The sequence below is a fragment of the Pararge aegeria genome, chromosome 9 (genome assembly GCF_905163445.1).
Source record: "Pararge aegeria chromosome 9, ilParAegt1.1, whole genome shotgun sequence".
Taxonomy (NCBI): Eukaryota; Metazoa; Arthropoda; class Insecta; order Lepidoptera; family Nymphalidae; genus Pararge; species Pararge aegeria.
The window spans coordinates 10,693,755-10,765,843 of record NC_053188.1 but is presented as its reverse complement, the minus strand read 5'-3'; the positions used below and the strand labels follow the sequence as shown (position 1 = coordinate 10,765,843).

The 72,089-nt window shown below is 35.2% G+C and overlaps 1 protein-coding gene and 1 long non-coding RNA gene across 2 annotated transcripts; both read right to left on the bottom strand.

The window, feature by feature from the left end:
* Positions 1-8,220: 8,220 nt before the first annotated feature.
* LOC120626529 lies at positions 8,221-11,021 on the bottom strand. The gene is made up of 4 exons (XR_005658860.1): positions 10,927-11,021; positions 10,420-10,562; positions 9,232-9,373; positions 8,221-8,352 (listed from the first exon to the last, which is right to left on the bottom strand). It is a non-coding gene; the product is annotated as an uncharacterized LOC120626529 (long non-coding RNA).
* Positions 11,022-39,695: 28,674 nt separating this feature from the next.
* LOC120626199 (transcriptional regulator DEF1-like) lies at positions 39,696-71,723 on the bottom strand. Its single transcript, XM_039893585.1, has 10 exons — positions 71,588-71,723; positions 71,060-71,161; positions 68,672-68,813; positions 56,909-57,016; positions 56,430-56,590; positions 48,660-48,721; positions 47,888-48,238; positions 46,136-46,349; positions 44,766-44,884; positions 39,696-40,396 (listed from the first exon to the last, which is right to left on the bottom strand). Exons 3-10 carry the CDS (start codon positions 68,791-68,793, stop codon positions 40,277-40,279), a joined length of 1,257 nt encoding a protein of 418 aa, XP_039749519.1. The 5' UTR covers positions 68,794-68,813; positions 71,060-71,161; positions 71,588-71,723; the 3' UTR covers positions 39,696-40,276.
* Between the last annotated feature and the right edge of the window lie 366 nt (positions 71,724-72,089).

Below are 72,089 nucleotides of genomic sequence, written 5' to 3'. Positions count from 1 at the left end.
GTTTCTACTTGCTTCGTCTTTTCTTGCTTTCTTCTTACCTTTGGTAAAGGCTTTACAATTTCAGGATAAAACACAGCTGAAGCATTGACATTGAGCTGATTTGTCTTTATTGGTGTAAATTGAAGTTCTTTCTTAGGCACTATTAATGGTCACAGAGGCGTTCTGAGATACATCACCCTGATTTTTTGCAGATTGTTGTGGTGGTTCACCAATCTGACCCGATGTTGAAGTCTTTATGGTTATAGATTCTGGCTGCTAATTAATCTGAGGTAATATTTGAATATTGGATGGTCCTAGCTGGTCATCCATTTCAATCGTAACTAACTGCTAGAAGGCTGGAGGGGTTCCTCATTTGATTCAGCTCGAGACGACATAGCTTGTAACAGTGGTCGATCTGTCTCGAAAGATGGTGCATAATCCTCCTCTGTAAAATTGCCAGGGTTAAAGGGACATATTCCAGCCTTTTTAAAAGCGTTCATAATTGTTACAGGTGTTGCTGCTAAAGGCCATGCCGATTTAACAATTACGGGAATTTCTAAATTGACATTGTTTTTACCGGGTGATTCCGTAGCCAGTTGTCTTGAGCTTTAGCACAATACGATTTAAAAGGCCCATTGATGCCCACCTCCAGTGGCTGTAGCCTGTGGGTGCAGTGAGGTGGGAACGACAGCATTATTAATTTTATAAATTTAAAATGCATATAAAAAATTTCGGAACCGATAGGATTTGAAACTGCGACTCTCGGGCAATCGCGGCCGGAGCGCTTTCACCAATTAAGCTGATTAATGCTAATTTCGGCTCTCCTACCGTCGATGCCGAAATTAGTATATGCCATTCACATCAGTCTTATAGCGACTTTAGCGTCATCTAGTAGGAAACGTTGCAGTTTTAATCGACTTTTTCAACAGTCGTTATAAGACTGATATTGGAAATGTGTGTGTGTGTGTGTGTGTCGAAAAACGATTTCATGGATTCTGGAAAAACACCCAATGGAATGAACAGCAAGCCGTCCCTTCCAGTGAGCGTCAGTTGGTTTATCTGAGCCAGACGAGAAATCTAATCTTTTTGTAGATAATTTTTCTGTTAAATCGCCACGAAGGCCTTCGCAATCAATGCACAATTCTGAGACCAGCAGGGAAGTTACATTTAATTGTAAAGATGTGGCTCATACTATTAAACATATGACCATAGATAAGTGCCCGGGTAATGTTCTTAGCATTACACATCTGCAATATGCTGGTTCACATCTCCCTAGAGCTCTGTCTGTGTTATTTAATGTTTGTATGAGCCCTAGTTTAATGCCTAGCGAGATTATGCGTACGATTATGGTGCCTATTGTGAAAAATAAAACCGGTGACCTAGCGGACAAGAAGAACTATAGGCCTATCTCTCTTGCGACGATTATCTCGAAAGTGTTTGACAGCATGCTTAATACACAATTAGGTTAGCTAATTAAGCTGCATGACAACCAATTTGGGTTTCGACCTGGAGTGTCTACTGAGAATGCTATCCTGGGTCTTAATCATGCGGTCTCATACTATAAGACTTAAGGATACTAAGGCTTTAAGACTCCAGTTTATCTACCACTCCAGGTTATCGCTTTCTAGACCTATATAGGATTCGGAGTAGGGTGAATGAAAACACGACCACTAGGTTTGGATTATACTTTTATAATAATCATCATACAGTTAATACATGGTTTAAATAGTAATGCTTAACGCTAGATACACTTAGACTAACTCTGCACACGCCCCAACAAAAAAAAACAAGAATACAATCTTATTTTTTTTTTACTCTACATACAATTTTGTTTTGTTCTTATGCACTATCTCTTTCTTATCATTACGGAAAATTTCGACATTTGGCTCCATATCTTCTAACACTTTATATGGGCCAGAATATACATCACTGAACTTATTCCCTACTTCAGTTTTAATCAATATTAAATCATTTGCTTTATACATAACGGGTCTTAAATATTCATCATATTTACATTTTCTTTTCTGCTTAGATAAGATTGATTTTTTTCTTGCATCACTATGTGCCTTTTGGAATCTAAACTTTAATTCTAATGGATAGTTTTCAAAATTGTATAATGGTTAAACTGCATATTTTTTTTAATTAGAAGGTATATTACATGTTTTACCGAACACAAGCTCATATGGCGTAAACTTAGTCGCTGAATGTACTGAAGTATGTATACGGAAGTATGAAAAACGAAGTACGACGAACGATATGGTAGCCAGTAACTCCAATCTCTAGAATTGTTGTCGGTTTGACAGATTTTTATGCGAGTTTTCGAGTGAACCAATAGATTCATGATGATATGCACAGGATACAGTATGTTTTATATTAAGCAATTTACATACCTCGGCTCGGGGGTCTTAGATATGAACTCCGTCGCTACCTCCCGTAGTATCCCATATCTTAAAATAAAGTTATCTACAAACGCTACGCTACATTTTCACTATCCTTGCTTACTAATGGGAAAGCTTCAACATACTTACTTAGCTCACATTGAAGAGTGAGTACATTTGAGTAATTATAATAATCCTTATCTAAGGGCCCAACTATGTCTAAGAAAATTTTATCGAAAGCAGACTGCACAGTAGTAGTTGTACCCATAGGTTTTTTGGTGTGTAACGAAGTTTTCTGTTTTGACTATCTTTTACTATTTTTGGCCTGAAGTAGTATTTTTTAATATTATTGAGCATACGCCGTATACCTGCGTGCCCACTTGCAGGAAGTAAATGAAAATCATTTAGAATAACTTTTCTATCATCATCGGTGTGTATACTAATTACATTTTTAAATGTAAATTTGGGGACTTTCCCGTGTACATTTATTTTTATAATATTTGGTTAACCAATGTTGCCTGTTTATCGGTTTTTTACCGGATATACTTCGGTGAGTGTGCTCAGGAACTTCACAATCTTGTTCCCCCTTCCCCGTTCTACCACAGAACAGCGAGACACCGAGAGCGGTGGCATCCTTATGTGGTTGATATCCCATCAACACGCACGAAACGTTTTTTATCCACGTTTCTGATACGTGCCGCTAAGATGTGGAACGCCCTCCTGGTAACTGTGTTTCCTGCCAAGTATAATTTAAGTACCTTCAAGGCTAGAGTGAATAGGCTTTTTCTAGGCAAGCGTGCTCCAACCTAGACCTCATCATTGCTTTCTAACGGGCATGATTGTCGTCAAACGCTGGCCTATCGTTAATAAAAAAAAAAAAACATTCTGTAAACTTATTACTTTAATTATTTTTAATTAAGAAAAGTTCATCAATTGATATCTTTTTACAAATAGATTCCAAATCTCTCACGAAGGCGTCTCGCGTCGAACATGATCGAGAAAATGGGTATATAAAAATCTTATTCTTGTTAGGTATTTCATGTTCTTTCCCAGTTTAAATTGTGAAATAATTAATTCGGTAAATTTGTTTGGCTTCCCAAGAATTTCAACGACTTTCGGTTGATCAGGCCGATTGTCTTCGTCACTCTTGTTAACCAAAGAATTGTTGTTATCGTCAGTTGATTTATCATAATATGCCGGGTCATAATACTCAAAACTTCTATATTCATATTTTTTAAATCATCAAACGTTAAAATAATGCGAGATAACGCGTCTGCAGCCACATTACTCACACCTTTGACGTATTCTATTACGTAATCATACTCATCTAGAGTTAATCAAAATTTCAACAATCTACTGGAAGGGTTATTAATGCTGAATAAGTAGTTTAAGGGTTTGTGATCCGTTTTTATAGTAATTTTTTTTTCAAATACGAACGACGATAATATTTGACGGACCATAGTCGTAAAAAAGTAATAGGCCCGTTTTGACATTTGTCATCGCGACGTAACTAGTTATGGAACCATCCGACTCGGTACTCGATACTCACGATAAGTCAATTCAAGTTTGTATCAGTACTTGATTGATATGATTATGTATTGTAAAGTGTTCGTTCGTTCAAAGTATTCCTTTAACTTCACAACCAATTCGTGTGACTGGCTGTTGATTATACGTCCACTTTTCAACATGTTAAAACAGAGTTCGTACTATAAACAACAAACACAAAAATCGAGTCAAATCACTATGTTTAAATCAATGTCCAAAGTAAAAGAGCCAAAGTTAACGTAATAGTAAACAATATATATCAAACTTAAACGAGCGCACAGTCAACTTTACAAGATGGGGAACGAAAAGCTGCGCAGCGCACGCGGGGACGCTTCAGTCATGTGCCGCTTTGTCAGATACATCAACTCAAGACTCATTATTTAGAACCCAGTGGCGTCAATTCAAAATTTTATTTGCGGCTTTGATAACCAAGCTCATTCTTTGCAGTAAAGATAATATTTAATTTCGATATTCAGTATGAAAAATGGTTACAACTCTATTATAAAAAAAAAGACAGAACGTAACTGTTTTCGAAACGTTTCGCAACAATTACAAATTGCATGCTACTATAAAGTAAGCGCAAAAAGAATACGCGCGATATATTCTTTCATATTATTTAACGTCCTAAAAAAATTTACGTATTTTTTAAAACACTGTATGTAATTGATTTTAATTTTATTGCTTCTTTCAGTTTCGTTCCAAGTTACATTCTATCTTCTCTAGCGGTGCCTCTCCGACTAGCGAAGGTTGGCAGTCAGCTTCGTAAATTCTTGTCTATCTTTCGCAAGGCGAAATAATTCTGCTGCACTCGCGATTCGCGATATTACGAAGCCAGGACTTTTTTCTGCGACAAACGCCTCTTCTTCCTGCAACCTTTCCCATCATAATAAGTTGAAGGAGCTCATATCTCATATCACATTCTATGGTCTTGCACAAATGTCAAAACGAACCTATTAAATTTTTACGACTATAGCCACGATGATTATTATGTTAGCAGTTTTCTTGGGTAGATATCACTACGTAAAGCAGTCAACTAAATACAAACTATTTTGACTCAAGTATTACTAAGATTAGGTAAGTATTATGAATTGTTAGTATGGAATAGTAATCGGGACCATGCTCGGAAGTCGGCAAACCTCTTTCCTTCGAAGTCTATTACCCATCTATTTACCGGCTTGGGTATATGTTGATTGCCCAGCGCTGTCGACTGATATTTTCGAGTCGTTCTAATTAGCTATTTGTGGTCATTTGTTAGGTATACTTAGTAATTAATGAATGCACTGTAATTTTTGTAGTTATAGCTCATAGTACTAATTTTAAATAAACAAAATTGAATAATAATAATTCTCCGCTTGACGGTGCCGTGGCCAGTAACGCGTGACCGGGGGACGGGGCGGGAACAAGAAGGTTTCTGAATACGTGACCCGAATGATCAGTTTAACGAGGACAATCGTTGTTGTTGGTTGTCTCTTATGTAAGAAGAAATTGTATTGCCTACTTCTTGAAATTTTACTGTCGTATTGCATCCGATTCTTATTTCTTAGTGTTTTTGAAATTATACTTAATATAATAATGCTTTCGAATTTGTTTAGTTACACGCGCTCATCTCAGGAATTGCTGTTTTGAATTGGTGTTTTATTGTGGTGGTAGTATTGGCTACATAACATCACGCTACGACCTATAACTACCACGACTACGCTTCGATCATTAATGATTATTTTTTGAGACATACATACCGATGCGCATCGATGCATGCGCATCGGTATGTCTCAAAAAAGTTGAAAGTTGAAGAGAAAAGTTGTGTTTAAAGTCAAAGTCAAAAATATCTTTATTCAAGTAGGCCACATAGGTGGCACTTTTAATGCGTTCATTACATGAGAATAACACGGTAGTGATATGATGGCGACAACCATATTAGTAAACTTAAAAATAAATCTACGAGGGTTCCAAAAGCGCCCACAACAAACTTAGCCGGTTGTTTTTTTTTGTTCCCACCATCTCACATTGTCATTTTAAATTATTAGAAGAGCAACCTGGTTAGAGCAATAATTCTCAGCCAAGCTTTTTATCGATTACGTAGTCCTTTATACAGTGGCGTTCCTAGGGTCTTGAATTTGTGCAAACCCAGTTACCTAAAGGACAAATTTAACTTGTCATGATCTCTAAGTCTCCACTTATCTTTCAAAACACTACGATTGGTCAATACGCGAATGATGATTGGAAATTTCGATTGATTGATTGTTTGGATAAAGAAGTTTCTATGCTCTGTTTTCGAAAATTAAAAAAAATCCCAAACTCCCAACTGTTTCTGTGAATTCTGGTAGGTATCTTTAATTTTTATAGTGCCTGGTGCCTTTTCATTAGAAAAAAATATGCAATACCAACAAACAATTTACCTATTAAAATGGGAGCATCATACAATTCTACAGATCCATTAGACTGTCTTTTACAGGCTTATTATGAGAAATACGAGTACACAAGTGTAGCCTAGGTTTCAGTGAAGTAAAGAGCTGTATTTTTTTTTTTGCAAGAATTTAAAATAGTTTACCTTTTGTTCGCGAATTAATTTTTGAACACAACAAATTTCGCCACAGAAACAATTTGAGCTCATATTTAACAATATATGCTTTAATTTACAAGAAAACAAACCAGTGAACTCTCAAAAAAAACAATAATATATATTAACTCCTATAAATAACTCCTAACTGGTTACTAATCAATAATAATTAATCAGTGAACTAGTTCTAACGCAAATAATAATACGCTTTAAGTTTCTTTAATTCGCTCGCTGGTCATCTTCACTAACTTCAACTCACAATCTGGCATTTAATCTCCATACTAAATTATTAAATAATCTGGATTGTCTCTGCTACATACATTGAAATTTCAGTAAAATTAAAGCCCATATAAGCAAATGAATGTGAGCGAGGCAACACGGGACCTCCGATAGCGTACCTTCGAAGACACGCGAAGAGCGCGACAGTGAAATTTCGGCGCGGCGCTTAATGTCATCCTATCGCGTTCGGCTGGTTGCTACCACAGAGTCTACCTGTTAGAGTAACGTAGTGCTTGCAGTAATGTAGACAAAGATTACCTTAGAAGACCTTGGGCTCCATTAGCACCGCCTGGATTTCCTCCAGCACAGTGTCAACGGAGGGCGTGGTGTCTGTTGTCAGTGTGTTCGTTTCCATTGTTGTAACTGGCTCAGGGGTCTTTTTAGGCGGTACATCCCTCAGCCCTTCGCTGTCGAAGAACCGGATGTAAATAGAGCCCGTGGAGTCTCCTTCCCCGAGACAGTATTTCGTCCAACTACTCCGTGGGTATTCCAAGTACCAGGAATACACCGGAAGGCGTACTGGTGGTGCGTTTGTAGGTATACAGGGTCCATGATGAGACTTTGTATCACGGGTTTTGAAGGGTGGGACACCTATAAAAAAATCAAAATTCAAAATTCATTTATAGTATAAGTAGGCCTAATTAATAAGCACTTATGAAACGTCAAGTCTGTTTGTAGTGACTCTACCACCGGTTCGGAGAGCAGATTCCACTGAGAAGAGCCGGCAAGAAACTCAGCAGATTGCTCTTTTCCAACATAATTTTAAAGTTTAACAATCTTTAGAACTTTTCTGTTTTGTGAGAGATGAGAGCAGAGTGGCCTGCTTCCAAGCAGCCTTGTCGTTTAGGAATTCATCAATCGTGAAGTAACCACGATTTATTAAATGTGTTTTAATATATTGTTTAAACTTAGGTAAAGGTAGATCTAATATTACCTTCGCTATCATGTTATAAAAGCATATACCCATCCCCACAAAGGATTTCTGTACTTTTCTCAGACGATATGGAGATATCACTAATTTATGTCCGTTTCTAGTTAGTCGACTGTTTATATCGACTTTTTGTTTATAATTACTTATGTTTTGTTTAATAAAGATAATATTATTATAAATATATTGCGAGGCTACTGTAAGTATACCTATTTCTTTAAATTTGGTACAAAGGGATTCGCGTGATCTAAGTTTATATATCGATCGCACACCTCTTTATGTCGGATAAATATAGTCTCTATATCAGCAGCTCTGCTCCATAACAAGTTCCCATACTACATTACACTATGGAAGTATGCAAAATAATATAATTTTTCTGACAGCATAAGCAGCTGAGCTGAGCTTACCTAATAGTGTCTCGATATGGGCACCCCACTGTAGCTTACAATCCAAGGTAACTCCTAGGAAAACTGTGGAATTCTCCATTTCTAATGATTCTCCATTTATCATTCCTTTCCTATTAACTTTATTTACATTTGGTAACATAAATTCTACGCACTTTGTTTTCTTTGCGTTCACAACTAAGTTATTAGCAGTAAACCAGTGAGATACATGCAACATAGCACGGCTTACATCGTCAGAATTGTCTTTATTTCTGTCAGTCTTGAAAATTAAAGATGTATCATCTGCAAACAGTACAATGTCACAAGTGTTACTGACATTATGTGGGAGATTATATACACCAAAAATAGAAAAGGACCTAAAATTGAGCCTTGTCTCAGGTTCTCAGGGTACATCGTCCTTAATGGGTGTCCCACCCAATAAGGACCATGTACCCTGAGACTTTATGTCTTTTATGCATACCTTTTGTGTTCTATCACTAAAATAAGAGGCGATCAAATTAAGTGTAACATTTTTGATGCCGTTTAAGTAATAAGGTTTTATGTTAAACGCAATTGAATGCCTTGGATAAATAACAAAATATACCAATGGCATTCTGCAAACTTTCCCACGCATCATAAACATGTTTTATAAGTTTAGCACCTGCATCCGTTGTGCTACGACCTTTGGTAAAGCCATATTGTTCTGGATGAAGAAGATTATTATCATTGAAATTATTCAATAGTTGATTAAGTAAAGACTGTAATAGGCCTGTAATTATTTAAGTCATTTTTATTGCCCGATTTAAATACAGGAATAAGTTTTCCATGTTATACAGCTGTTACCTATATTTTCACAACTGATCCATTAGACCGATTTCCATGCACATCTACTTTCTGAATTCTATCGCGTAAATAGTAACTCATTAAGTTTTGAGCTACACCCTGACTAACGTTTCGTGTTGAACACAATCAAACGCCTTGTACAACTCACAGAACACATACATACCTAGTGCTAATATGCTTTCTTTTAATTTAATATTTTTACAGGGTGATTCCTTATGAAATATAAATAGGCACCCTTAAACAGTTATTCGTAATTCGGTTACACGTTGTATACATCTATGTGAACCTAGCTAAGAACTATATATGTTAAACTATAGAAAAAACAAACATATTAATTACCTTAATCTTGTTATAGGAATTGGGTTTTATATGTATCAGTAAGCTTAGTAGACCTCGCAGCGTCTTCAAACCCATCAATTGCACACAGCTTCTCAATGTAATCTCACTGTGCTAGCTAACAGCCAATTATCAAGTCCTTTTTCTGAAAGTTATTACAAAAACATTTAAATAAATGTGGTACATCATACACATATGTGACTAACAAGGATATTCTAAACATCAAAACAGTATAAATTATCAAGAGCGACTAGCGGTACGAGTCAATGACCTGGCAAACAAACTGGAAGGAGACTGCAGTCTTTTATAGTCTAGACTGATAAAAAACAGTATTTTAAATGTAATAAGTAGATTTTAAAGCTACTAGGATAAATTCATCAATGGCTCATGATCATTTAAGTTTCAATTGAAATCATTGCAAAAGTCGAAGCAGTAATACACAGCAATCAACAATTGTTGATGCCTCTAAAATAAGTTTTACCAAAATAATTCATCTAAGAGACTACAAAACTCTGGGTTTTGATCTCATCACTGGTGAGATCCTAAAAATTCTAATAAAGAAAGCAATAGTCTTTTTCACCATGCTTTTTAATGCTAATTTGCATGATACCAAAACCTGACAAAGTACCAATGGAACCTTCTTCTAATAGGCCCATTAGCTTGCTACCTATAGGTAGCAAGCTAATGGGCCTATTAGAATATTAGAATATATATCAAAAGTATTTGAAAAGATCTTATTAAATAGAATGAAACCTATACTAATTCAATCACATATAATGCCAGATCACCAATTTGGGTTCCGCATACAGCATTCAATTGTAGAGCAGGGTAGCACATAAAATAAGAGAGACTCTAGAAAGAAAAGAATATTGCTCCACAGTCATCTTGGACATAGAGAAGGCTTTTGATAGAGTTAGGCATGAAGGGCTTATGTACAAACTGAAAACTTTGCTCCTCAATTCTCTATACATGATTCTTAAATCTTATCTTAGTCAAAGAAAATATCAGGTATAATTCAAAGACAACCTTTACAACATTCACAATATCGAAGCTTCAGTACCACAGGGCTCAGTGCCTGTTTCATTTATGAAAGTTTCAACATGATACAGACAATATGACACTCACATAATACTATATTCCTATGTAAACCTATTAATGTTAAATTATTGAAAAAAAAAACATATTATTTACCTTTATCCTGTTGTAGGAATTGGGTTTTACATTTTGATCAGTCAGCTTAGTAGACCATGCAGCACCTTCAAATTCATCAACAGCATACAGCTTCTCAATTTAACCCACTGTGCACGCTGTCAGCCAATGATCAAGTTCTTTTTCTGAAAGTTATTACAAAATCATTTAAGTAAATGGTGCATCATACATATGATATATTTTTTGCCACTAATAACATATTGTTTGATGCATCATCACCCCTGCAAAGTAGATCTGCTTGTTTGTCTGACACTAAAAGCAGCAAGCAGCAGCAGCAACATTGGCAGAGCCTACATCAGATACAGATGATCTTAAAGTAAATCCGGTTTTAATATTTTTAATGATTTATTTAAGAATCTTTTTTAATAATTAGGTTTTGATGCCATCAAATAATCATGACATGGCAAAATAAAAAGCAATGGCTATCTTCCAGGCTACCACGCTGCATAAAAACTAAAACTTTATCAGCAATGTTATTGTTCCGCTCACCACCTGGCACCTCCTAAATCCTCAAAAGCTTCAATGACTCCAGGAGTCCAGTTTGAAAGTTATAAATTTTATAAGTTATACATATGGAGGGTAGAGATATAGTCATCTTATATGGGAGAAAAGTTGAAAAAATGTCCAGTTGTATGCGCTAAATAACAGTTCAAAAATCCTCCACAATGGAGCTGGTGGATGCACAGGGTATGGCATGAATGTAGCAATCGTAGATGAATTATTGAAGTATGCCGAGTTAAAAAATTTAATGTCATTATCGACTAAAGTAGTTAATTATTGAGAATTTCAACAACTTACGTTGTACAAAATATTGTGGTAAATATAACCTTACTTCCTTGTTTCTTTTTCAAGCCTACTCTAAGAATATTTATATTTGGCGCTTCTTTTAAGAGTTACCTTGATGCAAATGTGGCGCCATCCTAATTTAATACATTTTGACGACACTTTTTCATATACACAGATGATCCTCCTTACCTCTACCCTCCATAATATTTGGCGCTTCTTTTAAGAGTTACCCTGATGCAAATGTGGCGCCATCCTAATTTAATACATTTTGACGACACTTTTTCATATACACAGATGACTCTCCTTACCTCTACCCTCCATACCTCACTCGATTTGAATTTGACATCTGAACCTGACGTTTGACAGCTGCTTCACTCATGACGTTCGGAAATTGATGGTGTACCACATATAGGTGAGCGTTGTAACACACAATACATTATATAACAAAAAATATTTGTTTAATAGCGTAACAGATTATTAATCATGCTGTTATAATATAAATTATTTTCTGTGGTTATGTTATAATTATTTCTCCATGTTATTTCGGTTCATAATAACAGTTTTGAGTTAAATGAGTGGCAAGGTGCACGCAGTGTTCGTTGTCCCTGTCTATAGCACTATGTAACATTTTTTCTTGGAAACTGCACATATGATTAATTATTACCACCACAAGGTTGATTTATCGATTATTTGGAAGTAAATAAATAGTGCGAATAAAAAATAGATAAATTTATTGTTTTTCAAAAGACACATTTAAAGTAGGTATCCAACTTTAAATGTGTCTTTTGATAAACAGAGTTGCTTACTCATTTTTAATGTAAATAAAAAAATGTAGCAGGTTACGTAGGTACTTACTGTTAGTTTATTAACAGGTTCGTCAACACTTATCACCAGGTGAAATTGCTTTCAAGGGCTAATATGTTAAGAATTAAAATAAAACCACAGTGGTGTTGATTATACGATAGCTTTCCAACACTGCAATTGTAACTGCATAAAACCACTAAGGTTGATAGAGCTTAATGAAATATGTCGACATACTCCTATATTTGTTAAATATGAGATCTTCGTAATTAAATCAGAGTTTAAAACTTTTAATACACGTTGACTTTAAAAGTACATTGGGTGAATGTATTTTAAAAATGTGTGTTTTTAAGGTTGCCTGGCAGAGATCGCTATTAAACGATAAGGCCGCCTCTGGTTCACTGCTTCTTTCTTCATGTTTATTCTACTTCTTTCTTCATGTTTCTGTTTTTAACTTCCCGCTAAGAAAATTCAAAATTTTCAAAAGTTGGGAAGTTATTGGTTACACCCTGTTTTTCGAAAATCGAGTTTTCATCAGATATCGAGGTTTTGAGGTCGTGGAGGATTGAGGTCTTAGAAAGCTTTCCTGACTATTCCCACGATGGTGTCATCATATCTGTATGTATTTATGTATGTATGTATGTGTGTGTGTGTGTGTGTGTGTGTGTGTGTGTGTATGTAAAACTCTCATAACTTTTGAAACGCTTGATCGATTGGATCGCGATTGGCGGCATTCGAAAGGGCCCAAAAACTAATCAGCTCTTAAGCTTGATAAATCCCGTCGATCACCGTCCGGTCAAAATCGGTTGATCCGTTCGAAATCCGTTAGCGTTACGGTACGATGCTTCGTAGAAACTGATTAGCAGTAGGTATGGGTTTACTATTACTTCAATACCCTTAGCCGGCTATCATCCACTCCATCTTGACTTACCACCAGGTGAGATTGCAGGAAATAGTTAAGTTGTAAAACAAAACAAATAAAAAAATATTTTTTTTCCACTACAAGTTAATCCTTAACTGCAACCTCACCTGGTAAGTGAGTGAGTAACTGAGTGCGAGATTTTTTATCAATTCGATCGCGTAAAAGTCAACTATGATTTGTATGGCGTTGAAAGAACGCCATCTAGGGACCAGAGATGGCGCTCTTTCGAAGCCAAGTCGAACGCTAAATCGTTTAGTGGTACGTCTTTGTCGGAAGGGTGGGAACTAGCCCCGGCCAAAGCCTCCCACCAGACCAGCAAGAATGCAGAAATTATATATTCCAAAATTACCCCTGCCGAGAATCGAACCCGGGACCTCCAACTTAATAATAATAATAACTTTTTATTTAAAGGGTTAAAATTTTAAGTCCCATAGAATAAAATTGTTTTAAACCATACCTAATAATGAGCTAATGCAGATGTATAAAATTAAATTAACTTAAAACACTTACAATTATTGTTCTCGCACTGGTGCACGCAAGACCAATATTTGACAAACGGATTTCTAAGGTCCTTATTTAAAGGGCAAAGGATGGTGTTGGTGCTGCGTCTAAGTCCCAGTGCTTACTGCTGCGCCACGGAGGCGTCAAACTTACTAGGGTTGCCAGACGGTCGGGAATTGGCGGGATTCTCCCGAATTTTTGTATGTCCTCCCGACTCCCGACAAAGCAAATAATCTCCCGAAAAATAAAGTTCGATAATTTTAAGTTCACATTTTCGTCAAACGAAACTTGCAAAAAAAAATGACAAATACTTATGGCAAGAACAAAAACAATAAACATGCTCATTCGGTTCTTATCTTACGTGTCACAAATACCTACTATGTTTTTTTTCTTATATCTACAGTGCAATGCAAAAATATGTTTGTTTACTTAATATATTCTGTATAATTAATATTATTAACTTATTTTTTTAATTCTCCCGACCAAAGCCCTAAAATCCTGAAAAATCGGTTATTGCTCCCGATAACAGAAAGAATCGATCTGGCAACCCTGAAATTACCGTTGCGGGCTCCCTGGCGCAGCGGTGAGCGATAGAAATAAAAACGACCTTGGTTTTTCCTGAAAACTTTATTGCACTAGAAAAACAAATGATCCTATTAACAATTAAGTACCTAGTTTGCTACATCGCTTAAGAATACTGATCATTTAATCAGAATCTAGTTTATATTTTAAGTTTTAAACTTATTATTAAGTAACTCGTATTATTTATATTACACGAAAGAAAGTGGCACACTGATGACTCTATTCCTATTTCCTACTTAGGTATATTAACATCAATAAGTTTACAGAGCAATGAAAAATTTTTCTAAACTATTCTACTATAGTCTCTACATTATATCATTCGTAGAAACCGATTCTAAATATTATAACATTCAGACGCCGTGTTGCAACTCGAGTCCCAGATGCTAACTTATTAGCCAAACGATGGTAACTTAAATCGATTACGGGAACCACAGGATACGAATGGTGTTTTTAAATCTGAGAACTATTTATATTATAGTGAAATATTTTAATGTAATTTATATGTATTTCTAAATTATTTGAGATTGAAATATTGATTGATTAAGACTTACATTTAAAACACTAAAATCTAGCCATCAAAATAAAAGTGACACCAAGAAGTCAACAAGTTGCACCAACATGCGACAGTTCTGTTGATTTCGCTATTTATTGAAAGAAGAAGTGTCACATAATACACTGCATATTAATACATTGACAATCAACTTAGTTTAACTTAAATTACTTATTCTAGCAATAATAACATAATAGTGTCGGAAACATGTATGTAGGTACCCCATAGTTTCCAAGACCAAACATAGGCGACGGGTACTATGAAATACGTTGCCAACTTTGTAGCACAAAAAAGGTTTTTGTTTTTTATAATTTTGCCTTATTTTTAAATGCATTAATGTCAGGTGTAACTGCCTAAGCTGAGATTCGCCCTCATTGGATTCTTTGCAAACCTACAAATTTTCGGAAATGTCAGTTTTTAGAAAAATCGATTCTATGACCAACATTTGATGAAGTCTTCCTATCCCCTTCTACAAACAATTTAGAATCAATTCCCACATTGAGATCTAAGCCATCGCAATCTTCCCCAGCAATAGCAATAGATCTATCTGTTACAAACAGTGGCGTGCATAGAAGGTATGCACAGGGTATGCAGATGATATAAAATGAAAAATTTCTAGTACGACTTAAAAAAGAGAGATTTTCTCCATTTTATATAATCTGCATACCCTGTACATACTTACCCTCTATGCACGCCACTGGTTACACATCACGCATGATGTAAACTTATAAAAAACAATAACAGTTACTGCAAAAGGGGAATAAAACTAAATAAGCTCTTCATTACAACTGAAAAAGAGCTGCGTTCAGGCACAGAGATTTTCAGGAACTATACAAAACACATTTAGTCATAATATCTCACCAGAAACGCCAAAACTATATTATGTATAGCATTTGGGACGATCAATTCAAGTCCATTAAAGTAATATGAGAAGTTTCTTTGGCAACTTGAATATTCTGTCTATAAAATGTACTTATAATGCACAAGAGCGGAAAAGCGCAAAGTCCAATTCCGCGCTCACTTGGTAGGTAAAGCTAGTCGGAATACCAGATCATTTTTACCGCGCACTTGCACATTATAGTACAATCTGATGTGTTTCCTAATAAGGGGCGAATAAACAAACTCCTTTTGAAACAATATTTGTTTTTAAACCTATATCCGAAGCGATAATAATATAATTGCAATGTACCTAACTACTTACTATTATATAAATATACTCATATAAATATTCTAATTCAAGAAAACAGACAAAGCGAAATATTATTCTACTTGGAAAATTGCATTTCAAACAATTAAGTATTTACTTAATTAAGAAGTCAATTATAGTGAGTTTGAGTGTGTGGAGCCCGAACGTTGTGACTTCGTAGTAGGTCGGGCGAGGGTTGTAGGTTGCACGATTGTGCCCTCGGGTGATTATGCCCCACGTCAAGCCTTTCCGGCATGGAACTAATCTGGCCAAAGTGTGGAAACGTACTCATACCCATTTGAGGGAGTCCAAACCCCGCTGCTACCGGAGGTGGAAGAAGTGGAGCCGAATTATACAGAAGATTGTGTAGCGCCGGTACTGGAAATATTGGTTCATAATTGTAGTTATGGCCAATATTTATTTCTCCACCTCTTTTTGAATGAAGTCTTTTTTTTTGATTACGGCTGTGTCTATTTCTCGAGTGTTGCGTGGTAAACAGTCTTCCACACCCCTTCACTGTACACTGGTACTTTCGTTTCAAGTGCACCGACGAGTTATGTACTCTTAGGGACGATCTATTGCAAAACATTTGGTAACATATTCCACACATAACTCTTTTATCCGTGTTATCATCGGAGTAGATTGGCCCGATGTCGTGATATCGCGGCAGATATAACGAGGCTTGACGATTTTGCAGGTCAATTGACCTTGTGTTGACCATGGCGCCTATGTCACTTAAGCCCCCCTGATGCGCCAATTGCCTGTCGCACAAATTTTTGAAATATGGCAAGCTATTGAGCAAGCTGCGGTTCCCCGCTTGCTCGCGATCAAACTCCTGATTCTCCATCACTATGCGTATGCGAAATATAGTTACTGAGACAGTGGCACAAAACGCGAACTCTTTTCGACTGAGGTCCTGCGACACAGGTCGCCGCGCAGCTGTACCGACTTGAATAACCCCGTCGTCCGGGGGCGGGGACTGAACGAGCGGAGCCGAATGGGGGCTGCCCAGAAGTGGGAGGAGCGACGGTTGGGCGGAGCGAAAAATCGGAGCCATCGAAACTATAAGGTTTCCGCATACACGTCAATATTATTGCAATATTCTGTGACGACCTCCCTAGCGCAGCGGTGAGAACTATCATCACGAGAGGACTGCCAAAAGTACTTGTCGCGGTATTTGATCAGAAGCCCCAAAAATTTATATAGCAATGGGATTATGTCCCAACCTACAAGATGGCATGAAGTTATCGAACTAAATGGTACCTACGTACTCTAGATAAATGTAAATGAACTATATTAAAAAAACATTGAAATTTCTTAAAAATGCGAAGAAACTTTTTCTCCAACCTAGTAGTAAAAACCTGCTTATTAGCAACTTACTGCTTACTGCAACCTTAGCAAACCTCACGAAATAAAAAATGAAATCAACTAAATGCAAATAATCCCTCCTAATTCCTAGCAAACGTTTTCAAGCGCAGTAGAAGAATGTCGTAAACGACTGTAATGCGGTCGGTTGCCACTTCGCCATATAAGGTTATCGGAAAAACAAACGTAAGCGCTTTTTAAAAGACAGTCATCGCTATCTAGCGATATGTGCGGGTATCACCGCCACTCTTAGTCAAATGCATTATATTTTGACCAAATTTTGAGCGAAATTAATATTTTAGTGTAATTTGTGTAATGTTCGAGAATAAAGTTAATTTTTTGACTTTTTCATCTTGTAAACTTGTAAGTATAAGTATAAAAGCCAGTCTAGTCTTATCCAGAGTTTTCCTTTAATTTTATTTATATGCGTATTAAAAGCAGAGGGGAGGCATTCGCCCAGTGGGACGCTATAGGGATTATATTAGATTAGAAGATTTGTCCCACAACGCTGGATTTTGCAATGACAGCCGATTTTTTTATTTACCAATAGAAGAAGGGGACATTATCATATCTTTAATACAGCGGAGACCAGCTGAGGGTTCTTCATCAGATACTTCAGACCTTCGATTTTTGACATAAAATAAAGCGTCCTACTAAGTTGAATATTTTTGTAAAGGCGGACGATCTCTAATAGTTTGGTTGAGCTCTTATGTTTTCTAATCAGGGTCACCAGGTACTCCAGATCTTGGATTATCCTAATTTTTATAGTTTTCCCCCTATGTGGCCATTAAAACTCTGTACCAAATTTCAGCTCTCGAGTTTATGGGAAGTACTAGTTCTATTTTGATGATCATGTGAGTGAGTGAGTGAGTGAGTGAGTGTCATAAATGCAAAACTTTACATTAGCTTAACTTCTGAACTAAATGACCTACAGACTTGAAATTTTGGATTTTAAGTATGTGATTATGACTTACTGGATGACGAAAATTTCTGCGTTCTGCCCTTATCCAGAGGTTCTCAAATAGGAGCTTGGGTTCGTTTCGATGTCAATATTGTAAACGGTATCTGAATCGTATAAAAGTAGAAGCAGTGCATTTTAAAGGATCCATTTGTATCGAATAAGGAAGAGGAAGTTCTGCCCTGTTTAAAATGTATGTAAGTGAAAACGAATATTATTCAACATTTAACATTTATCTCTCTTGCCTTAAATCTCAAATAAGTCCACACTTTAACATCAAGCGCTATTTGCAAAATAAATAATCATCATCAACAACAGACCATTACAGCCAACTGCTGGACTAAAGGGCTAAAGGCCTCTCCCAACGGGAGGATTTGCTTTAATCTAGTTTGTTAGATTGAACGTGCTAATCTCAGTACATACATAGCGTTATTTTTGTTTATAAATAAGTGATAAGTTAATGAAAAACGTGTGTTACTATTAAGGCTAATATGGCGAGACTCAGAATAGCACACACTGAAAGCGAGTCCATCCGTATCAAACGCGGAGTCTTCCAAAATGACTGTGAGCCCGCTATCGTTGTGCCTTACTAAGAATCCAATCTTAAATAAACTGATCACTGCCATCGTAAATTACCCGTTAAAAACATAATTTTCTATTCGGTCCAGTAGTAGGTACCTAAGATTAGCATGTCCAAGTTACAACCCAACAAACTCTTTAGCTTTAAATGTAATATAAGTATAGATAAAACCTATGTGCAACCGGATAAATCGATCATTCCTCTTGTAAACGATTAATATTTGCTCCCTCCACTGCGGCTCGCAAAGCTAGCGGCGAGCGCATACGAAAACCGGTTTGTTATCTGTGAATTTTTACATTCGCTTAATTTGTCCCTAAAACTCTCTTAACCCTTTTAAAATATTCTTTGCTAACAATACATATGTTATAGTCTCAGATCCGGCACATGCGTTGCGCGCGTAATCTATGTAGGGTCTTTTCGCCCTTTCGCGTCCGACGCTCAATTCGCGTCCAAACGACGGTACACTGTTTTACAACAGTGAAAAATAACAATACCGACACACCAATCTAAACAAGAGCGCTTCTATTGATGTTCGAACCTATGACAGGTACTCACACACAAACAAAAGATCTGTGCGTGCAACCCAAATTTAATGAAAAATAAACTAATCTTGCGTGTGCAACCAACAAGTGCTGACGCGCGAATCTGTTGTAAAAAAAATAGTGAGCAGCTGTACTTTTCACGGTAAGTATTTAAGGTGTTTATGTGAAATTTAGAATACTTTGTTATCCCTAGACCTTAATTGTGAACCACACTATAGGAATAACGATGTTTGTGCTTATATTTTTCTACTGACAGTTTTATATAAGGTGGACGCGAACTGGTACATAAAATTTATAAAATAACCACTTTGCGTCCGCTGTGGACGCAGATTGCTCTAACTATTTCTCAGTAAGATGTTTAATTAAATACGATAACATGGGAAAAACAATATAAACTTCCTATCAAGTTTAACAACATTAACATAACATAATATGATGGCCGATTTGCGTCCATATTATTAGAAATATAAAAAAAGATAATGAATGTCAAAAATCAGACTTGGACGCACAGTTTTCGCAATTTGCTTCTCCAAAGCGCCTGACTTTGCAAGTTCATCGGCCATTTCGTTACCGATGATCCCCTTATGGCCAGGAACCCAGCGTAGAATGACCCTGTTTGTTAGCGCCAGAGTATTCAGTAATTGTCTGCAGTTTTCTACCAGCTTTGAGTTTAGAACCTCAGAAGATAGAGCAGAAAGTGCTGCCTGACTATCCGAATGGATTTAAATAGTTTTGTTTTTGTAGTTATTTAGCAGACAGGTTTCCGCACATTCAATTATTGCGAAGACCTCTGCTTGGAATAGGGAGGCGTAGACACCCAGGTTACGTTGAAGCCCTACCCTGGTGGTCTCTTCAAATATTCCGCATCCTACGTTACTACCCGACTTGGAGCCGTCTGTGTACCACTTAAGGCTCCCCGGTTTCCAGGTGATCCGGTTTTCAAGCCAGTCAATACGGTTTGGAATTTCTTTACGGTTTGGAATTGGAGTCTGTTGGCATCCCCAAAACAGGTATCCCAAGAACTGAGTTATGAAGATGCCTCAGTTCTCGTGAGAGCCAGTTTACCACACCCTGGCTGGTGAGCCTGTACATGCAAGCCTTCGCCTCCTTCCTAACATGTAGGTGAAGAGGAGGGAGATTCAGCAAAGCATCCAGAGCAGCCCCAGGGGTGGTGCTCATGGCTCCTGTTATGAGTAAGCAGGCTGAGCGTTGTAGACTGCTTAGCTTGTTCTGGGTTCTTACCTGCATCGTCTTACTACTCCAAACCACGGATGCGTAAGACACAATAGGTCTCACAATGGCTGTGTAGAGCCAGAGGGTTATCTTGGGTTTCATACCCCATCTGTTCCCCGCCAGCCGACCGCAGATCCCCTGTGCTGATTTTGCTTTTTTAAGTACGCCATCTATGTGGGAGTTCCAGGTAATTTTTTTGTCAAGTGCAACTCCCAGGTATTTGACCTCTTCCGAGAATGGGATACTTATGTTGTTCAGCTTGGGTGGCTTAAGATTGTCAATCTTACGCTTCCTAGTGAACGGTATTATTACAGTTTTGTCAGCGTTAACTGTAAGTTCGTTCTCTATGCACCATTTTTCAATAGTTTTGAGTGCTCTTTGCATGCGATGGGAGAGGGTGGCCTGACATGCTCCTCGCACAGTGGTTCCTTACCCAAAGGGTAAAAACAGGAACCCAGTACTAAGACTACGCTGTTCGTCTGTTACCAGGCTGTAGCTCATTAATCGTGATAGTAAGACAGTTGAAATTTTCATGGATGATGTATTTTTATTGCCGCTATAACAATAAATATTAAAAAATAAAATAAAACACGGAACGCGCGAGTCCGATTCGCACTTGGCCAATTTTAAAGGCTTTGTACCGAAATGGTAAAATAGAATCGTATAAAGCCATCGACATGATATTCGAAATAATAGTGAATCTATTAATGGAGTTAGTTGGAGGAGAAAAAAAAAATATCCTGAAGTGCAATTTATGTTAACTTTTATGATATCAGCAATTAGGTATTAAATAAATGTTTTGATTAAAATCACAAGCTTCCCTTTTTATTTACTATTTCCCTTCCTAATTATTTCTAAACAGGTGGACGCCAATTGGTCCACAGGCGGACGCAATCTGGATTTTGTGGACGCAAAATGGGAAAATCGCCTGTTTCAGCTATTTGTACCTGTGTAGAATAAAACATCAGATGCGTTGTCCAAAACTGTGCATTAAACTTGACAAGACTATATAGGGACTACATTACAACCATATTTGATTAAAAAATACCGCACGGACATTTTTTTTTTCACGTTCAAACCTAACAACTCCACTAAGTGGACGCAAACAGGCGAAATGACCCTATCATTTATTTCTTATCATTAATAAATAACAGATGAGAGTATAAATTTATTCTAGCGGATCTCGCCCTATCTGCCACCGTCCGCCGCCGAGCTTGCGACTGTGAGGATATTCATCGCATTTCTATCTAACAAGGTTCTGCCCCCTTTTTTATTATATTATCAGCCGCATTGCACAGAGCTTTTAAACTACCCCAAATATGGCAAAGATCACAGTTATACCTACTACTTAAAGCGAAACTTATCTGCATGAAGTAGCTTCCAACCTGGCTATCTTCGCCTGTACCATCCTTGCTGCCAAAATTTCCAGAATATGCACCGCCTGTTGCGGTCAAACACTCTGTCCACATTGTTCCTCTGCAGCCTCGACTAGTAATCTGGGCGTAATATCCACTATCCCACGAATCACGATCATATTCACACAGATTTTCTTCAGGTTTTGGCCGTAACTAAATCTTTTAACTGTTGGAGAAATTCTAGGATTGATTCGCACCACTTTTGTTTTATATTTGTGTACACTATGTGTTCACTCACCGCACTAATATACACACTACACTGCATACTATATGCACTGCACAACACTGTTTGAAACTTTTTTATTGGTTCCATTATCTACACAGATAAAACAGAACCTTCAGAAACAGATCTTTGGCAATGCACTTTCTACACACGTTTCGCACCGAAACCGGAGCATCCTCAGGAAATGTTAACTTTATATATGTTATCATTAAAAGTTACTTCTTTCTAATTTTGTGTTTATTTTTATATATAAGTATTTATGTATATTATTCACTTGCTTCAACGGTGAAGGAAAACATCGTGAGGAAACCTGCATGCCTAAGAGTTCTACTTAATGTCCTCATCTCAAAGGTTCCACCAATCCGCTCCTCTGGACCAGCGTGGTGCGCAGCTACGGCCTTAAACCCTTCTGATTGAGGGAGAAGACCTGTTCTGTGTAGTGGGCCGGTATTGGGTTGATGTCATGATTCATACAAATATTCACAGTCATCTTAGTACCCATAACACAAGCTACGCTTACTTTGGGGCTAGATAGCGATGTGCGTATTGTCGTGGTATATTTATTTACTTCACAATTATTCATTGTAAAGTCAACATCAGTATAAAGATTGAAAAAATTATAGATTACACCATACAGATTCTCATCACCATGTTTTTCGCAAAGTATAGCAGTCATGGAATTCCGCAAAGTAACACCTACACCTACTTCTCGCCTACTTTGTGTGTAATTTTAGTTCATTGCATTTCTTTGAAAAATGGTTGGAACGACCACTTCCCAAAAACTTTTTGAGTGTGAATTTTACCGAAAGGCAATTCAAAAATCCCGGCGCGGCGCCAATGATACGTCAACTAAACACAACAGCCGGTTGCTAACTGATTTATTTTTCCACCCTTGTCCCTCACTTATTTCGTATAAGTGAGGGACATTACGTACAATGCAGGCGGAGCTTGAGTTTGAAATAAATTTAGAGTTCCTCAGCGGTTGATATTTAAACTTGAAAACTATTTATTTATTTCCACAGAAAAATTTCAGTTTAATATTTAATTCGGTAGAAAAAAGTACGAAACTAATTTATCTGACCTCACCAAGGTCGGGTGAATAGCCAAAGTCAAAGTCAAATATTTCTTTATTCAAATAGGCACATACTAGACTCCCCCTTACACCTCTAATTTATAGAAAATATAAAAATTTTAAAACCCAGTTGAATTCAGGACCTCTGGCTTGAAGTCCTGGATTCTATTGCAGCACCGTGCTGCACCAGGAAGGTTATTCAATTCAATTAAAACGCCATAGAATGTAAGGTCAACTTGAGCTAATTTAGATACTAAATAAGTATATTCATTGATTTATTATTCCAAATGATGAACTCTCTTTGGAGGTCTAACTATAGGCCCTGCACTGTAATGTTTGTCGCACACAGTCCCAAGAGACGAGAAAGCCACCCCGCAGATGCACTCGTTTCAGTGTGTGGATTATTAAAAATACTCTATAGGTTTAGTTTTTATTTACTTATACAATGCATTGTTAAAAATTCAACCCAGGCGTTAGCTAAATGAACCGTACGTAGCGACGTTGACGCTTAAGCCGATAATGGACCTAACTGACTTTAAAATGGACGCCCTGAAAGCTAAACCTATAACCCAATCGTAGGGTCAACTAACAAGAGCTGACACAACCCCTGCATACGCTTTCATGCATTACTCGTACTCGGGGATCAGCTAATGGACTTATTTCCTCATTGTAGCGGCTCTAATTTAAATTAGGAGTTGTATATCAATACCATGTCCTCAAATTACCCTAGAGACTAATAAGCCAGACTGGAAGGGGTCGCCACCCCGGTCTTGAATCTTGACCTTTTCTGAGTGCGAAATAACGTTTTCGCGCAATATAATTTTTTTTTTCGATAAAATATCTATGCTTTTAAATAATAAATAAAACCTCAACTGTTTAATACGTACACTGAAAAAATTGAATGTCTATCAATTAAAACGCCATAGAATGTAAGGTCAACTTGAGCCAATTTAGATACTAAATATTCATTGATTTATTATTCCAAATGATGAACTCACTTTGGAGGTCTAACAATAGGCCTTGATGATTTCATTTGTGTAAGAATTATATGTTTGACTCCAATAAGGAAATTATAGTAGACGAGCGGAATTAACGCGACTTTGTGATTTCTTGTAAGAAGTGATTTTTTGCATTGCACCCTGCCTTACCGCGCACCGCGTACCTACCTACTCTGTATGTAACCGAGACGTTTTGGACGAAGTTTATCTAATTTCGATACCAGAAACGATGAAAGCAAATATTTTGATAAGAATTAACTTAACACTGTTGTCGTCCATGGATATTGTGCGTTATCTGTGGTCACGTGGGTGGCAGCATTGGACTAGCGGCGCGCTCGGCGCGGGCTTAAACGAAAAACGGGTGGTACGACGGCTGGAAAAATGGCGGGAAGGCGGTAGCTTTTTCCATTCAGTTGGCCGCATGCAAAAATGTTGTAAGCGTATTGGAAAAATATAAGTAACCTCGGTATTGTATTAAGGATTATTTAATAAAAGATTACCGTTCGTATTGAGCCTGCAGCAGTTTGGATTTTGTAGCCCTACAAACGGTTATTCCTGTACTGTCCTATTTATTGTAATGTTCAGATATATCAATTGCATTCTATAAATATGTATTAGCATAACTCCTGCTAAAAGAAAATTATTATACTTACCTGCATATTGGTGTTAATTAATAAATGGTGTATGTTTTAGATAGTCTTTTAATAACACTATTGATATCCACTTTAAGTTTCTTTTTATGCATCCACATTAAAGATCGATAGGTATAAATCTTTTTTTAAACAACTGTTTAATAAAAACAATCCCACACATTAACTAAGCACGGCTAGCATGTCTAGCTAGCTATCTTCTCCCACAGCTTTATCAAGTCTCAAAGCACGGGCGCACAAGTGGAAATAATATCCAAATAATATATGTACAACGGGGGTACACTACTCCGATTCCATGTTCCCGTGCTTTAGCAGGTGGACACATTAATTATATCCCCTGTCAGGGGATGCTGTCGGGGGATATAATTTTTTTCTTTTATAACTTACAAAATGCACGATCTTATCACTAGTAGCTAGGTTGTTCGATGTTTTAGGCCTGGTATCACCGGTTATTTTCTATGCGAAACTATTAATTAAAGAACTTTGGCTTAACAAAATTGACTGGAATGACACGCCCTCAGAAAATATAATTATTCGCTATCGAGCCTTGCTTAACGATCTCTCCTTCTTACCTAATTTGAAACATATACCTCGATTTGAAACATACTCCACGCGTATTGAAATTGAAGATATTTAAGCCTTTTCTGATTCCACTATCGCTCTATCTTGGATAAAATCCTCTCCGCATAGCTGGAACACCTTTTTTAGCAATCGTGTAGCTCAATGTCATGAGATCCTGGATCCGCAACATTTCTACCATGTGGCTGGAATTGAAAACTCTAGGCGATTGCTTGTCACGCGGCATGCTCCCAGCACGATTAATTAATCATTCTCTCTGATGGAATGGCCCAGAGTGGCTTAACAAATCACCTTCTGATTGGCCAAAGGACGAATTTTGCCCCGCATCTAATGAAAAGCTGCCCGAGTTTAAATCTAAAACAATGGTTATAACGAATGTTCAATATGAACAATCTATATTATATCATTTAACAAAACGCATTTCTTCATGGTATAAATTAATCCGCACCGCCTCGTATGTTTTCCGTTTCGCTCGACTTCTTCCTACCTCTGGAGAAGTCGATAATTTTTTATTTGTCTAAATGGCCATTCAATAATAAAATCCATTCACTTTGCCGATGATTTAACGCACCTAAAAAATAATCGCTTGCCTTCTTAAAAATTACAGAAGAATTAGTCTTTATTGATGAAGATGGAATATAACGAAAAGGAGGTAGAATCTCTAAGTGTGATTTAACATTTGAAGTTAAACATCCTGCACTACTTCCCAAACATCATCTTGCAGTCAATTTAATATTTGATCATTTTCCTGTTTGCAATTGTCACACTGGACCTGCTCTGTTAATGTCACTCATTCGTCAACAATATTGGATTTTAGATGCTAGAACGGTTATTCGTTCTAGAGTTCATAAATGTAACATCTGTTTTTGGACGAATCCAGTACACCCTACTCCTAAAATGGCAGACCTCCCTTCATTTCGTCTACAAGAAGCTAAAGCCATTTTTCATACAGGAATGCTGCTGCATGCTGGTTCAATTCGTGTTACTTTAACACGCCGCCGTGGATATCAGTCGCAAAAGGCCTTTATTTGCTTATTTGTGTGCATAGTGACTAAAGCTGTCCACATTGAGCTTGCACCAGATTGACTTCTGATACCCTGATAAATACTATTAAGCGTTATTTAAGTCGCAGAGGACCAGTTAAGTGTTTTTATACAGATAATTTTAAGTCTAATCTAGCAGCTAAGTCTCAGTTAGACGAAATTTATTCTTTGCTACAACGGTCAGATTATGTTAATAAATTTAAAGGCGAAACCACCGTATAGAATGGAAATTTATACCACCCCGATCTATGAAAACGCTATTATACCGCGTAATTGGAAGTCAGTTTCTCACATATGAAGAATTAAATACAGTTCTTACACAAATTGAGTGTATATTGAATTCGCGACCGCTTGTGTTGATTTAACCAGATATAATTACTCCCGCACATTTTTTGCTCACTTCTCCATTGTAATACTTTCCCATTACTCCTCTGAACAATGAAAAAATAAGTCTAACAAACAGAAAGAAATTACTTGATAATATTGTCCAATCTTTTTGGAAAAAAATGGCGAATTTATTATTTATATACTTTACAAGTTAGACAAAAATGGTGTAAACTCGATAACCCGGTTACCTTTGGCACCGTTTTGTTATTAGGAGAAGATGATGTGGCTCCCTTACCTGCCTTTAGGGATAATTACAGAGGTGTTTCCGGGAACTGATAGTATTGTGCGACTTGCGAGTAGCACTTGTTAAAACTTGTGAAACTGGAGAGTATAAACGAGCAGTAGTTAAACTCTATCCGTTTCCGACTCAATTAGTAAATTTATATTTCCAGTATTCAATATAGTTTAATAAATTTAATTTCTAGTTACTATTAAGTTATTCGACTTCAATTAATCCGCATTTCTACTATAACTTGAACTTCGTCAAGGCGGGGTTGGGCAATGTTACAGTGAGTTTCCCTCGTATTTTATTTGTATGCAATTACAAGTACACGCTTTGTAATTTTGATAAGTACTTATGGATTACTTTATAAGACTCATTTTCGCTAATTACGGGTCGTCACTATGCCCGTGATTTGCGTCTACTCATCGCCGTTTTAGGCCATTCAGTTGTCTTTTGAACTCCGCTCAGAGCAAGACGCCCACGCCTACTTACACGCCCCTCCACCCGCGTTCGTCGTCCGCGTGTATTACGGTTTATTACAAATCACATGAGAGCCGTTATTTTTTTTGGCACAAAATGTACCTTAGGTCACTCTCCGTCTTTTCAACTAACTCTTACGTCAAAAATAAAGTTCGTTCATTTCGTTCATTCGTAGTTCGGGCGTAAAGAAAGCAAACAAAAAACTCTTTTGCAGTTATAATATTATTAAGGATTTTGAGGTATTGAAAAGTAGTTTTAATTGCAGAGAAAATACAGAGTTTCTTGCCGGTTCTTCTCTGTAAAATATAGGTTCCGAACCGGTGGTAATTATTTAGACTTATAAACTAAAACTTGAGAACTTAATAACTACAAAAAGTAATTTGCGTGGTAGCAAATTTTGTCAGGATGTAAATAAATAAAATATCCAAACAAACAAATTGTAATAAACCGCACTAAGAATCAGTTAGGATTAAAGAAATTATATCGATATAGCATCAGTTGTTGAGTATTCCCGATGCCTGAACGAAAACTATAGGTCTTGATAGGAGGAATGTCAATGTCAGGGGAAAAAAGGGGTAATAAGAGGAAATTAAGTGATGGTGGGAATACCAGCATAGTTAATAAAACTTCATCAGAATTATAAACTAAAACTTGAGAACTTAATAACTACAAAAAGTAATTTGCGTGGTAGCAAATTTTGTCAGGATGTAAATAAATAAAATATCCAAACAAACAAATTGTAATAAACAGCACTAAGAATCAGTTAGGATTAAAGAAATTATATCGATATCGCATCAGTTGTTGAGTATTCCCGATGCCTGAACGAAAACTATAGGTCTTGATAGGAGGAATGTCAATGTCAGGGGAAAAAAGGGGTAATAAGAGGAAATTAAGTGATGGTGGGAAAACCAGCATAGTTAATAAAACTTCATCTATATTATCGTTAACAACATCTAAAAGCTGAGCAAATTTCGCAAATCTAAGAGTAACCTACTTAGTATCACTCTCTACATTCAGCAAATACTGAATAGTTTTATTAATCTCTCCCTGATTATAATTTAACTTATTTATTACTTGGGAATATTCTGCCATCCAGTCCTTACTAAGGCTTATATGCTAATTTGTATCAATTATAATTTGGTCTTGATTCGATTCTAAAGAATTCATTGATTCGACCTCTATTAACACGACTTGGTTAAAAGCTTTTAAGAGAATTCGATGCTTCATCTGGTTTCTGCAATATAAATTGAACACAAGATTCATAAAGTGCAAATGTGTACTCATCAAAATGGTTCTCTAGTTCGCCTATTTGATCTTTTACTCTGTTGATTTTAAATTCTATACCGCCAAAGTCTATGTATTGTAAAAATGTGTGGTGATGCGTTATGAAATTCATGTTTCCAAGCAGCAGAAGCCAAGTTGCGCTTTTTGGTACTCGTTTTAAACGTGATTTCGCAATGGGCTGGCGTTTTAGAGGTATAAATATGGATAGGTAAGTTAGCTACTACAGTATCCGTTGTAAAGCGGGAAGCTAATTTTTGCCTAGAGGCCGACGAGTTGTTAATGGAAACTTGTTGCTGGGGAACAAAATGAACAACAGGTTCTCTATCTCCATTTCGACGCTCTATTATTTGAGTTCGATCAGATAGTGAGATTTCATTAACCATTCCATATACTTATTTTATTTGTACCCTGTGTCTCTGAATATAAGACAGATTTTAACTTATCTGAACATTTAGTTGGAATGAATGTTCAGATAAATTAAAATGCAATGGGTCTTGTGTTTCTGTTTGTCATATAATTAGTTTATATGGTCTGCATTTAGCCAAGCTATGAATTGATATATGCCAACAAAGCGTATGGCATAAGATTGGTCACTGGTTCATCATGTTTCTGTAATCTAAGTATTCTTAAATGTTCCAGAATGGTAGAGTAAATCTTTCAATGTTACCGTTTTCACTAGGTGCATATGCCGAAGTTTTATGATGAGCAATCTTATGCATTCTACAAAATGCGGTTAGTAAATTCAGTTCCCTGAACAGTAACAATTTTAAAGAAAGCATATGATGAGTGCTGTAATTCAATAGATAGTGTAGTCGACAAGTTAAAAATGGTAAAAAATAGAGATACTGCTCTTTAAATTATGTGCGATAGCTGATTGGATCCGGAATGACGCCTAGAAAAATGTGCCAAAAGCGTGTATGAATCGATGATCGATTAAGATTCCGTGGGGGCAGTCTGAATAGATTACTTTCAGGATTATAACTCGGCGGAGTCGGGAAACATTTGTGCGTACGAGTAGGCATTTTATTAATTTGTGGCCGATTATTATAATCATTATTATAAGTAGGCATAGCGATTCTGCAAGTCTGGGGCGTACTCATCTTATATTGTATTGTTGGAAACGGTTTCTGTCAATTAGTTTGCATAGTAGATAGATGACATATACCAATGTCAGATAAGACACTTGTGGAACTCGGAAAATTAAAAGGTTTAGAGTTAGTTAAGCTACCTTGTGCATGCAGCGCTTTAGGTAGAGAGTCGTTCTTTGCTGTAGGTATAGCATGCTTGAACGTACTCTAATGCTTTTTCCATTGTAACCCGTATCATAAACCTTACGCGAGAACCCAAAGGTTCCTTAAGATCACGAATAAAGGCTTGCATCGTAAATTTTTCATATAAATCCTCTATCGTCGTCTATATGGACTCCTGTAAAGTGATAGAAGTCATTATTGTGCCAAAGAGGGTCAGACAACGTTCATAGAGTTATTTCCCTGTGTCTGTATTGCTATGTCATTTTAAAGGATGTCTCCTCCCTTTGGTCTGCGAAGTTATGAATAAGATTAATAAGGTTAAGTATAAAGAATCCAAGGTTCCCAATAGGTACCCGAACTCTGCCTCGACCCGACTTTTGCAGCGCCGCGAACTGTACCGAGTATACTACCGACTGCGCCAGTTACGGAAGATCGCAGGTGACACAAAGAATAAACTTCCGGATACTTATATGAATTTAATAATTCACATTACAAAAACCTTACCAATACGAGCAGATTATTCCGAAGTTGGGAAAGTAATCGTGGGAACATTTTTTTATTTTATTTTATTATTTTTATGTTTTTAGACGAGCACTTGGCGAGCAATCACACCTGATGATAAGCGATGGTGCAGCCTAAGGTGGAGCGCGCTTGCCTAGAAGATGCCTATTCACTCTTGATTTGAAGGTACTCATATTGTAGGCAGTGGGAAAAATGGAAGCTTGAAGGGCATTCTAGATCCTAGCGGTGCGGATCAGAAACGAAGATGCCAAGCGCTTCGTACGCGTCCGCGGTATATCGACCACGTAAGGATGCAGATCCTTACGGTGCCTCGCCGTTCGATGGTAAAAAGGCGAGGGGGGAACTAGATCAAATAGTTCTTCAGCACACTCTCCTAAATATATATAGGATATATTTCGGAGAGTGTGCTCATGAACTATTTATTTATTATAATACCGAAAGGCAGGCAACCTTGCGACGATGTTCCAAACTCTGAAGTTTTTTATTGGCTAGGTAACCGATGAGCACGGTGATCCACTGAATCCAGGGCATCAAGCTGATACTTGGCAGAGCTATCCCATAAATGGGTACAGTACTCCATGCACGATCGGACTTGAGCTTGGTACAAGCTGTTCAGGCGTGAAGTATCTCTTGACCTTATTGAGGATGCCAAGTTTCTTGCCAGCCTTGAATTCGATGTTCGATCCGAAGTTGAGGTTGGACGATATATTGACACCTAGAAACTCTACACTGTCGGTAATAGATAAAGATTTACCTACGAAAGTCAGAGTCAGGGGAAATGGACTCCGTTTGGCAGTAAATAAACACGCTTGCGTTTTGGTAGCATGGAATTTGACCAGATTGGCCGCTCCCCAATCTGACACCTCATTTGATTGCCATTTTATCTGACGAGGAGCCATCTAAGACAACTTGTAAAGATCGCCCCCTCAGGAAATCTGATATCCAATTGATGAGACTAGTTTGTATCCCGTAGCTGGGTAACCTACTTAAAAGTCCTTCATGCCAGACCCGGTCAAAAGCGTTTACCGCGTTTACGGGCGATCCGCTTACGCTTATGCAGCGCATTACACCAGCAAATACGTAGGGCTGGCGCTCCAGGACTATGCTATAACTAAAAGGTAAATGATAATGGCGCTTGGCGATCGCCAGCGCCGTAACATTTTCTTAGTACACAAATGCTGTTAAAAGTTGTCATTTGAACAACAAATAAAAATAATTGTACTTTATCAGTTGCAAACGGCGCCTGGTAAACGTTAATTATTTATTTAACATAATTCGGCAACTTTTAATTTGGTTATTTTAATAAGCCTTTTGAACAAATTAGCAACATATAAATTTGTAAAGACCTTCAATTCATTAAAGCTTATTAATATTTTTTTTAATTACAAAAATAATTACTTCCGTTTAAAAAATAACAAACAATAAATTAATTTTGTTTATGAAAAAAACAAAACATACAATTGGATGTCTAATTTCCGTAAGCAGTGCTTTTAAGATTCGTACATAATATTTTCGCTTTTAATATTCGCAAAATTCCTTTTAGAAAAATGGCACACATAGAAAGAGCCTAATATTGTGTAAGTACGCACACGATTATAATATCATTACACCAGAACTTCATAGTGTGCTCCCGCACACTAGTAAGAACATATGCATTCACTTGCGGTGCTTCTATGCAGAGGGCGCATCAATTAAAGTGACGAATAAACGATTTACCCGGAAATGGATATTTAATCGTAATCCCCAGCTAATATTATGAGATTTAAATTTTATTTATAGTATTACTAGAAACTAGCTGACCCGTGCAACTTCGTTGCACCAAATTGGTTATTACCGGAAAATACAAATAAAATGACATTTTCTAAAAATTTATCCTAGCTAGATCGATTTATCGCCCCCGAAACCCCCTGTATACTAAGTTCCACGAAAATCTTTGGAGCCGATTCCGAAATTCCAATTATATATATATACAAGAATTGCTCGTTTAAAGATATAAGATAAATATTATATCTACAAGATTTTAAAGTCACTGCCAAGTAAAATGCTACTATAAAAAAGAAAACTGTATACAAAGTATCTACACTTAGTAATTTTTATTTGGCACTGACTTAAACTTACTTGACTTTATTTCTTGCTTTTTGGTTGTGTATATAGTAGTTTTTTTGGTATTTTTTTTTTGTATTAAAGTTTTATAATTTAATCAATTTCTTCATTCTATTCATTCATTTAAGACACTCACTAAGCAAAATGAGGCAGCTATTCCAAAATCTCAGACATACACTAATTCAGATTTTAACGCTCTCTTAAATTAGAATGATGTGACGGATTTTCAGACTGCTAACAAGATCTTTATATGTATCGGAAAATTTTGTTGAATTACAGTCTTAAATAAAACAAGTACACATTAAGGACTTTAAAAAATTTTATTCAATTAAAATATAGCTAAATGACATTTTGAAGTATCAAATAATAATTAGAATTAACTTTTTATATACAATATAACTTTAAGCTAAGCAAATAAAATTACAATTCACGTTTATGTGTATGCATTCTGTAAATCTTTATAAAGGATTAAGCAATTCTTTCACAACATTGGCAAAGAAGCAGTAGGTAAAACTTTTTGTATCTAATAATGACTTGAACATAATTTTAATTTTAAAAAGTGCAAAACTTAAAAGTATTTTTTAATAATTACACTTACAAACTATTTCATGAATGTTAAATAAATAATATCTAAATGTAATGTACTGATTGTGATTATCCAATCAAGTACATGCACAAAGACTTTAATAAGCCAAAGTCTTTACAAGTACTTCCACTTGAAGTCCAATTGCGGACAACCATACTAGAATTGAAAACGGTGTTAAAGATGAGTATCGAGTTTTATCTAACGGTTGTATAAAAAATCCCGAACATTACAATAATAAAGGAAGAAATCCTTAGTTCTTGTAAACAGTCGGATTTTACGAACCGTCCAACTAATAATTAATTTCTTCAGATGGAGAATGGGCAGTGGCGTTTTATGTAATTGTGATTTTCATTTAGCCAACTATTTTAGAGACATTTCAATTAATTTTATTTATTTAGTAAGAGGATCGACCAGATTGATCATCAAAGTGTTGGGTACCAGGTGGGACACGGTAGCTTGTGTAACTGTGATTAAGGGCGTGCTGCGAGAAGAAACCGGTGTAGTCCTTGCGTACCTGTAAAATAAAGTTCATCATACTTGGGTAACATTATTTATTTCCAGTTAGATATTTAAGTAAGTAATATTATTATTTAGAATTAAAATAAGAAAATGGAATAAAACTAAATAAGTTCAAAAACGTGTTAATTCTCCCAATTTCTTCCTCCTGGAACAAAAGTTCCCATCAGACTGGCAGCATTGCCGCGCTGTATAGCGATGGACCACCTTCGGGCAATCCCCAGACTTGGGATCACAGCCCCTTTCCCGCAATACTATTAAAAAAATAATTTGGATTGATATTGTTTCAAACGGTGTTGCCCTCATACCGTAACGGCCGCGCGGAGATATACATTCGGCATAGAATAAACATTCTAAAGAATAAAAATAGAACACCGAGTGGCAGGACTTTTTACTGAAAATTGGACCTTATTTCAAAATTCCTTAAATATTATTATTTCTTGAGTTTTTAGCAAAAAAAGAAATACAATCTTTTTTCATTTTAATTTGTTAATAGCAATTGCATTTTCTATGTGCTAATGTATACTTTCGATACATTTTTACAGACGACATTCCGAATCGAATAGAATAGAATCGAAAAGAATATTTATATTTGCAAAATACACGTTTTGAAGCTGTTACATATTTTTTTTATAGGTTACAGTGTATTGCAATACAAAGGGTGCAAAATGGGTGATGCTAACATCATGCAAAGAATATAACAGGAAACAATAACTGAATAGTAAAATTTCAATTATGAACATGACAAAAGTAATGTGTCAAATAAAACAAATGTTACTTGTAAAAATCATTAACAGTACATTATAACATTATAAAAGTTCTTATCTTGTTAGCATTTTTGAGTTTAGGAATAAGTTGTATCATTGGAAGTACCTTTTTGTTAGTAGGAAATTAATTAAAAAAATTAATGCACATTGCGTTACAATTTTTCTGAAATATCTGTCTTTGAAACTCTATCATAGATCAATCTTCTATAATAGTTCTTATCTTGTTAGCATTTTTGAGTTTAGGAATAAATTGTATCATTGGAAGTACCTTTTTGTGAGTAGAAAATTAATTAAAAAAATTAATGCACATTGCGTTACAATTTTTCTGAAATATCTGTCTTTGAGACTCTATCATAGACCAATCTTTTTTATTTCGATTTCTTACTGTTCTTTTGACTACATTATCAGGAATCGTTATAAAAATGTGAGTTTTTTAAAAGCAGGCTTACATTATTCATATACTTTATCTATTTTAGAGCTGACCCTCTAATACTATAATGATTAAGCTTTTTCAGCATGATTTTGTAGAGACAAAATTTAATGTCGTAGTATGTCCTACGTCATATCGATAAAAATGGTTATTGCCAGTTCTTTACTTCAGATTTACTTGTAAATCTCAATATCTCTAAATGAGATTATTCGTACTAACGTAATAGGACGATAATAATTACATAACATACTCTTGTCACTTTTTTTATGTATTGGCTTCACACCCTATCATTTTAAAGCATTTGGAAAGCTAAAACTTGACTAAAAGAGTGATTAAAGTTGGTTAATTTAGGTGCTATAGAATTTCTGCAGTGTTTTATTCCTTTTGTTTCTATTTCGTCATACCCAACAGCATTAGTGTTGTTTAGCGACATCATAAGGACAAATAAGGTCTCAAGAATATGGTTTTGTAACACCTTACGTCTTACATCACTCTTGCTCGTGAGTTCTAAGAAGTATACACCTATTTGTAGACCTTTGTCAATTATATGTATTTCATTTATATTTTTATTAACTTAGAATTTCCCATGATGCTCTGCATTTATTTTTAGATCTGGTTTTATATTTTTCATTAATATAGGTACTATTTTTCAGCAATTCTAAAGCATCGTCGAAGTATTTTGGAGTAATTGATATATATGGTTTGGTTTTTTGTTTATAAAACTGACTTTGTAATGCTCTTTGTTTTACAGCTGAATTTCAAACCTTTACTTGACCAATTTGATCTGAAAATTTAATTTTTAATTCTTACTCTAATAACGTATAATAATAATATACATTATTAGATATATAGTATAATAATAATGTGTGGATCTAACGGATGCGGTTTCATAGGTACTAGATAATAAGTAGATATATGAATGCGAATCATCGATATCCACTCGATTCTATTCGGCAATTCAATGCATGCAGGTTTATTACTTAAGTAACGTAATAACTAAATGATACCTACCACAGATACTATAGATATACAGAAATATGGGTGTCGAATGTGATGCTACGATACGATGTTTTTTAGGAAGACGTTATTTTTAGCCAATTATGTGTTATTATAATATTATGATGCTACAATTGAGCCAATTCTAAACGTTTTATGTTGGTTACGACTACTGGTTTATCTATCAGGAAGTGCTATGGTATACCTACCAATTAATAGAAGAATTTCGACCAAATACTTAGTCACACGACTAAAGCATCACTTACTAAAGGAGTATTAAAGTCCGGCGTGTACCGAATTTTTTTCGACTTTTGAGTCAGAATGCGAAGGATCCTTAGACCTCGTTCATGTCAAGTAATTCGGCAAGTGAATACTGTCGCAGCTAAAACAGAATATTAGGTATATCTTCATCCTTAAACGATGGATGTTAATTCTTTTACTTCTTATATTATTTTGCATTTTTATAAAAAAAAACAGGGGGTCGAACTGTGGAAAAGCAGTAAGTATTATGGAGCCCCTGTGATCGGCAGGTTATGGTTGGCCCTATTAGATAATCTTTACGTTATCTATATACTTAAACCCATGTGCCAAATAAATGTGTGCCAAGCTATATATATATTTACATTTATAAGTTTTTCTGCACCTTTTGAAAAATTGTCATCGATTGTCGTTTAATATAATTCCAAAAAAAACTTGGTTAAACCCGTTAGAGATATAATTTTCCGTTCAACATGTGTTTTTTACTTGGTTATTTAGAAGGTATCTTTATACCCTTATACCCACTATTGTTTTGGGTTATCTTTTGAAGTGCAAATAATTTCACTATCTTTTTTTAAATATGAATGATAAACCAAATAATTTTACTAACTAAATCTTAACAAAACTTAAATCTTTTTCTTTTCTTAGATTTTACAATGCATTTAAACTTTTTATAATATAAAGAGATATTATAACAGTAGCTGATTCTTTTTATATAAGACTTTGAACTCAACCAACTAAAGTTTCTTGCTAGCTAGAATACATAGATAAAAAAATTATTAAATTTGCAAACAAAGTCAGGCTGCTTTCAAATGCTTTGCGAAACGAGAGAGCTGATCTTGAAACCAAAAACGGGGAAAGGCCGAGCTCAAGAAAATTCGTCCTTTTTTTTAAAAACTGCAACGTCTATTTTTAAAATATTTATTCATACAAAATGTAGGTAAATAGTTAACTGAGAAACTCAGAAGTATAAAGTAAGTGAAAAAATCATTGTACTGCAATTGCAAAGTTAGACACGCCTGCGAATTTTAGAATGAGAATCCGTCCCTTAAAGAACCGACTTATGGAGCAGTCACCCTATATGGAGGCCCGCCATCGCATTGCCTACCAGTATAGGGTTCCTCAATTATTTTTATTTTATTCCACGCGTACATTTTAGCCGTTGACTTTCATTTAGAGGATGCAGTCTACAATGGTAGCGGGCTAACCTGTTAGGGATATGGCGGTTATAATAAATATTTTCTTGTTACTACGCGGTATCGTACCGGAGCGATAACTTTTTTGGCGACAGTTTTTACGGTAGGTTCGAAACTATCTCCGGCCGAAGCCTCCAGCGCTAAAGGACCCAGAACTGACACCTTAGTTTCGCGATACGCTGAACTACAGTGGGTATTTAGGTTAGTCTACGGATCCCATATCTTGCGATTAATCGCCTATAGGGGTATAGATAGTATTTTAACAATATATAGTAACATCATAAAGTATGTACAAGTAATTATACACATACCTAACTAATAACTCAAGATAACATGGATGATAAAACATTGTTATAAACAGCCATATTTACATTATTTTGTAAGAGACCTTTCCAGTAGGTAAATAAAACGGGCATATTAGAATAACATTTGTACCTTGCGGGGCCTGCAAGCGGGTCCTTTTGCTAACTGCCTCCTGGCTTCGTTTTCTGCAGCCACTGCTTCCTTTACCGACTGCGGCGGCCATTTTTGATCACCGCGCATGTTTACGCCTCCTACAGGTAGGTATATGAAAAATAGTTATTGAAAAGAAAACATTGCAGTGCCTTGAGCTTCGTAACTTATCTAATATTATTTTCAGTTACCGTGGTGGTTTTTAATACCTCCTTGGATTAAGTGTCTGCATACCTATGCCTCTCTTATAGAATACTTATCTACCATAAAATCGAAACTGAATTTTCCTGGACTAATATGCTAAGGAGTTTATACGTGTCGCGAAACAAAAGTCAAAGGTTGTGAGCTTCCTGCGACTTCGATGTCAGTCCACTTACAAGCAGGTCCGGTCCACCTTCGCTGTGCTTGCCAGCGTGGGATACCATATCTCTCTTATTTTTACTCCAATACATGTTGCCCTTGACTGCAATATCTTCTGGAGTTAAGTTATGATGACGGAGATGGTACCAGACTAACTTGTTAGGGGTATGACATATTTAAACCCATATTCCTAATAGGTTTCTAGTCTTTTGCCAATGAGATGATGCTGCGTTGAAACCGATTATAGGGATATAAGGTTAATATAAACGTCATATCCCTAACTGTGGATATAAATTTGTAAAGACCTTCAATTCATTAAAGCTTATTAATATTTTTTTTAATTACAAAAATAATTACTTCCGTTTAAAAAATAACAAACAATAAATTAATTTTGTTTATGAAAAAAACAAAACATACAATTGGATGTCTAATTTCCGTAAGCAGTGCTTTTAAGATTCGTACATAATATTTTCGCTTTTAATATTCGCAAAATTCCTTTTAGAAAAATGGCACACATAGAAAGAGCCTAATATTGTGTAAGTACGCACACGATTATAATATCATTACACCAGAACTTCATAGTGTGCTCCCGCACACTAGTAAGAACATATGCATTCACTTGCGGTGCTTCTATGCAGAGGGCGCATCAATTAAAGTGACGAATAAACGATTTACCCGGAAATGGATATTTAATCGTAATCCCCAGCTAATATTATGAGATTTAAATTTTATTTATAGTATTACTAGAAACTAGCTGACCCGTGCAACTTCGTTGCACCAAATTGGTTATTACCGGAAAATACAAATAAAATGACATTTTCTAAAAATTTATCCTAGCTAGATCGATTTATCGCCCCCGAAACCCCCTGTATACTAAGTTCCACGAAAATCTTTGGAGCCGATTCCGAAATTCCAATTATATATATATACAAGAATTGCTCGTTTAAAGATATAAGATAAATATTATATCTACAAGATTTTAAAGTCACTGCCAAGTAAAATGCTACTATAAAAAAGAAAACTGTATACAAAGTATCTACACTTAGTAATTTTTATTTGGCACTGACTTAAACTTACTTGACTTTATTTCTTGCTTTTTGGTTGTGTATATAGTAGTTTTTTTGGTATTTTTTTTTTGTATTAAAGTTTTATAATTTAATCAATTTCTTCATTCTATTCATTCATTTAAGACACTCACTAAGCAAAATGAGGCAGCTATTCCAAAATCTCAGACATACACTAATTCAGATTTTAACGCTCTCTTAAATTAGAATGATGTGACGGATTTTCAGACTGCTAACAAGATCTTTATATGTATCGGAAAATTTTGTTGAATTACAGTCTTAAATAAAACAAGTACACATTAAGGACTTTAAAAAATTTTATTCAATTAAAATATAGCTAAATGACATTTTGAAGTATCAAATAATAATTAGAATTAACTTTTTATATACAATATAACTTTAAGCTAAGCAAATAAAATTACAATTCACGTTTATGTGTATGCATTCTGTAAATCTTTATAAAGGATTAAGCAATTCTTTCACAACATTGGCAAAGAAGCAGTAGGTAAAACTTTTTGTATCTAATAATGACTTGAACATAATTTTAATTTTAAAAAGTGCAAAACTTAAAAGTATTTTTTAATAATTACACTTACAAACTATTTCATGAATGTTAAATAAATAATATCTAAATGTAATGTACTGATTGTGATTATCCAATCAAGTACATGCACAAAGACTTTAATAAGCCAAAGTCTTTACAAGTACTTCCACTTGAAGTCCAATTGCGGACAACCATACTAGAATTGAAAACGGTGTTAAAGATGAGTATCGAGTTTTATCTAACGGTTGTATAAAAAATCCCGAACATTACAATAATAAAGGAAGAAATCCTTAGTTCTTGTAAACAGTCGGATTTTACGAACCGTCCAACTAATAATTAATTTCTTCAGATGGAGAATGGGCAGTGGCGTTTTATGTAATTGTGATTTTCATTTAGCCAACTATTTTAGAGACATTTCAATTAATTTTATTTATTTAGTAAGAGGATCGACCAGATTGATCATCAAAGTGTTGGGTACCAGGTGGGACACGGTAGCTTGTGTAACTGTGATTAAGGGCGTGCTGCGAGAAGAAACCGGTGTAGTCCTTGCGTACCTGTAAAATAAAGTTCATCATACTTGGGTAACATTATTTATTTCCAGTTAGATATTTAAGTAAGTAATATTATTATTTAGAATTAAAATAAGAAAATGGAATAAAACTAAATAAGTTCAAAAACGTGTTAATTCTCCCAATTTCTTCCTCCTGGAACAAAAGTTCCCATCAGACTGGCAGCATTGCCGCGCTGTATAGCGATGGACCACCTTCGGGCAATCCCCAGACTTGGGATCACAGCCCCTTTCCCGCAATACTATTAAAAAAATAATTTGGATTGATATTGTTTCAAACGGTGTTGCCCTCATACCGTAACGGCCGCGCGGAGATATACATTCGGCATAGAATAAACATTCTAAAGAATAAAAATAGAACACCGAGTGGCAGGACTTTTTACTGAAAATTGGACCTTATTTCAAAATTCCTTAAATATTATTATTTCTTGAGTTTTTAGCAAAAAAAAGAAATACAATCTTTTTTCATTTTAATTTGTTAATAGCAATTGCATTTTCTATGTGCTAATGTATACTTTCGATACATTTTTACAGACGACATTCCGAATCGAATAGAATAGAATCGAAAAGAATATTTATATTTGCAAAATACACGTTTTGAAGCTGTTACATATTTTTTTTATAGGTTACAGTGTATTGCAATACAAAGGGTGCAAAATGGGTGATGCTAACATCATGCAAAGAATATAACAGGAAACAATAACTGAATAGTAAAATTTCAATTATGAACATGACAAAAGTAATGTGTCAAATAAAACAAATGTTACTTGTAAAAATCATTAACAGTACATTATAACATTATAAAAGTTCTTATCTTGTTAGCATTTTTGAGTTTAGGAATAAGTTGTATCATTGGAAGTACCTTTTTGTTAGTAGGAAATTAATTAAAAAATTTAATGCACATTGCGTTACAATTTTTCTGAAATATCTGTCTTTGAAACTCTATCATAGATCAATCTTCTATAATAGTTCTTATCTTGTTAGCATTTTTGAGTTTAGGAATAAATTGTATCATTGGAAGTACCTTTTTGTGAGTAGAAAATTAATTAAAAAAATTAATGCACATTGCGTTACAATTTTTCTGAAATATCTGTCTTTGAGACTCTATCATAGACCAATCTTTTTTATTTCGATTTCTTACTGTTCTTTTGACTACATTATCAGGAATCGTTATAAAAATGTGAGTTTTTTAAAAGCAGGCTTACATTATTCATATACTTTATCTATTTTAGAGCTGACCCTCTAATACTATAATGATTAAGCTTTTTCAGCATGATTTTGTAGAGACAAAATTTAATGTCGTAGTATGTCCTACGTCATATCGATAAAAATGGTTATTGCCAGTTCTTTACTTCAGATTTACTTGTAAATCTCAATATCTCTAAATGAGATTATTCGTACTAACGTAATAGGACGATAATAATTACATAACATACTCTTGTCACTTTTTTTATGTATTGGCTTCACACCCTATCATTTTAAAGCATTTGGAAAGCTAAAACTTGACTAAAAGAGTGATTAAAGTTGGTTAATTTAGGTGCTATAGAATTTCTGCAGTGTTTTATTCCTTTTGTTTCTATTTCGTCATACCCAACAGCATTAGTGTTGTTTAGCGACATCATAAGGACAAATAAGGTCTCAAGAATATGGTTTTGTAACACCTTACGTCTTACATCACTCTTGCTCGTGAGTTCTAAGAAGTATACACCTATTTGTAGACCTTTGTCAATTATATGTATGTAGGACGGCCGATTGGCGCAGTGGGCAGCGACCCTGCTTCCTGAGTCAAAGGCCGTGGGTTCGATTCCCACAACTGGACAATATTTGTGTGATGAACATGAATGTTTTTCAGTGTTTGGGTGTTTATCTATATATTATAAGTATTTATGTATATTATTCATAAAAAAAAAATATATATATATTCATCAGTTATCTTAGTACCCATAACACAAGCTACGCTTACTTTGGGACTAAATGGCGATGTGTGTATTGTCGTAGTATATTTATTTATATTTATATGTATTTCATTTATATTTTTATTAACTTAGAATTTCCCATGATGCTCTGCATTTATTTTTAGATCTGGTTTTATATTTTTCATTAATATAGGTACTATTTTTCAGCAATTCTAAAGCATCGTCGAAGTATTTTGGAGTAATTGATATATATGGTTTGGTTTTTTGTTTATAAAACTGACTTTGTAATGCTCTTTGTTTTACAGCTGAATTTCAAACCTTTACTTGACCAATTTGATCTGAAAATTTAATTTTTAATTCTTACTCTAATAACGTATAATAATAATATACATTATTAGATATATAGTATAATAATAATGTGTGGATCTAACGGATGCGGTTTCATAGGTACTAGATAATAAGTAGATATATGAATGCGAATCATCGATATCCACTCGATTCTATTCGGCAATTCAATGCATGCAGGTTTATTACTTAAGTAACGTAATAACTAAATGATACCTACCACAGATACTATAGATATACAGAAATATGGGTGTCGAATGTGATGCTACGATACGATGTTTTTTAGGAAGACGTTATTTTTAGCCAATTATGTGTTATTATAATATTATGATGCTACAATTGAGCCAATTCTAAACGTTTTATGTTGGTTACGACTACTGGTTTATCTATCAGGAAGTGCTATGGTATACCTACCAATTAATAGAAGAATTTCGACCAAATACTTAGTCACACGACTAAAGCATCACTTACTAAAGGAGTATTAAAGTCCGGCGTGTACCGAATTTTTTTCGACTTTTGAGTCAGAATGCGAAGGATCCTTAGACCTCGTTCATGTCAAGTAATTCGGCAAGTGAATACTGTCGCAGCTAAAACAGAATATTAGGTATATCTTCATCCTTAAACGATGGATGTTAATTCTTTTACTTCTTATATTATTTTGCATTTTTATAAAAAAAAACAGGGGGTCGAACTGTGGAAAAGCAGTAAGTATTATGGAGCCCCTGTGATCGGCAGGTTATGGTTGGCCCTATTAGATAATCTTTACGTTATCTATATACTTAAACCCATGTGCCAAATAAATGTGTGCCAAGCTATATATATATTTACATTTATAAGTTTTTCTGCACCTTTTGAAAAATTGTCATCGATTGTCGTTTAATATAATTCCAAAAAAAACTTGGTTAAACCCGTTAGAGATATAATTTTCCGTTCAACATGTGTTTTTTACTTGGTTATTTAGAAGGTATCTTTATACCCTTATACCCACTATTGTTTTGGGTTATCTTTTGAAGTGCAAATAATTTCACTATCTTTTTTTAAATATGAATGATAAACCAAATAATTTTACTAACTAAATCTTAACAAAACTTAAATCTTTTTCTTTTCTTAGATTTTACAATGCATTTAAACTTTTTATAATATAAAGAGATATTATAACAGTAGCTGATTCTTTTTATATAAGACTTTGAACTCAACCAACTAAAGTTTCTTGCTAGCTAGAATACATAGATAAAAAAATTATTAAATTTGCAAACAAAGTCAGGCTGCTTTCAAATGCTTTGCGAAACGAGAGAGCTGATCTTGAAACCAAAAACGGGGAAAGGCCGAGCTCAAGAAAATTCGTCCTTTTTTTTAAAAACTGCAACGTCTATTTTTAAAATATTTATTCATACAAAATGTAGGTAAATAGTTAACTGAGAAACTCAGAAGTATAAAGTAAGTGAAAAAATCATTGTACTGCAATTGCAAAGTTAGACACGCCTGCGAATTTTAGAATGAGAATCCGTCCCTTAAAGAACCGACTTATGGAGCAGTCACCCTATATGGAGGCCCGCCATCGCATTGCCTACCAGTATAGGGTTCCTCAATTATTTTTATTTTATTCCACGCGTACATTTTAGCCGTTGACTTTCATTTAGAGGATGCAGTCTACAATGGTAGCGGGCTAACCTGTTAGGGATATGGCGGTTATAATAAATATTTTCTTGTTACTACGCGGTATCGTACCGGAGCGATAACTTTTTTGGCGACAGTTTTTACGGTAGGTTCGAAACTATCTCCGGCCGAAGCCTCCAGCGCTAAAGGACCCAGAACTGACACCTTAGTTTCGCGATACGCTGAACTACAGTGGGTATTTAGGTTAGTCTACGGATCCCATATCTTGCGATTAATCGCCTATAGGGGTATAGATAGTATTTTAACAATATATAGTAACATCATAAAGTATGTACAAGTAATTATACACATACCTAACTAATAACTCAAGATAACATGGATGATAAAACATTGTTATAAACAGCCATATTTACATTATTTTGTAAGAGACCTTTCCAGTAGGTAAATAAAACGGGCATATTAGAATAACATTTGTACCTTGCGGGGCCTGCAAGCGGGTCCTTTTGCTAACTGCCTCCTGGCTTCGTTTTCTGCAGCCACTGCTTCCTTTACCGACTGCGGCGGCCATTTTTGATCACCGCGCATGTTTACGCCTCCTACAGGTAGGTATATGAAAAATAGTTATTGAAAAGAAAACATTGCAGTGCCTTGAGCTTCGTAACTTATCTAATATTATTTTCAGTTACCGTGGTGGTTTTTAATACCTCCTTGGATTAAGTGTCTGCATACCTATGCCTCTCTTATAGAATACTTATCTACCATAAAATCGAAACTGAATTTTCCTGGACTAATATGCTAAGGAGTTTATACGTGTCGCGAAACAAAAGTCAAAGGTTGTGAGCTTCCTGCGACTTCGATGTCAGTCCACTTACAAGCAGGTCCGGTCCACCTTCGCTGTGCTTGCCAGCGTGGGATACCATATCTCTCTTATTTTTACTCCAATACATGTTGCCCTTGACTGCAATATCTTCTGGAGTTAAGTTATGATGACGGAGATGGTACCAGACTAACTTGTTAGGGGTATGACATATTTAAACCCATATTCCTAATAGGTTTCTAGTCTTTTGCCAATGAGATGATGCTGCGTTGAAACCGATTATAGGGATATAAGGTTAATATAAACGTCATATCCCTAACTGTGGTATTTGGAACCCCCTACAAAAGATCTTTGTTCAGCACGTGTTGTCCATTGATTGAAATGATGATGATGATGAAGGCTGTCCCTTGTAACTAAAGCGTCCAAAGTCGCAGGCAAAAGTAGTATAATAGATTTTTGTGCTTTTCAGTTACGATGTCCTACGCGGCCCATAGTATTTGCATAGTACTCATAACATACTATTGCTATGGAAATAATCTGGCACTGCCCTAATCTCCTAATGAAAAACGGAACCCTTTAAGGATCCGGACGTGTATCTGCACGGCACCGCCCCTTTTTCTAAAAGATGGCTTGAAATACAAATAAAAAATTATGTATCCTATTCCTGACTATTAAATACTTCTATCATCGGCATAAAACCAGTTGAGGGAGGAGACTTGAGCCTCGTAGTGGACCGGTATGTATTGATGTGATGATGATGATGATAAAATACTTTTATCAAGGTTATGAAACACTAGAAACAATAACATTATGAATACAGCTTAAAAAAAATTGGATACCTATAGGAAAATTAGTATTGTGTTAAACTGAACATTCCATTCGAATTGGCTTTCGAAAAATTAAAACATACGTTTTAAGCCTTGTATTGAATACGATTCTCTTGCACGATCGCACGATCGCACGATCGTTTCAGAAACACTTAAAGATTGCCAAACAAATAAAGTCATCCGAAATATTGTAACTTGCTTACCCTGGAGCGATGCTGTAGCCGGCTGGCTTGCGAAGACCGGTGATGGTTGCTGGTGAATGGGCTGTTGGGGTCGGAGGGTAATGGTGGTCGGGGGTGGTTCGAACTGCCTTTGTGGCGGCTTGTACTCGGGCTCCGAGTATAGCGGCTGCGGGGAGTATTGACCCTGGGGCGAATATTGAGGCTGCTGGTTGAACTGGGGATTATGCGACGTTGGCTGAAAATAAACTGTATAGTTATTCCCATGATAAGATGCTTACATTTGTGACAAGTCACACCGACGCGACTTAACACGTGACGCATGTTGAGTTAAACAAAATCATAGTACGTATCTATACACTATGGCACTACTTTTTAGCTGTACTATAGAATTTGTTAATATTTATATGCGCTTGAATTATTGTAATTTTATCTTATTTTATGAACAAATTACTGAGCATTAATATAAGAAAATATATTATATACAATATGTAACAGAATTACGAAATAATATTGAAGGATGCATAAGTATACTTCATAAGGAACCACCCTGTAAAAATATTAATACAAAAGAAGCATATTTATTTGGCCATACAAACGAATTCAAAACATTTGTTTACCTATGAAAACCCTATTGAAGATAAAAGACCGACCCGCATACTGCTATGTACTACGCTACGCGTCACGTATCTAAATAATGTGACATGATATTAATTTTAATTTGCATGTAATGTTAGGGCTGTATCTAATTTATTTTCGTAAAACCTATAATATAGGATTACGATTTCACAGGAAAGTCTCAGAGACAGTACATAATGTAAATTACTATCCGAAATATCAACGACAACTGTCCATGCTTCAATTGCTTTACGCTATGTTCTACTTTGGTTTTTATATTAACGACGAACTCATATAACTTGAGATAAAAAGTGAGCAATTTCCTAGCTACCTATTATAATTATCGCCGATTTGGAAAGTGTTACATTACTTTTTTCATAGTTATTTCCATAAAGTAGATTTTTTTCATCATATATCAAGTGAAAGTTGGGAAATGGAAAACCATTGGCTATAAATAAAGCAACATTCCGCAGGGCATGAAAGGAACACGCCCTACAAATTGCCGCATGCCATGTGTCCACCAACCTAAGGCGTAGGTGTTAAGATTCATGTGCCTGTAGTTACACCGGCAACCACGCCCTTTCGACTGGAAGTCCGAACACAGCAATGCCGATAAAAAGAATTATGTATATAAATAATGATTAATAACGATTTATGAAATGAAGCAAAAATTATGAAGTTTATTACAAGACGCAGCCGTTATAAGCGTCACTATGCTATAGTGGCATGATACGCAACAGAATCATCATGTAAGTAGGTATATATATATATTGATTAATTAGTGATGAATATTATTTATCTTAAAAAAAATAATTACAAAGACGCTTACTGGTACAAAATGGTATGCACCATAAATAGTTTTAAATATTTTTTGAATCATTCTGGAAAACTACAAAAGAATATCGCACGGGTTAACACATTAAAAGCTATTTTTTTGGAAGCAGGCTGCTAGGTAAGTAATGTTATCAATAATTTATCATGCATGCTTTGTTTTTACCAATTTATTTGGAACAGAAATTTAATTTGTAGTTAGGGAGGCCGGTGCTTAGTTGAATTGCACGGAACCTCGTTGCAAAGTTAAGTACATATTGATGGAGTAACACGGCCAAATGCTTATACATGCGTGCATCCGCGATGGTTTTCATCTGGTCACTCTACCTGAGGGGAGATGGGGGCCGGCACCGGCGCCCATCGACTTTGTTGTTGTCGATAGGGCTGCGCACTAGGCGACAACGGGCCCTGGCGGTAAGATGGGTCTACTGGGGAAGCGGTGACACCCGGCCCTACAGGGATCAGTTTACTTAGCCCCGTGGCTCCCTGGCGTTTCCCTTCGCAGTAGGAAGGCTCCGACTGCACTCCTTGATTATATTGAGGATATTGGTTTTGGGATGGAGGAGCTTGGTATTGTTGTTGTTGGAGCGGTGATTGCGGCAAGTAATTTTGGGGTTGCGGGGAGTATTGTGGTTGGGACGGAGAGTGCTGGGCGTTGTTGAAGTTTGCAGGACTCTGCTGTTGAGCATAAACGTAACTGAAATGGGCCATTCGATACTAGAAATCATATATACTAGTACATAAATAACAAAAAGAACCGAAGCTGAGATAACTACTGATAATAAATCCAAAATTGTGATCTATAAAAATAAGAAAAAAAAATGCATCAAAAAAACTAGTTGCTTACCAATTTTACAAGATATTTAATTAATGGTAAAAGTAAAAGTATGTTTTTTTTTTTTTAAAGAAAGCGTTTGAAGATTTATAGACTCGATTTGCATTTTAGTTTATGTAGAAACCTGCACGATATTGTATCGCCTCGGTTTTTCATGCTATTATTGTGCTTTCTACTTTAAGCTAATGCTATGTGCAGCTTCTTTGTTTCCTTTGAGGTAAAATTTATGTACAAACAGCTGTTACAAAAACAAATGAAAATTACCTGTGGCGGTTGATGATATCCGTTGGTCTCAGGCGTTGGTGGCCACACTACTTTCTTCTGACCTGAAACAAAATGGTCTTAAGATAATTCTGACTACCAAAACTCTTTATTATTGCATCTCTATTAAATTTTTTGTTCATTGACTAGGTATAAATTCATGGTGGCACTTGGGATTGCCGGAGACGTCTTCCATCAATATGAAATCTCGGAATACAGGAAGTAGGTAAAGGTCCTACTTCTGAGGAAGTAGATTATTACTACAGAATATCTACACTGCATAGTATCGTTATCGTTAGTCCAGCAGCAGTAAATCTCCTTATGGTGAAGGTTTATTGCCAGAGTTATCGACTAATAAAAAAAAATTACATTCTCATCTGCATATGTAAATAAATAAATAATAAATAAATATACCGCGACAATACAGACATCGCCATCTAGCCCCAAAGTAAGCATAGCTTGTGTTATGGGTACTAAGATAGCTGATGGATATCTTTATAAATATAATACACGTAAATACTTATGATATTCTGATAAACACCCTGAAACACCCTGAAAGCAGGGTGGCTGTGCAATGCGCCAGTTGGCCGTCAAAATATCAGTTTACGAGTTCCCTAAACCTAGGAACAATACATAATACGCACCGCTGATTAGGTGTCGTAACTTTAGATGGCGCCTAACGTCATTAGTCATCATCTAAGAATTGGTGAAACGTTTTATTCCCTATCCCTGAATAGTCAGGTATCCGATTTAAGCATTTCCCTGGTTTAGTTATATACTATAAGATGTGTTCATTAGCTGTATGTTTCTATCAACGCACACGATCTTGGACGAGGCTATCTGAAGAGCACGCGTTTTTATGTACAGAGTGAGTAACTTATTATGACACATTCCGCTTTAAATTAGTTTGTCCCAACTCCCACAATGTTTTTGGATTTGTGCCAGAGGATGGAAGAAAAAATAACTTTTTTCAGTTGTTGATGCAGACCAGAACAGCTTTAATAAAGGAAAAGATACACGAGTGACTTGAATTTTAAAAATGGTTTTGAAGTATGACATCTAAAATGTGACGTGGGAATTGAAGGATACGGTCGTTGATAGTTAATTTCATTATTCTAAACTTTGTTGACTATCGGTATTGGTGCCAATTATTCTGTACAGAATTTACTGTTGTACATTGAATCTCTAAATTGAAATATCTTAAAATATCCTATATCCTATATACAATTCGTGGGGATAAAGTGTGAAAACGACAGCAATACTTTTGGACCTGTCAATGAAATTTATAGCTTTGCTTAGGTACCACAGAATCGGGATTAGGTACTGTCACTTCGTACTTGGTATAAGTATATTTTACATATCTGTGTTAAAAAAATGTGGTGAGGCGTTGGAGTAATTACGCAGTGTTTTGTCACGTTCTAACATTTGAAAGTGTTCCTATCAGTTGAACTGAACAAAACACTGCGTAACTATTCAGACGTTACGCCACGTTTGTACGAGGAGGTAGAAGTTTTTACTCCACTTCAACTTAACACCCAAACTAAAGTTAAATCATTACAACGTGAGGTTATAATAATAATAGAGCTAATTGTTATTTTTTTATTTAAAAATTTAAGTTGAAAAGTCATACTTTTGAAGCAAACTCTCAGTATTGCTGTCCTCCTTAATCTAGGTATACCTATGTCAGTATATATATTTTAACAGAGACGACTGCATTCTGGTATCGATAGGCAGCCTTTCCTAAATTCCTTCATTAAATTTAATCGTTGAAATTCATATTTGTTGAAAACGAATAATCCTGTGTTTAATTTAATTATTAAAAGAAAACTATGAATTGAAAAAAAAACGAGAAAATGGAAAATTGCACGAAGCAGTCAGTTAGTATTTTGGGTCGCGTTTCGTTTACAACATTCTGAAATCGGCTAATGTCGCGCTCTTAATTGTACTTAAACAAACATATTTTTAGAAGGACTTACAAAACTGAAGCGCATGTGACTCTCTCAGCGGGCAGGTCAGGACTACGCGTGAATTTGCTCTCGCCAGGTGTAGTCGCGCTAGTAACTTCAAATTATATTTTCAGAGACTTCACCTCTCTGCTCTATGGCACACCGTCTCTTTCGTGCCCTCTAGTTATTACAGAACCGCCCTCATCACAACGACTTCCGACAATATCCATTAGAACCACAACGGAAAACATATTTTTGAACATCAGCAAAGGATTTCAATTTCTATTAAGTATGTTTCAAATTAATAAGTAGGTATACTCAATCATGTTCTAAGGCAAAGTATTTATTTTTTAGGCTGCCTAAATAAATAAAAGTTTAAAGGCATTTTTTTTTCGTCTTTTCTAGCTACAGTCTACGGTCTTCCGGGTTCCGGTATTCCTTCCTCCTATCGCCTCCTGTCTCCAATGAGAGAGGAGGCCTGCGCACAGAAGTAGGACGTTAATACGCTGTTATACGCAGTGATGGTGATGATGACTACGTCAGAATGTTTAATCACTGAGAAAGGCCCTTTATAAGTTGATCAGTGGGGTTTGAATGACAGATTGCCGAACAAGAACAGTAATATTTATGTGCATAATCAATTTTTCAGCAGATTTAAAGAAAGAAGATGGTTCTGAATTCGACTGTAGGTATATTTTATTTTTTTGTAAATTTGTTACGCGATTCCTCCGCCAATTACTTATACACCAATTTAGATGTTTTTTTTTGTTTGTGTATCACATCTCAAAAGGGGTCCTATTTTAATTTGTTGAAGGTCTATTGGAAGGATTCTGACAAAATCGAGGGAACTTTTCAAAAATGATAGGTATTAGGTATTAGAGTGATTTGAGTATTTTAAATGTATCTTGAACATATTCTTACGGAAAGTACCATTTAGTCAAACTGATGAGATGAAAAAACAATATAAATATGATTGAAAAATATTTATGTTTTTTTCATCGCGCCACTTCTTACAATTTTTGTTTCTTGACTTGTTCCCTTCATGCTTCAGGACAGGCGCAGATCTTTGACCATATTCGAGCCTGTTCAAATGTTAAACAATATTTGTTAGTTTTTAGGTTCCTGTGCCATACTATGGCTCTGGATTTCTGTTGTAGTTGTCTACAACAGAAACGTCATTTTTTTTTTCATTTCTAGCCATTCCGGTGAGCATTGTATCATAAATTATTTTGTAGTGGTACTCGTAAATATCTTTTCTCACTGCGTTAAATAGCTTAAAATTCACGAAGATCTATTAAAATATACGAAGCAATAATTGATTATAGCTTCGTATATTTTAATAGATCTTGATCTCTTGAGAGAGACTATTTTAAAGTCTCCTTGCATTGTATTATACCTACTTATTGGACGTTGGAATATTATGCGGGGTAATAAATCCACTCAGAGTAACTGTAGAAAATCATTACTTCTATTTTTTGCTATATTTAATAATCAGCATTGTGTATGTTATTAAAAAAAAAACTAAATCTTATCGAAGCATAAATTAAACCATTAAGTGTGTCTATGGGCCTACGTTTAATTTAAAACGAAAGTTGTCTATTGAAAGATCTATATACGACTGAATCGGTTGTATGGTCAATGATCTTTGCCTGTCCTAAAAGATACAAGTGAAAAAAACCAAGAAAAAAATAGTAAAGTATCAGACTATTGGCTGTTTTGACGTCTCTCTTTGAATATTTTACGATCCGCGGCAAAGTAATGAGGTTTTTTCCACCCGCAGTTTAGATAAACAACGCCAACGTTGTCACAATGCAGAAGATAAAAACCTACAGATTTCGTTCTTGAGTCACTGGCATTGGCACTTGGCATTACACAAGTAAAACTAGAGTTGAATCATCGGCATCTAAAACGATCATCGTAAGCTAAGCGGGCATTTTCAATGCCAGGTGCGAACATAAACAATCATAGTACCTACCTAATTTGCAAATTATAAGAGAATCTTCTGTGCTATTAGCAGGTAATTATATCCTGGACCATCAAAATGGTAAAAACTCTTTATAACGCGTATTTTATAACTCTACATTTCCGTCAGGCATACTTTTTAATAGATAGCACTGAAACTGATTTATGAATCTATGTTTCACTAACTGAACGCAAATGAAATAATTCGGTTTATTATACGGAGCGATTCGTCTCCCAACTATCCTATACAACAAAGATGGATACATAAACACTACGTGCTATACATTGCAGATTTATATCACAAATTTGGATTCTAAGTCATAAAGTAAACCACAATCAAATTTTAAATATTGGCAACCACATGTTCATACATATTTATCTCATTAATTTAACCACTCGCAATAGTTTTAGGTGCATACAAAACATCAGCTGTTCAGTGCAGCAAAACTTTAGGTATACGTTAGTTAATATATTACATTGTTTAAATAGATACATCTGGTAAATTATATGTTAAAAATTAGTTCTTACTACTTTTGCAAAGACAGGTATAACATAGTTTTCAAGATTGAAGAAGATTATAAAGATTAGAAGTTACAAATTTAATTATTATCTATGAAGAAGAAATATCTAAGAGTTATAAATTTACAGAGATGTGTGTTTTACCAACAGGTAGACTTGAATCCTGAAATATTTGAACCATGATTTCTATATCAATAGAAAAGGAATCAAACATTTTTTTATTAAACGTTGATATTATAGGTTAGGTAAGAGGTGTGAGTGTTCTCGTATTGAAGTGATACTCTTTCGGCGTTGCACCTCCTGAACATTAGGTTAATATTAGCTGTTGATTCATGAAGTGCTCGCGAAAGTAGACACATCAGAAATAGTCTTGTATTGCGTCAAACAAAACGTGTTTTTTATTTCATCTAAAATATAAATATCTTCCAATATCTACTTGGCCTCAGTAACCTGAAGAAGCAATTATAGTTTTTGATTTGAAGATGAGTCGAATTTTAAATTGACTGAGGGGAAAATGTTTTACATAGGTACCTATATGTACCTATATGTATAGGTCGGCATCCGCGCCCCTGCGCTGTCTATAGGTACTCGCATGGCAGCGTCAGCGACCTCGCGATAATTAGATAAACTGGTTTATTGTTCTTCTTCTGAACTACGAGTATCCTTCTTCTGACTAACTCAATACTATAAAAAGTAAAGTGTTGGTAAGCATTTGTATTATACGCGAATCCTAATCCTGAAGTCCTGTATCCAAACCTGTAATCTTGTAAAATTATAATAACCAATTTTTTGTCTTAGATATTAAAGACAGTTATATTTATATTGAAGCATAAATTTAATAAAAAGTTACTTCATGTGCCCTGCCAAAAATAATTTTCAATCCCTGTCCACGTTTCAAAATATAGTAAAGTAAGTAGCGATGATCCGAAAGTTCTTTTTTTGAATAACTTTTCCACCCGCAGTTTAGGTGTCCACCCGTGTGCAATTACATACAGAATTCTCATTCAGCCATTATTGTATGCAGTGCATTATTATGTTCAAAAACAGTTAAAACGCCCCGCGCACATCTCACTTTACACCCGCGTAATGTTACTAGGTCAAGTTGTTTTTTTTTCCATTTTATTGTGAACGCTTAGAACATTAGAGGTAAAATAATTTCAGTCAATTGCTAAATGAATTGACTAACCGTTTGTTCGAGAAACCAATCTAAAGTGGAGTTGTTTTTGATGCTGCAAATATTGCAACTAATAAGTCGTGAACGGTTTTTGTATGTTTTTATTTTAATTCTGTGCAGGGAGGTATTTTTAAAATTAATTAGTTTTGTTGTTTATCACCTTGGTTACGTAATTTTAGAGTTTACATTTTTCGATCAGTAGGCACTAGTTAAATCCTGTAAATATGTTGTTCTGTGATAGCACTGTTTGATTAAACGATTAAAAATAATTCACAATCACAAATTTCTCCTATATATTTTCTTAGTTTTTGAAAGCAAGCAAGAAAATTTACTTTACCAACGTATACAATTTCAGGCATTTTCGTTGATATTCGTTCGGTCGCGAGTGTTGTACTAACGATACAAAAAAGCTCTTGGGCACATCGTGCAAATTACTTTTAAATTCCTGCCAAAACTTATATATGAGAATGACCAATCTCCACAACAAGTAGGTACTCGTAGGTGTCAAAAGAATGACGATTAGGTATATATATCTTAATATATATAAATCTCCTGTCACGATGTTTGTCCGCGATGGACTCCTAAACTACTTAACCGATTTTAAATTAAATTGGCACACCGTGAGCAGTCTGGTCCAACTTAAGAGATAGGATAGCTTAGATCTTTAATTATAGTTGCAATTTTATTCTATTGCAAATTATTTGTCTATAATTAATTGACAGTCACATGACAGTCATACTACTATACTCATTTAAGGCTTAGCGATACTGAATACTTTAAAAACAAAATCAAACGCAGACGATGTCGCGGGCCACAGCTAGTAATACTTATATATATTTCTTCTACCTACCTATACCTATACCTAAGTTCTTATTTAGGACTTTTCTCTTTATGCACAAATTTTATTCGTAGATTTCAATTAATTCGATACCCATACATCTATATAAGTATCGAATTTATTGGCTGCTGGGGAGAGCTAATTAAAATCCATATTTTAATTCAATAGTTGTACCTATACGTAGATTTTCAAAGTTACCAGAAACTGCGTCTTTTCGATTTATTTAACCACTGCTTCGCAGCTTCGTGGTTTCGTGTAGGTACTATTTTTTGTGCCTACTAATTTACCTACCTACCACTAAACAGAAATACTCCTATTTACCTACTTGGTACTAGGTATATAAATGCGAAATTTGCTACATAAAACTAGGATAAACCAACGAACAGACTATCCCATATATATTATTAAAAGTTACTCGTGAAGTAAGTAGAGATAACATTGTCAGGATCCAAAACGAACATATTAGCAATAGTACAATTTTCAAGGCTCCAACGGTAATTTGAACCATCAATTTTCTGCAGTTGGGTTCACTTAATGAGCGCTATTTAAATGTTAAATTGATGAACGTCCTAAATACATACATCCGTATATAAAAAAAGGTCTCAGAAACTTCTATAGCATATTAAGATCGGTATGAATATATTTTAGGAAATTTCCCATTACTGTGAAACTTGCTCATCACAATCAAATGCTTTGGATTGATCACTAAAAACACCTATGGCATTCTACGTATGCTACAAGGCATTGTTATTTTTTTTTTTACCAGACATCTGCTTGAGGTCCGGTCATGCGAAAGTTATCTGCGTTATACGGGTATAGGTAATATGTACTTTTGTTTATTATTAAATATTACTTATATTTTCCAGGTCTTGTGTACTTAACTCCCTTTGACGCCTGCCCTACTCACCTACTTATTCATTTTTAAGATTTGTTCCTAAGTTTATATTTATATACATATATTTATATAACTTTTTATTATTTCAAGATTTCGAACACCTGAGCGTCACCGTCCTTAAATTTGAGTTCCAAATATTATATGATGTGCTTATTATATGCTAATGTTTGTGCCTGATTTTAATATTATAAACGGGATCTCGATAACTACACAGTTTATTATTACTTTTAGTATTTATTGGTTTCAAATCGATATAAATAATATCAAAACAAATCGCAATCAACAAACATGTTACTGCTACATGGACAAGACGTATCTAGAGTCTAGTGCTATAATAAGTGTTCTATCTACAGCTTAATCTGTTACATGCTCGAATGACGTTGAGTTAGCTTTAATATTTTGTTGTTTCATTAAACTTCCTCTAAAACAGCAAGGGTACCTTTAGCCTTCATGAGATTGGAACAAATATACGAAGCAGAGTTGATTTGGCCATCCCAATAATTTGTCAGTTTCGTCTTTTTCGGCGGCCATATTTGGTCAAATCTTCGCTGGGTGCGAACAAGGTTCTCCAAAATCGCCACGATTTGGGTAGGGTCTAGTCTAGATTAAGTTACAATACTTATTTTGTATTTCACTAGTTATAACATAACATACAGTTAGTCGAAAACTTGAGCTATTATATGTATATATATACTAGATAGAGAGCATTTTTATATTAGGGAAACAAGTCATCGAACCATAAATATATTTGTTTAAAATCAATGCTATAGTTCCTTGGGGTAAAAGAAAATGGTTTCCATCATTGACCGCTTTCAAAACAACATTTTTATAAACTGGAGATTCTATAAACCAGTTTTTTTTACTTGTTGGAATTGTAAATTAATCGCAATGAATGGAGGTTTTGAAAGATAACCATACGTACTAGGTAAACCTTTGCGGTTGCGTTCTTCTTCTTCGAGCATGCGCAGAACTGCTGAGTTTGCCAGATTTGCCGGTTTGTCCGTACCAGGATTTTGGAAGTTAATACTGCAACAAGAAAATAGCATTGCATAAATAAGTATGTGATGACCATTTATGTATAAGCTTCCTTAACAACTCATATGATCATAGGTAAGTAAAGTGGATGGAGACCGGAGTTATAAGAAACTAGCTACCAAAGATGGAAAAAAGAAATATCTAGATATTTATAATCTTACCTTATCTAAGACTTTCAACCTTACTTGTTTAGTAGAAAAGTATGCCTACTTTTGCCAACGGAAAAACTTATAGCGAAACCCGATCTGGGTTAGAATAATTAGTGAACAGAGTAGATCCATGAGAGTAGCAGTAAAGTTTCCAAGATTCCGGTTTGTGACCTAGGTCGGTATTAAGCCGATTATATTTATAAAAAATAAATATAAACCCGGCGAAGTGCAAGTCAGACTTGCTCGTGAGGGGTTCTGTACTAATGTGCAATATGAAACACAGCATAGTAGGAGGTGTAAGGATGAGCAATAAAAATATAAAACAATTCATATTTGTTTTATGGGAATCCCCCTATAATTTAAAGCGTTCTATATTTTTGTAATTTGTTGTCACAGCAGAAATACCCATTCTGTGGAAATTCCAACTACGGTTCATAAAATACAGCCCACTGACAGAGACAGGCTTGGCATACGGACGCGCGGTGGACTTAGTAATAGGATCCCATTCAGAGCCGCGCCACCCCTGCGAAGTGTGTGGCGCACACCGGCGCCAAGATAATAGGAGCGCCGATCAAAATTATTTTTGTTACACTTGGACAATAACACAATAGGCGCAACATATGGCTTGTATATTACAAATTACAAAACATATTATTTATTTCATTTTATTTCTTTTTATTCAATTAGTACGGTTATCATTACACTTATCAAATAAATAGCAGATTAAATAATACAGATTAAAACGAGACCACAAAACGAAAAAAAGAAAAATAAATATTATAACAATTCAAATAACTTCACAATAGTTTTACCTACTAGTAATTATGCTATCATTTTACGCAATCATGTTAAGCCAACAACATGGTGCTTTTACATTTCTCACAGTAGTGTAGGCAATGGTTAACAACGGTGTTCCAAGGATCCGTATTTATGTCCCAGTGAGGTGACTCCGTCAGCAGTGCATTTAGCGGCGATAGAGAGCGAGGAATGGGAGATCTAACGCGCGATATAGGTAGTACACGTTGCGCTTTTTGTACAAGTCTCCCTAGATACCTAATATTCACGTTTGTGGTTTAAGAACAATAGCGTTCTCCCAAACAAATATTTGTTTCTGTATTTTCTAGCGTCTACTAATGATAAAACATTAAATGTGTTAAAAAATAAATTCCTGGACATTTTCTTCTTAAAGTTTACTTTTAAATAAACTGTGGTGCCTGGAAATAAAGATGTTAAGATTTGAAGTTGTTAACGTAACTTAGTGTTTGTATCCTCTTTGAATTCAGAGGTTTTATTTTTCGCATTTTCTTATTGGCAAGCGGAAACGCACAGGTTCTATCTATTTAGAAAATTATTAAGAATCTAAGTTTAACTGGAGAACTTTTATTTCGGTCAACATTAACAGCCCTGATCCAGATGGCACCCTAAAAATCACAATCCGTGTGTATCCCTAGTTAATTCCATTATGCAAGTTATCGCGCATAAAGAGCGGGACGGCTGAATTTAAAAAATACATTTATTGGTTCAGCAAATGATTTTAAATCACCAAGATATCTTTAAATTCTTCAGGCTAAAAAAACCTCTATTTCCATCTCAAGAATGCTAGTAATCTATGTGCTTAATTTCGTAAATAATGGTTAGACAAATACTAAAAACAAATAGATACACCTTCGCATTAAGTCATGGGTACATTATTTTACCTCTTTCCCGCGACTTCGTTCGTGATAGATTCGGATTTTAAATATCCTGTGGCAACTGTTTATTTTCCAGGATAAAAAGTAGGTAGGTACCTCTGTCTTGTTTGCAAATAGTAGATATAATTATAGTATCTTAGCCGTCCGAGGGGGCAATCTAAAATGTCAGTAAAACGCCTTTGAATTAAGATGCTGCTAAATGAGGTTGAAAGAACTTAATCTAATAATTAATGACGAAGAAAAGTAGGCTAAATCGTTATTCATTATATACAATTCAGTAAAACTTTCTCGTAAGAGAGGAATGTCAAAGTTACATACCTTACGAAAATAATTGGATGTTTTAGTTAGTTACTTAAATTTTGAAACAAAATAAAAAATATCCTATTAGTATTTTGGTTTTCTTTTTAATTTCTTTAATTTCTAATGTAATAACTTCTAGACATGATTTAATAAAAAAATTGCAACGTCCCATGCTAAAATTCAGTCAAGTCACGATCTTCAGGCAAAAAGAGGAATTTGTAATAATTAGGTGAGTTGTGAGCAATATTCCATATAACGCCGAACTTGTGCTTTATAGAACTACTTAATCGGTGCACGCAACTAGTTGGCAAAGTAGCGTTTAGGTAGTAGTATCCTTAAGGAAGCGAATTTGCAAGTCCAGATTAAACATAAACTTTTTTGGGAACAGTAGTTCAATGCCTAGTTTATTCTGTGGATATTTGTATGTTTGTCGTGGTACCGACCCGCAAAAACGTAGAGGATATAGTACTTAATATAAAAACCTTAATTATATTGAACATTGTCACGTCCGACCAAAAACTTGTGTGACTTGTGCAATGTGACACGGGATCAACAGTCTAGTGGACGACTCATTGATGTCGAGTCAAAAGTTCATTTAGCGTTAAAAGGGTATTAAATCGTTAGGTGTACGTCGACCTATAAGGCTGACAAGTACCTATACAACGTGTAACCGAATTACGAAATAACCTTGAAGGATGCATAAGTATATTTCATAATGAATCACCCTGTAAAAATATTAAATCAAAAAAATATATTTATTTTTCCATACCAACGAATTCAAAACACGCACCTCTAACTTTCCTAAGTTATGTGATTTCAAAGAAATTAAAATATCACTTGCTTCAACGTTGAAGGAAAACATCGTGAGGACACCTGCATGCCATGAGAGTTCTCCATTATGTTCTCAAATGTGTGTGGAGTCCACAAATCCGCACTGGGTCAGCGTGGTGGACCACGGCCTTAACCCCTTCTCATTGTGAAACGAGACCCTTGCCCTGCAGTGGGCCGGTAATGGGTTGGTATGATGATGATGATGATATGATGTTTGGGCTGTATCTGATTTCTACCAGCAAAAAGTGGCAGTGGTTTTTTAAAAAAACTATAAATCTCAGAGACAGTACATGTTCCTTTAAATCCTGTGAACTATTATTTCGGTTTTCATTGACACATTTTATACCTATAAAAAATAGCACGGGTCATTGTAACTGTGCAGCTATCAGATGAATGCACTAGATGAGTGAATTCAAATGGAATTTAGAAAGTGATTAACAAAAAAGGTGACTTTGTCGCCATACTTGACACTCGTGAGAAACGGTGGCAAAAACTTGACTCAAAGCGTAGGCTAACATAGGTAGCTAGCTATCACTGCCTTAATTGAGTTTCACAGTTTCCAATTTCTTCAATTTATAGTAATCCGTTATAAATTATTCTATTTATGCAACTAATCTATCTTTAATGCTACATTATAAAGAGGAAAGATTTGTTTGTTTGTAGTTAATAAACTCTAGAACTATTGAACTGGTTTTTATAATTTTTAAACTATTGGCAGTTTATTTTACCCAGATGTATTTATTTGAAGAGGAAAGAGGTCGCCTATTACGAATAATTATAATGAAATACGTGCTGGAGGAGTTCACGTCTGAGTTCAGAATCTGAGTCTGAAGTCAAAAATATCTTTATTCAAGTAGGCCCATAGGTGGCACTTTTGATGCGTACATAAGATTTACACGGAAGTGAGATGATGGCGATAACCACATTCGTAATTTTAAAACTACGAGGGTTCCAAACGCGTCCTGGTCTAAGGAGAAGCCCACAACAAACTTAGCCGGGTGTTTTTTTTTTGTTAGCACCATCTCACAATGTCATTTAAAATTATTAGAAGAGCAACCAGGTTAGAGCATTAATTAACACCCAAGCTTTTTTACCGATTACGTAGTCCTTTATATTTCAATATGCAATTTTAACGCCTGTTGTTTTGTAACTATAAATTTCGTGAAATATAAACCAATTTAGGAGTTCATTTCTTAAAAGCGGTCTTATAGGGTCATACGAGTGTGAATCTTAGATTGAACTTGTATGCAGGTCGATGATACACTATTGCATTATTTCATACTCAATATACTTTTATTAGTTCTACATATGTTTCTCTGGGAAAAATTTGAAAACTTCTTGGGTACTATTTTTAAAAAATAATGTTTTAGGTACCCCGCAACTTCATCCATTTACAATTTCTTTACTTTTATTCGTTTCCTCGATTACTAAGGGTAGAAGCATGACACCAAATAGCCTATAACCTATTAACATCTCACTACTGGCATGTCAAGGCCTCCTTTCCCACAGGAGAGAGGGTTTTAGAGCATTGACACACCACGCTCCTCAATTGCGGATTGGTGGGCTTTAATGGCTATTATAACAAGTTAGTGATATTAACCGGGACCGACGGCTTAACTTGCTTTCCGAGACACAAGGGTTGGCAGAATTTCCTAACTACGGGCTGGTATTGAAAATTCTTTACCAGAAAAACCTAATACCTAACAAGTTTTGCCCGACGTGGAATTCGAACCCAGGACCTTTTGATTTTGTTTATATTTCATGGGTATGGGTTTCATGGGTTGCTCGCATAAAAAAATCATTTTTATTTTCCCTAATTCTTTAAGCAATTTAATTAAGTAGCAGTAGTACTTAGTAGAGCTTTTCTTGAAAGAGCTCGTTCTTATTTATACTTATAAGAAAAATGTAACGCTCGAATTTTGTGCATACGAGATATGTTTTTAATTTTTTGGACTTTATAATCAATTTATAATCGATAATGAAGAAAAAAAACCGTAATTTTAGAATTTTCGTCGAGCCGTTTCTGTGATTCAGATAACTTATACCTTTTAAGGTTGCTTGAAAGCAACCGGCTCCGCTTTCATCTCTCACAAATAATGAAAATAATAGAAAAATGAATTTTAAAATGAAAATGTAAATTGTTGATATTGTAAAAGAGCAACTGCTGAGTTTCTTGCCGGTTTATTCTCGGTAGAATCTGCCTTCCGAACCGGTGGTAGAGTCACTGTACACAGACAGACTTGACGTTTCAAAAGTGCTTATATTAGGCCTACTTGAAATAAATGAATTTTGAATATTTTTTTTTACCGGTTTACTGCACCTACAAATATATATATATTCAACATTTTAGTTTTATTTAAAAAGGCAAGGTGTGTGTGAGTGCTTGATATGCACGTAACTTAGAAAAGTTAGAGGTGCGTGTTGGGATTCAAACTCGGCCCCTGGAAAGTAGAGCCGAAGTCTTAACAACTAGGCTAGCTAGCACCGCTGTATACAAGAATTGCTCGTTTAAAGGTGTTATCTAAGACGCGCGTTATATCAGAAGTCTCTTAATTATTTGACTAACCTGCTCAGTTCCATGACCATGTTTCGACGATAATTTTATTTTTAAACAATAACCACCTTTCTTTTATAATCAATAAAAGGTTCTTTTCCGACTTTTTCCACTGAGTTTTTTTAACACAAATATTTAAAAAAAAACTAATATTGTACACAATTATAATTTTTTACTTTAATTATTTGATTTTAGTGTTATTGTTACTTTATTTTCTGTAGGTATATAACTTATTAAATTAAAGATTACTGCAAAGCGCAAACACACGGCGATGCGTCGGCAGATCGCGTCGGACTGGGTGCTCAGTCGAACAATTCGGTCCCCTCTTCGTTTACGAACCAGTAGATGTTATGTTTTCACATCAATCGCTATGCTACTAGCGCTCCCTCGCGACTTCGTCCGCGTATAAGTTAACCTTAAAAGATAGACATAATATGCTGTCCAGGACTATTTTTTAGAACTTTTTAAGGGGAACAACTTTGTCATAAATATTTTTATCAAACTTTAACCGTTCAAAAATAAAATAAAATATCACTTATTCGTCTAAAATAAAAAATAAATCTGACTTCCGTAGACCAGGCACCCTCTTACTTATTTCTAACTCATTTTAAATTGTTCGCTGTGTGTGTGTGTGTGTGTGTGTGTGTGCGCGCGCGTGTTTGTGTTTTGTCGGCCTGTTTGTGTCTTCAAGCGTGATACAAGAATTTATGACGGATAAACTTAGTAAGGAGTGCTATTTATTTATTTATTTAGATAAACTTCAAAGCAAACTTATTTCTCGCCGCGGTCTGCGCTGCTGTTAAAGTTTGTGCCTGTAAAATTCGTTGATTTTAGTGTCATTTCGTCTGTTTTTCTAAATAGTATTATACGTAGCGCACGCAGTGGATGCTCTCAAAAAGAAAAAAAAACCTGATTTTTAAACCGTTTTATATCCGTGTGTTACTATCCAACACTGAAATAATTTTTCAAATCTGACCTTCTAGTTCCTGAAATCATCGCGTTCAAGTAAACAAAAAACACTTCAGTTTTATATATTAGTATACTTAAGATATATAACATTATAAGACGTCTCACGATCTAGAAAATAGGTTATAAAAAAAATTAACTTTAAGGGTTGTAATTCTTATATTGCTGTCCTGTTTCGACGAGCGATAGCCACCCTTTCATGCCCGTGAAACGCAAACAATGGTGTTCATATTATATTACTAGCCGACCCGCGCATATTCGTCGACACCGAAACGGTTATTTAAGGTTTTCGTTTCTAGGTTTTTTAAAGATATTACTTAAAAAACCTAGAAACGAATTGCAACGCTTGCTACCAGGTCCAGTTTTATTTCCTAAGTATGTTATTCGCGGCCCGCTGCATTTTTCTTGCTTTTTGCGTTCTAAAAGTTGGACGCAACTTCTAATTTAAAAAGGAATTTGCAGATGTATATTCGAAATTAATATTTATAAAACTATTTATTTCGATAAGGATTAATATCATGATAGGAATATCAACATTTTACGATTTTACCCGTGTTTTTAAAGAAAAATTATAAAAAAGCAGTTAATGTGATTTAACCATAACATTTAGATATAAAGCCGCGGATTCTTTTGTAGATAATCACTATTACTTTAAACATGTACCTAAGTAGTACATTATTTTTATTTATCACCAATCATTTGCAAAAACTCATGTTACGCCTTTTTTGAACGTGCTTGTTAAAAATGAGTTCTAGGAGGAAGGTGCTTGCTAGTTTGCTCTTTGGACTTTTCAAATGTGAAAAACCATCATATTTGTATAACAAATAGCAAACTCAGAAGGATTTACGAAGATAGAGAAAAATTTAGATGTACGCGAAAACTTCTGGGCGTCCCATGTCATTGCTCTGCTTCCTTCAGCGGGAGTTTCAAATATGCCGCAACCCGGTGTTGGAACAACATTCCTCCGCATTATACGTAATTCGTGTACAAAATTTACATTCAACCATTAATTTAAAAAAACATCTTGGCTAAACAATTAGAATCCGAAGGCTGTGCGACTGATATGTTAATTATATAGAGGTGGGCATGAGAGTTTCAGTTAATCTGTTATCTTTATACACAAATCGTATTATATTATATTATACTACTAGCCGTTTCCCACCCGCTTCGCTGGGCGAATTGAAAAAGGAAATAAATTACATTTTATGTTTCATTTTTTTTTCATATTTTTATTATTCTCCTTTTTTTATTTTTGTTAGGTTAGGTTAGGTTTAGGTAGGTGAACATAAATAGGCCCCGCGGATAGAACTGCTTGTGCATGTGCTTGGAAAATGCATTCATTTTAATCTGTTACATTTCTGCGATCCCGCAATAAAAGAATTCGTCGGTTATGTAGTCTGCAAAAGTAAATGTATGTAAAATTCTTAGTCCGTTGATTGGATAGCTACATGTAAAGTTAAGTTTTTGAAACCTCTCAATGACTTTTTCTCCGCTGCCAAAAGACGATTGATTGTTGTAAGGAAATACACGAATATCTACATACACGAAGATCCCCACCAAATTTGGAGTCTGTAGAAGTTACAGGTTAGAAATAAAAATTTTTGATTTTAACACCCACCCCCGCAATTCCTATCGGAAGTAGACTTTATTAATTGAAATCCATTTTGAGATGTTCTTTATGTGAATAATAAAAGATTCCTACCATATTTAGAATTTTTAGAAGCTATATTTCGAAATTGAAATTTTTTATTGTTAACACCCACCCCCGCGAACCTTATTGGAGGTGATTCATTGTAAAATCCGCTCGAAGATCATTTTTATATTACATAAAGAACACTCTCACTAAATTTGGAGTCTATAGGAGCTATCGCTTGGAAATTGAAAATTTTCATTGTTAACGCCCCCCCAATCTTTTTTGGGGTGGGATATCGTAAAATTTGTTCATAAATCATTTTTACATCACTTATAGAAAATTCCTACAAAATTTGGAGCTTGTAGGAGCTTTAGCTGGAAAATTAAAAATATTAATTGTTAATACCCACCCCCGCAACCCCCTGTGGGGTGAGCTATCGTAAAATTCGTTCATAGCCTATTTCTACACCTCTTACAGAAGATTCCTACCAAATTTGAAGTCTATAGAAGCTATAGTTTAAAAACGGGAATTGTTCATTTTTAACGCCCCCGCAATCCCCTTTGGGGAATGAATTTCTTAAAATCTATTCATAGCTGACCTCTACATAGCAAAAGTAATATTCCTACCAAGTTTCACGTTTCTAAGTCTTATGGTTCCCGAGATTTCGTGGTGAGTGACTATATAGATGGGAATTCTTCGATTATCATCGAAATTTTTAACTTTTTATCAGGCTTTTTTAAAATTTTCTTACATACAAAACTTTCTCCTGACAATTCTGAAGATAAAAAAAAGCCCAATTGGTCCAGCCGTTCTTCACTACCGTGAGTAGATTCTTAGCTGAATGTAAAAAACCATAATCCGTTTAATACACTCTGTTGAAATCCATGAAAACAAAAGAATCAAGACAAAATGCTTATCTTTTGTTTTTATTAGCGGGATAAATGTTCATAAAAGTAAAACAGCAATAAAAAAATGAAGGAATGTTGGAATTCAAAAAATAGATAGCCATAAACCATCTAGGAAAAATTTCGCATCGAATGGTGGTAGTTTCATGTCGATACGATCAGTGGTTTAGGCGTGATTGAGCCTCAAACGAAGACCATTTTCATTATATATATATAGATAGAAGAAGATAGATATTAACACTAATAATATAATTCCAACATTTTATTTATTTATTATGTAATTAAAAGTATTTCTGTTTTTTTTGTATTTTTTAATAAAATCATAATTTTGCTGCTTTTATCACTTTTATTACCTACTTTAATAGGAATAACCTGTGCTTCACTTTATTTATTTATTTCATTATTTTTATTTATCTATTTAGTTTGCCGTATCTTCACTCGGGTCTCAGCTGAAAATCAGTGGCATGCATGTACTTAGGTACAATGCATGGCAAATGCTGAGCTGTACACCCTTTCTGTCTGGAGTTACACACAGACATTGTTACTATGTTGTAACTATATTATAATAAGATGTCCTGTTTGTAAAACTTAACATAAATAAATGTTTTTTCTTTCTTTCTTTCATTTTCGCGTCGTACGCCAGTAAAACTCTAAGTCGGTATGACATCTTTAGAAAACATCGTTATATTTCAGCCAATTTAAAAAAACCATAGTAAAATATACACGTAAACAAAAACACTAAATAATCCATACATCCATCCTCACAAAGTTTCGCAGTTATAATATCAGTAGGATGGTACGCATGTATTCGATCGTTGTCCCATATGCCTTGCGACTTGCTAGTATCTGTGAAGAGTTATGTCCTTTATCACCGACAATATTTATCAGATCTTCATTATGATTCATCAGATCATCTTCATAATAAGACAATACATGCTTGTTAGTATACAAAAATAATTATTAAAATCGGTTCAAATTTACGGAGCTCTGAGGTCAAATTGATAAAAACTTTCATCCCGTTTTCCGGAGGAAACTTATTGTTTATCGGGATAAAAAGTATCCTATAGGCTATATGTTGACCTGGAATACTAGCAACCATTATACCAAATTTTATTTAAATCCGTACTGTAGTTTTCACGTGATGCCCGGACGGACAGACAGACAGAAAGACAAAAATTAAATAAAAATCTGCATTATAAAGCATCCCCCGATCAAAATTTTCAAAATATATTAAATTTACAGAAGTCTTCCAGTTACAGTTTTATTATAAGTAGAGATTGTTAATCAGATTCTAGGTTTTTTTAAGATTTTTCACGTTCGGAGATGCAATTGAAACCGGTAAAAACTGATTTGGCGCAGACGAAGTTGCCTGGACTAGCTAGTATCTTCATAAAAGGTATTTTAGTTACTTAATCCGTTATATCCCCTAGACAAACTCAAATAAATCATGCCAAAGACGAGTACGTCATTATTATCTTGGGATTCGAAAGCGATCTGAGTCATTGTAATCAATCTATATGTACCTACGTATCGATTTTGTGTATTACTTGTTATTGTCAGTAGCTAGTGATTCATTGTGACACTTGTTTCTTTTATAGATGACACGTACCTACTAGAATGATTGTACTAATTGCAGCTTCTTTTTCCAAACAGTCTATTTTAGATGCAGAATCATGTACCACGTGTACTTGTGTCAAGGGCGGGATGCTCGATGATGATTCGACCTATAACGTTAGCGGTCTGCCCTTACTCCTAATCGGTTTCTGCGCGACATCGTACCGTAACGCGAAATCGCTTGGCGGCATGACTTTGTTGGTAGGAAGGTAACTAGTCAAAACCCCATCGATAAAAGTCAATATTATGATGATAATAATGCCCTCTAGCCAGAGATTGGACGGACCAGGTGACCAGCACTCGACTGACTCGTCTACAGTGATATATCAGATAGATAATCGGAAGATATGGAGACATCTAGTTAAGCACGCTATATTGACTAGAAACCTCGATCCTGAGTAATGAGAGAGCGACTCCGGAAGAAGATGCCCTCTATACTTAAAACTGTACTAAAATATTTTTTACCATTACACATTATAAAACAAAGTCCCACGCCACGTCTGTCTTTCTGGGCGCGAAAAACTGAAATCTACCGAACGGATTTTCGTACGGTTTTCACTAATGAACAGAGTGACTAATGCGGTTTAAGTGTATATTTTATTATGGTTTTCTGAAATATAACGATGTTTTTTAAATACATATGTCATAACGACTTGGTGCTTTATTGGCGTACGCCGCGAAAATTTTTGATGATACATAAAAATAATGATTTACATGTTTTAAGTAAATATTATTATCTACAAAAAAGTCCGCAAGGCTTTACTTATACAACTGCTATTTGTTAAAAAAGGTGGTGCTGCAATTATGTTTTAGGTTTTAAAAACCTGTAATAACCGATTTGGTGCAGACGAAGTTGCGCGGGTCAGCTAGTTATATAAATATTTTTTTACTCTTATAACATACATTAGAAAATAAAAAATATAAGTAAAAATATAGTACTAAACACTCATAAATACGTATCACGTTGAAGTCTTAGGCACTTATAAAATAATGCTTTACGAACCCCACGGTGCCGTTGTCAAGGTTCTGCATATGCTTGTTCAGCGTTTCCTGGATATTTTGTTGAGAGTACAGGCCCATGGGCGAATTGAATTGCTTGTGCACTATTTTCGGACCGGTGGCCATTTTGGAAGTCGTTCGTTGCGCTGGAACAGGAAAGTATCATAAAGTTTTTCTCAGATCATAGTACCTATACCTATAGGTAAAAATCTTTTTGTGACAAAGCTCGTCCGGGACAGTACTGCCATGGTGATTACTGCCGCAAAGCAGCTTTGCTATCTTCCGGGCTATAGGTTTCCGGTGTAATTATAGGCACAATGAGGCTTAACACTTACGCCTCAGGTTGATAGACTCAGGGCAACACTAATTTGTAGGACGTGTCCTTGCGTGCCCCGCGAAGTGTTTCTCTGTGGTCCGGTAGAAGCGGTCATAGCTCAGTAGATAGGAGCTTGACTTTCGGGGGGCCGAGTTCGAATCCCAACACATACCACTAACTTTTCTAAGTTATGTGCGTTTAAAGTAATTAAAATATAACTTGCTCCAACGGTGAAGGAAAACATCGTGAGGAAACCTGTATGCCTGAGAGTTCTACATAATTTTCTCAAAGGTGTGTAGAGTCCATATATCCGCACTAGGCCAGCGTGGTGGACTACGGCCTTAATCCCTTCTTATTGTGGGAGGAGACCCGTGCCCTTTAGTGGGCCGGTAATGGGTTGATATGATGATGAGGTGGGCCATCTACTTGGTCCGCCAATTATTACTCTAGAAAAAAATTAAATATGATTTTAAAATAAATACTTAATTTCTATAGAAAATAATAGAAAAGTTATATACATTTTTTACTCTGTTTTGGACTTTCCTAAGTTACACAAAAACCTACATATATATTTAAAGATAGAGAGAGAAGTCACCTAAAAATATATTCTATAACTCTTGCTGGACAAATAACATCTATAATTTAGATCGTAAACAGTTTCTAAAGTAACACAGTCTCCGATAATAATTTGCCGAGTGTTGCCGAGAGCGTGGGAGAACCTAGTAAAATATTCGATTCCACTTGTAAGACGTGTTATATTTAAAAATTCTATATAAAAACTCAAACATCTTGAATCTAAGGTCACGCTTTTCAATGTATGTGATGTCACACTTTCAATATCTTTGAACGAGTCTTGCACGACTTTTGAGGTAACTACATCTCACTCTATCTCCCATTCATGTCTATCTTTGCTTTGCGAAGGTATTGAAGCACGAGACTTATATTTTGTTAATATCTGTTCAAGAATAAAATAATGTTTTGACAACATAAAATCAACATAAAATCTCACATAAAGACACGTACAAAAATCTTTAGCCTCAAAGTTTACTCAAATGTATTTATTTGATTTTTCTGTTAATTTTATAGGTACGTAAGGTTGGCAATTGTGACCTCATTAGGTACAAGTGAAATTACTGAAAATATTAATATCAAAATAAATACATACACTAAAACTAGCATGTTTATAATATTAAAATACCAGTTTTTAACTGAATATAATGAAAGTAAAACAATATGGAACAAACAAAAACTACACCGACTTTTACGGGCAGGTGGAGAATTAAAAAGGCAGTAATTTTTCATTTCGGAAATCTACCCCTTAATTGATCAAATACAAATTACTATTTCAATGTAAGTATTAAAAATTAAGTATATGCGAACGAAATCGTGGGTTACCGTTAGTTATAAAATATAATAGATACTTAGTTACATTTTTAACATTGTAACATTGCATTCTGTTGCACGATTAATATTTTATCAAAAAATATAGTTACTTTTATTTATGTATGAACACTAAATAATGATAAAAAAAATTATATTGAGAACAACATCAATTAGGATTTTCTGGGCATTTCAAACGTTCTAATAAATAAAAACAATGTGTTATGTGTATGAAACAGCTAAAAGGCCGGCACAGCTGTTGGTAACGACAAGGTTAAGAATGTCGTCATCGAGGTCAATATTTCTGTCATATCCATCAGACTATGCGATAGTTAATCAGAAATAGTTTCACTCTGATATTAACTTCTTCCTTTTTTTAGATTCGTGCGCTCGTATCTATAAGTACATCAAATTTATTTCAAGGTAAAGAAAGGTTCTCATAATCTAATAGATGAATATTAAAATTTTCCCGACGCTGACGCAGCGCATTATACCCATCCGTGAAAATGAGACGGGCTATTTTCAGTATCGTGAAGTAATGGCGATTATTTTTGTTACAAAATATTTGCGTAGAGTTAGTCATAGTGGCGTGGTCAGCAGGTGAACGAATGAAAAAAGTTACATACGTCTTAAGCTTTTATTAGTGTTATTGTTACGTGAAGCTTTGAGTTTAAGAGTTTACTACTTTTAATATACCTTTGTGCGGCGGAGTTTCGTGCGAGCAGCGGCGGTGCCGAACTCTAACTGAGCGGTAGGCGGCGCGCCCACGCGGGCGAGCTTACAGCCTCACCTGTAACGCTTCATGAAAATCATAATAACTGCACGTCTAAATATTCTGTTTTTTTTTTCTTTTTATAAAATTCTATGTTCAAGTAAACATATAGAATGTATATTTTTCCATTGTGGTGACATGATGGTGATAACTTTTAACATCCGTAACTTAAAACTAAAGGTACGAGGAGTTCCAAGCGTCCTGGTCTGAAAAGCCCACAGGAAAATTTGCCCGGGAATGCTTTTTGTAATTACCATATCATGGTATCACTTAGAAGTACCTTTTTCATCGTTTATAAACTATATCTTGATTTTTTCATCTTCAAATCTTAAGATAGAAGCTTTTGATAGCTAAAAACGACTATTAAACTCATACCAAACAGGCCAGAAAACTGTTTTAGTTAAATTTAGACTGTTGAACGAGCATATCGAACCTTGACAATGATATCTTACCTGAGAAAAAACAAAGCGTCTTACACAATGTGGTCCTTGAACTTAAACTGGCGCGCACTAGTGACTGTAATGAGCTGTGACAGACGAACGTCACTGATGTTACCGGCATCTAGCCTGCCAGTGAACTAGCACCTTCTATCAGAAAATAAACGGCAAGTTTTATTCACTAACAAAACTATTTTTAGGCGCACATAGTAGGTACATGAAAGTGAAACAGAGATAATAATAAATTTTAAGATGCCAATTTTAATTATTTTGACACAATCATTAAGTTTATTGATCCCTCATACATTTCAGGCATTTCCTGTGCTACAGAAGTAATTAGGAATCTATAGTCAAAGAAGGTTATGGAGTCTTACTGCGACAGTAGGTACAAAATCAAACGATGCAACATAAATACGATGGATGTTGGACTTTGAGGTTCCTTCTCCAAGCTAACTTGTCTAGCTCTTTGTTACCACGTAAAACTGATAAGAGTCGGGATCCCGGATTTGGAGTTCCT

What these genes read in the sequence shown, in the direction of transcription:
- LOC120626199 (XM_039893585.1), bottom strand. Translation starts at nt 68,793, where the DNA reads ATGGCCACCGGTCCGAAAATAGTGCACAAGCAATTCAATTCGCCCATG. An exon ending in CGGCCCCCATCTCCCCTCAG is followed by an intron (nt 46,350 to 47,887) that starts GTAGAGTGACCA and finishes GTTTATTTTCAG; the next exon opens with CCAACGTCGCATAATCCCCA. An exon ending in CCGCTTGCAGGCCCCGCAAG is followed by an intron (nt 40,397 to 44,765) that starts GTACAAATGTTA and finishes TTTATTTTACAG; the next exon opens with GTACGCAAGGACTACACCGG.